Genomic DNA, 72,089 nt, shown 5'->3' on the forward strand with positions numbered 1-72,089 from the left:
ATTCTTTCTCTTACCAGCTTCCTAGAAGTCCATGATAACTGGCACTCTAACCACCATCCTGGGCCATGGAGTTACCTTCAGAATGGAAGCCAATCTGAAAGGATGCAGGAACAGAAAGTCACAAGGAGCCTGGCTCCCCGGTGGCCATGGAGCTGACATGCTAGCCCTGGACTACCTGCTTCCAGACTTATTTGAAGAGTAAGGGAAATACACTTTCATCTTGTTATAGCCATTGTTGTTTCCAATTTTCTAACACAGGCAGCTGAACCTGATCCTAACAAATGCCTTCAGTAGTATAAGCCTGTTACCTTTGAATTTCCTGATTAAATAAGAGGAGCATTCTCTGATCCTCTTGGGTTGCAACAAGCATAAGATGAACAGCATGAACTTTGGAGTTAATAAAATAGTTTTAAATCCCTGCTCTGCTGCTAGCTGTCTGCTGCAAGCCATGATTCAGCCTTTTTGAAGGATTTTCTACTATGAAGTGTTGTCTGCACTAAATGAGTTAACACTTACAACATACCTGGTACACACTTAAGGAAATAACAGTATTGGTTTCTTTTCCTTCTACTTGTTCTCATGTTGGGCACTTTATTTTAAATACTCAAGAGAAATCCTGGGTAAATAAATGCACATTTGGGGTGATGTCTACATAAGCCAACCTGCTATCTTAACCTCAGGAATATAATGGGGTGGAAGTATATAAAAATACCCACAGTTAATGCAGAAGTACAGGACAGAGGGAGGCAGTCAAGAAAAGAGCAAATGGAGTCTGTGAACAAACCTCCCCTAATTTAAAGCTGGACTCTGAAGCCAAAACCAAAGCAGAGGACCAATGGACCTGAGGGCCAGCACTGTTTACCATGGTGTTGTAGCCCCAATAACCCTGAGCATTGGGGTGACTGACAGCATTTCCAATCTGTGTCCTGTAGGCTGACCTCCTAGGGGGAGATCTATGTGTGGCATAGAAGCAGAAAACCTGATTCATTTAGTACCATACAAACATCTCTGAACCTAAGTGTATATAAAGGACCTGGAACAGCCAAACTGTGAGAAAAGCAGTCTATATAAGCCACTGTCAATTAATGTGTTGGGCCATCTGCCAGGCTCATAAACACCCCATGCCCTGCCCTAACATGAGAAAAGTATGCTGAGAGAATTGAGTATTGTCAGCCCCTTGGCTGGTCCTTAGCTATGGTGAGGGGAGAGAAGCATGGTAAGTCATTGGAATGGGGAAGTAGACCACCCTGGTGCAAGAAACGATGGCAGGATTCCCACCCTGGCAAGGACCCAGCCCTCAGTCATGCACAGCCGCAGTTTTCAAACTGTCTTACTCTTGGACCCTTCTGGCAGGGCAGAAGACCCTATGGAATTCCAGGTTTGCCAAAAAATAAGTTACATAACCTTAAGAGTTGGAAGGAACCAGAAAAATTAGTTCAATCCCCTTTCCCACTTATGGAGTAAAGTGTCTCAGAGTGGGTGGCCAGGGTGACAGTTAGTTAATGGCACAGTGAGGCCCAAACTAGGCCCCCAATTCCTGGGCTATAAGTTTAATCTTACAGCACTGATTTGGTCCAGGGACATCTTTTTTAAGTTCTTAGTATGTGGATTCAATTATCAAACAACTGGGGGATAGTCTTTACTTTAAAACCCACAACTTAATAGGATCTGAAATTTCAGATGACCTAGAGGGTCCTGGAACAATCAAGCTTTGAGCCCCACACACATGTAGCCAAGGTAGAAATGAGGAAAACAGCCTACAAAAGCTAATGAGGGAGGCAGGGAGCTTAACTTGGAAAGGAGGGCCCATTTTTAAACCTCATAAAGAGTAGCTTCGTTTATTGGCCTGACTACTAGCAATAACAAATCAAGAGCATCATGCTTCCAGAAATGCATGCTGGCAACAAGGAGGTAAATCCCTATGAGAAGACCAGAGCCTGAGTTTTAAAACCTACAAGATGCCACACAAGCACTTTCCCCATTAAGGTAAAGGTCTAGCTTTGTTCTCCATGCTTAGAACACCCACAAGATGCTGGCGGGGGTGGGGAGGGGTGAATTCTAAATATTTCCTTCTTAAGTTCAAGTGGGAGAGGCAGATGAAGAATGGGAAGCCAAGAAGTGACATGTGCAAGGCCGTGTGGTCAGCAGTGGAGTCAAAACTTGTACCAGTGCCTGAATTGACTCTAGGCTTCTTTCCACCATGTCTGCAAGGCTTTGGCAGAGATGCAGCAGGACCTTCAACTCCCAGGAAGCATTTGTTGGAGACCAAAGGTGCTGGAATTCTGTGGGCCACCTGTCCCTGTGTTACCCATGCCACCTGTGCTGGTCTCCCTACAGCCTGCTACCCCCTGGAAAGCAATCTTTAGGACATCCTGGGCAGCTTTTGCCCCCACAGCCAAAGACAGTGGACATAGGTATTTCCATGCAAAATCTTTATTTGGAACACGTGTTATGGACCAGGCCAGCCGTCCTGAAACAGTAAGGGTATTTACATTGTGCTGAGAAATACAAGAGCTCCGTGCAGGCGTTCATCAGTGCTTTGATGGCATTTGATCTGCTACTTTGCTTTGCTTCTGCCTTCCCTGTGCTCATCATCCTCATCCTCCTCCACCTCTCATCACCCAGGGTCCCCCATACTGCCTCATCTGGAGGTGCCTCAGATGGTAAACGGACTTTACTGAGTGTCTTCCCAGGACCCTCTCCACCTGCCTTACGTAGTAAAGGTGCCTTAGGAGTTGCAGGGCATTGTCTTAATCTAATTTTATTTTACTTTATTCATTTAATTTATTTTGAGATGCTTCTGCTTAGCGTGTTGAGTGCTGCCTCGGATTTTGGCAGATGCAGGTGGCGAGTCCTTCGTTGATTTTTATTATCTGTGGATTACTGCCTTTCTCCTGGTTTGGACAAATAGTTTTCATTTCTAACTTCTGTTTCTCAATTTGAACTTGCCTCTGTCTCCCTCTTGCTCCATGACAGTGAATGTCATACATCTGGACTTTGCCACAGGGCTTGGGTGCAGGGAGGTAGAAGTAAGTGCTGCTCCTTTGGCTCAGCTGCCCACCCCAGTAGGTCTCGGCTTCCATGTGGAAGAGGCTTCCTCCTTGTCCCCAATCATGGCATGGGGTTGAGTGGCCAGTCTGGCTTGCCTTTGGGTTAAGCTTGTCAGTAGGCAAAGACCACAGAAGGGGCATCTCCCTGGCCTCCACTATATTAATACACACAGTTGTGACAGGGGCTTTCTAAAGTAAAGGCTGGGAATGCACAGGAGCTTTGGCCACCACCTCCTTCACTAATGAACTCAAGGACTGTTTTAACAGGCAGGTGGCTAGTCCTTAGGGACCTAGTCCTTAGGGATCTTTTCAAGAGGCCTCTATCTGAATTTCTAGTTTTAACCACTGACTTTGTTTTCAACAAAACATGTAGGCTGGGGCTGGTCTTCCTTTAATGTTGTTTTATCTCCCTTCTTTGCCTGGTGGGCCCCAGAGTGGACCAACCCTTGCTTCAGGAAAAGACCTCCCACTATGCTGACTCTTAAAAGATCATTTGGAATGTGTCTCTTAAATTCTGTCCTGAGTAACAACTCTCCTCCCACAAACAGATGTACAGAATGTGCAATCAAAAACAAAAGAAAGAAAATGCAAAAATCCCCCAGGCCTGCAATAGCTTCAGTTTAAGAAACACACTCCCACTTCTACCCTTCTTCTTCAACCTAATTCTCCCCTGCACAGCTGCATCTGGCAGAACGATGCTCCCAAACACTAATGCAATCATCACTAATGCAATCGTTCATAAGAACTTAGGAAATTACAAGTGTTTCTCTAAGTTCAAATATTTATAGACAGAAAATGCGGCTGCACTGGTTACTTTGCAAGAGATGTTAACCTGACAATAGTGTATTATTTCCTCATTTTAAACAAAGAATGAAAAGCACAAACACACAAACATAACCTTCAGGGAGCCGCAGGATGAAACGGTAGGTTAATGCTATCTTCCGTTGGTCTCTTCTGCTCAGATCTGGGATGTAGTTGGCTCAACAGCAGATCAGCTTCATCAAATTTCCTCAGAAGCCCCAAACCAGGATGCTCAGAGTAAGTGTTCTGCTGCTGGGAAAAGTGGTCAGGATCTAGTTTGGAGTCATTTGAGTTTAAATACTTGAATTTCCATGAACAACAGCCCTGTACCAACAGCCAAGTAGATGAGAAAAGTCCTACTTAGAATTTCCACATGAATTAAAACATAGACCTACAATTCTAGTAAGGAAACCAGGGCATCAAAGAGTAGATCCATGTTATAGGGTCTTTAAGAAAGAAATCCAAGTAGTTATGAATGATACGCAAATATTTCTTAAGAGTCAGTCAGAAAACTGGTTGCATCTTTAGGGAGGAGTTTTCTGGGATTTGCAAAACATAAGGTTGAAAATGATAATAAAGAATGATTTGCAATCATTCCTAAATTTTCTTCAAAGAGAAGTAACTAGAACTAAATTACTAATATTTCTCTCTCCTTTTGCAAATCCAGAAATACAAGGACATTTCATACATTTCATTCATTCTTCATACAATTTTTAGTTTCAATGGTCAAAATTAGAACTTTTAATTTTACAAGTTCCAAATTATTAAACACCAACAGGAAATCATGTGTGAAAAGAATAATGACAAACACAAAACACACGTTTTTTTCCAGCCACAGGCATGTACATATGAGAAGGAAAAGTAATGGAAGTATTAGTATTAACTTTAAAACCTCTGGGAAATCTATTTTTGATTAGAAACTGTTATTTACTTCAGAATATGAAAGTTTAAAAATCAAATTTTCAAGTTAATAATTTTAAAACCACTCCCTCAAAAGATTTACATAAGGCTTGAATCCAGAAAAATTAAGGTAAAAAATATAAATATTGTAATTTTCACTAAATGCAGAATGGTTCCAGAAAAATGATACAGCAATTTAGAATAAAACAAGAACAGAAGAGCACTGAGACATAAATAAGGCAAGACTTTTTTTTTTTCTTTCCTTGAGGATACTTCCCTTTTCTCTTGAGGTATGAGCTAAAATTTTAATTATTTTTGTTAAAAGAAGTTTTGAGTTGGTATCAATGAAATTTAAGAAGTCAAAACAGAGCTTATGTATATGAAATGCCTGTGTACGTGTGCATACATTGGTGTGTGCCTGTAGATACATGTGCATGTACCTTCTTTCATTTACTTTTAATGAGGGAAGTACAGAGACCTCCACGTGGCTCAGTCCTCATTTAGTTCTATCAGATGATTTGAATGATTCACAAATCTTACAAAGTGACTGACCTCTTCCCCACCAGGTTTTTCCTGGGAAGAGACTGGGCCTGTCTAATAGCTGCTGTTAAAACTGGAGTCTCCTTCACCTTCTCATAAGCACCAAGCTCTGGAAAGAGATGATGATGTGGAATAGGTGGGAACCAAGACTGCAGGTAAGTGTATTTAGACTGACCGAGATTCTGTTTCGCCTGCAATGGTCCAAATACATGAGGCTTATCAAATAAAATCATATGGTACAGATACAAGCAGGCCACAAAACCCAGTCCATCACTTTAGGGTCAAAGGACAGACCAGCCAATGGTTCACATTTTAGGAATAAAAAAGTCTAAAAAATAGATGAGGTGGTTTCTCAACAATAACAATAACAAAATAATAAAGAAAGAACAAAAAATCATGAAAAGAGAAAGAAGGGAAAAAATATGAACCCATCTAGAAAATGTTAGCTAACAATACCTTACTTAGAAGGAACAAATGCATAAAAATGCATACATTTTGTGCAGGTTAATGCAATATTAACACAATAGAATATATAGGCCTTATAATACTTTTGTAATATCTCCAAGCACTTTTTAAAAATATGTGAGACTAATTCATTATCATTCTAAATAAAAATACACATTTCTTTAAAGAGACAGGAGAAGAGGAGGAAGGTATGTTGTCAGGGCAGAGCCCCACAAAGATAAAAGTATGTTTTTTGGTAATTTTAATTGATATGGCAGTAAAAATTGTTGCAAAGAAGTAGGCTGGTTTGATGCAGAGGGATATTTTCAAATATAACCTTATAGCTACATTTGCAAAAAAATTTATGTGGAAGTTTATTAACCCTGTGATATGTTTATATTGACATTTTCTAAAATAAAATAGAAGCAGAGTTAAGAATGGGTCAGGGACATATTCTTTAAAGCAAGAGCAGACCCTCTCCGGGTTCCTCTTACACAAAGGGATAGACTCTTAAATAAAATAATACTTCCTTAAAAATCTGCCACCTAACAACTGTTTACATCATAGAAAAATAGCAATTTTGTAAAAAGAAATATAGTTACTTTGTTAAAATGGTCTATTTTAAACCAGCAATTATTTTTCATATAAAGAATTTCTAAACATCCATACAGAAAATAAAAATAGATAATACTGAGTGCAAAGCAGACCATGGCATGTTTGCAAACAACCAAAGTATTTCATTGCCAGATAAATAATGCTTTTAGTATATTACAGTACAAATGTTATCTTTTAGAAACTTAAAAGATATTGCTTTTATCCTCTGATGGCAAGTTACTTACAAGTAAAGTTACTTCCAGCAGCAGAAAACCAAATTGGTTAGAAATGGATCATATATATTCATTCACATTTACCCGCTACTGGAAGTGCCCAAACACTGGGCAAAAGCCTATACCCCAAACCCCTTATTGTGAGTGTGGATCACAGGCTGTGGAGATTCAGAGGGGAAATGACATTCATGGTCCTTTCAAAATCATTCATTACATCGTCCATGCCTACATTTTCACATAGAACCAGATTAACACCGAACTATTTACCCGCTTGGCCAAATTCATCAGGAAAGATATTTCGTGTGAAAACTCTTTTCTACGTAGAGGCAATAGATCTTCATGTTATAAAAAGAGATGGTTTCAACAGACTGTTGCTTTATTTCCATAAGCAATTCTGTACGCATGACAGATTTCCTACTGACAGTGGTGAAGGAGGAATCGGTACACTAAAAACCAGCAGGTGCCAGCTTCTGCTTGGACAAGATGGTCAGTCAGATGGACTAAATCAGAGACTAATCAATCAGCAGACGAAGGTGGTCCCAGGCTTCACTAGAAATTCACACCCTCTCCACTCTGCTAGGGTCATATGAATCTGTAAAAGAAAAAAAGGAGAAAAGAAAAAGGAAGAAGAAATAAAATTAGTGGTATGTTAAACTAGTATGTTTTTTGAGGATTAAAAATCCTCAGCCTATAAATAAAATTTGTGGAGAGAGCAAAATCCACAAGTACAAAATTCATCTTTAGATACTTCAACAATCTTATTTTCATTAAGAAACAAAAATACATTGTTTTAAGGAACATGTATGATCATTACTCAAACAGATGGGAAAATGTGAATTGCTTAATATTTTGACGGCCCCTTCCTGTTTTACATAGTGGAATAGAATTAACGATACGTGCAGTTTCTTAACCAGCAGTAATGCCCTTGACTGATGCTACAGAGGATATTTTTTCTTTTCTAATCCTTTTTAAATTTTTTTGTAAATTACAGCTATATGAAACCTTGCTTTAGAATACACACCTTTTTGATCAAATGCTATCCCATGAAGGCCTGGCGATCCTAAAATCCAGACTGTATGGCCAGTTATGAGTGGTATAGTCATTAAAACATTAGAGATTCCTCGAAAAGTTAATAATAGAACTACATATGATCCAGCAATCTCGTTACTGGATACAGGCAGAAAGGAAAGGAAATCAGAATGTCAGAGATACCCGCACACCTGCGTTCAGTGCAGCACTATGCACAATAGCCAAGACATGGAAATAAGCTAAGTGTCCATCAAAAGATGTGTGGATTAAAAAAAAAAAAAAAAAAAAAACTTTCTCTCTCACACACAATGGAGTATTATTAAGCCTTAAAAAAGAGGGAACCCTATCATTAGCAACATGGATGAACCTTGAGGTTATCATGGTAAGGGAAACAAACCTGACAGAGACAGACAAATACTACATGATCTCAATTTTAAAAAAGTTAAACTCCTAGTAACAGAGAACAGAATGATGGTTACCAAGAGCTGGGGTCAGGGAAAATGTGATGCTGGTCAAAGAATATGAACAGTGCAGGTGTAGTTAATAATGCTGTACCGTATGTTGGAAATCCACAATAGTGTAGATCTAGTGTAGTGTTTTCACCATACACTAAAAATTCCTAACCAGATGAGGTGACAGATGTTAATTGGCTTGAATGTAGTACTCATTCCACGATGTGCATGTGTGTGTGTGTGTGTGTGTGTGTATAAATACTGTATACCTTAAATATACACAAGTTTTATTTGTCAATCATACCTCAACAAAGCCAGAAAAAAAGGAAAAAAGAAAAAAAGCAAGGCTCTACACAGGTGATTAACTTGAAAAAGCAGCTTGGAAGGACGATACAATTTGTCACTTAGGAAAACAATCACAGAACAATCTTTTCTGAAATCCATCTGGAGAACAGTGTGCTACAAAGACCACATAGCTTCCAACTTCTCTAGCAGCAAAATGTTTCACCATGTCCTTCTTGCACCTTTTCCACTTGATACCACATATTTATGATATGCTAAGTACCACAAGGGTGACAACTAAGACAGCATTGGGAGTGCTCTGAGCAGATGTTATAAACTGGAAGGGACAGTCTTTGCACTTAGGAACAGAAGGCTACTCCTGCTCAGACGTGATTAACTGCCCCCGGGCTAACCTGGCTAAAAGGAAGTGGAGTCCACACGAGTTGGCACCATCTGACGTTTTCTACTTAGCAACACCCTTGTGCCCACAGAAGTCGGTCGCAGCTGAGCATTAAATTCTTTGTGCTCAATCAGACTCATGGTGTGCCAATTCGGAAAGGGGCCTATGAGCAGAGAGTACACTGAGAATGAGACAGGTTGTCATTAATGGATGATAATGTGGAAAGGGGCTAGTGGGAGGTCTCAGGGAGGCTGGGCATCCACAGTGCCCAAAGTGAAACTAAGGGCCCTGACATGGAACCATGAAAAGAACTCTCTAAAACAATGGGCTCTTTCTTTAGCTCATGGGCAGTCTAGGTTCAACAAAAATATGATGTGAGCCACATAAAGTTGTTTTAAACGTTCTAGTAGCTACATTCAAACAAATAAAAGGAAACAGGTAAAATTAACTTTAATAATACTTTATTTCACCAAATATATCCAAAATATTATTATAACATGTAAATTAAATATGTTATTAAGATATTCTTTTTTGGTATTAAGTCTTGAAGTTCTGGGGTATATTTCATGCTTACAGCACACATTTCAATTTGAATAAGTCACATTTCATGTGCTTAGTCATCCAACGGGACAAGGGGCTACTACTACACTGGAGAGCCTGGATCTTGAAGATAGGGTGGTTACCTGGTACTATGGTTTTAAAAAGTGTACCCCTAGGCCCATGTGCTCAAGGCTTGGTGGCTCTTGTGGCTCTACTGGAAGGTGATGTCACCTTTAGAAGGTGGAGCCTAGTAAAAGGAAATTTAGATTGATGGGAGTGAGCCCTTGAAGGGGATATTGGGACTCCAGGTAAAAGCTTTGCTATGCGATAACAGCCGTGATGTGCTATCTCACCACAGGCTCCAAAGCAACAGAACCAACCTGCCATAGACTGAAATCTCCGAAACTGTAAGCAAAAGTAAATCTCTCCTTTTCTAAAGGTAATTATCACAGTGATGGAAAACCAAAACAGAGAGCATTTAGAATCCTGCTTCCTGGGGCTCTATTTTAGCTGATGACAATCCACAAAGATATGCCTTAGTAGGTATTTCGTGCATTAACAGCCTGAAAGCTATTGCCTTTGAAGATGTGCTAACATCTAGCCACCTAATGGTGTCATCTGGCTTCATCAGACCTTCCCCGATTTCCCTCCACTTGGGGTCTATAGCAGATAGCCTCTCCCAGCCTTCTCTTGTACTCATAGTAACACGGCATGTCACAGAGGCTGATGGAACCAGCAGGCTCTGTGATTATACTTCTGAGCTGGAATATAAGCCATCAAGAAGAGACAGGATTCTGTGTCCTCAATTAGTTTTAAGTTGCTGATTTCTTAGCCTGAGCCAAAAAGACACTGGAAAAACCATTTGTTTAACCTGAAACAAAGACACTTTATAATACAACAAGTAATACAACACAACACATAAATAAGGTTCAAGAAGCATGTGCATGTGGAGGGAGCAGCTACAGGTACACAGGGTACAATCTTATTTTACAGTTCCAGAACAGAATCTGAATTTTCATGTGCTGTGGATTTAGGACCAAAGCAGAACCACTGGGAGGGGTTCCAGCACACTGAAGTGTTAGGGGCAGGGTGGGGTAGTGATGGAGATGAGGATTCCTCTGTTTAAAATGGTGAAATACATAAAAAGGAAAACAATGTCCAAGATCTTCTTAGTAGCACAGCTACACAGATCTATTCTAATTTGCAAAGCACCAATGAGTGGTGTCAGGTGTGCCAAGAGTTTTACTTCAATGATATGATCACTGTTCCCCTCAAAATGACTGGTTCGAGACATTGAAGCTGGGTCACCTTCACATGAAAGGCCCTCAGAGGGCCACCTGATAGCAGCAAGCATGATAGACCATTCTGAAGCACGCCTGCTCTCCAGGGACTCAAGGCTGCCAGAGGTGGCCATCAAGATGAGTATTTGCCTAAAGAGTTTTGCCTATCTGATAGAGAAAAGAAAAAGATATTTAAAATTTCTACTTTTTGGTAACTATGCTTTAAAAACAAAAGCAAGAAAGCAAGGGCTGGGTGTGCACCTCAGCAGTAGAGCATACACATAGCACACCTGAGACTCTAGGTGCATACACACCTGAGACTCTAGGTGCAATCCCTAGCACCACAGAAAAATTAAAAAGAATAAAAAAAACAATGTCATGAGGAGGTGTTCTTAACAGCTGGCTACAGATAAAATCTGCCTCACTTGCATGTTTCCAGATGTACACTAGACCCTACTTACATGGAAAACTGCCAAGCTGAAAATTAAAGGAGTGTTAATTTATTGAACCGGGAATTTTGTTATAAAATATGTGTCCATAAACAAACGGAAACATTCACAAACTGGAATTTTGTTTTCATAGGATTTGTCTTACTTTAAAATCCTTACAATTGGAGTGCCAAGAAATGATGGTGGAATAGAGGTGGTGGCTTTCCTGGCTGCTCTGTGGCAAGAAACCAAGAAAGCAGACAGGCAGCTTCTCAGTAAAGTGGGTAAAAAAGAAAAGGGGGACTTTACTGGGAATTAGTATGGGATATTCAAAGCAGATCAGGAACACAGAGGATTGGATATAATAAAATAAGAAGTTCCCAGCAGCAGTGGAGACACCAGTTGGAGTTGTCCCTCCAAAGCAAAGTGAAAGGATAAGGAAATTAAAGGAACCCACATTTTTTAGAGGCCACAGACGTGTCTGGGTATGAAGAGTTCAGAGATTAAAGACACTGCTGGAATAACCTGGAAGGTGTGCTGCACAATACCTTTTGCAGGAAAGATGCCTCATCTCTCTTGTCTGCCCATGGAGGAGAGGAAAGAACCATTTTGCAGACACAGAGTTGGGGGCCAGCAACTAGGGGAGCCAATTTATGGCAAACCTGAGCTTAGCCCAAAATACAGTCCTGGCAAACTCACACTGCATGACACAGAATGTTCCTAAGTGATCAGAAGAAAATTAAACATGGATAGGGGTTTAAAGGTTGTGGAAACCCACTCAGCTCACTGCATCCCTCTTGCAGGACCAGCTGGGAGAGAAATGCCCCACCAAGAATTCCAAAGGGTCGGGGCTGGAGTGATTGAGTTTGCAGACTGAACAGGAGAGACAAAAATACACAGGTGCAGGTGATAGAGGGGACTGAGGATGGCCTCCACCACCACATGATGGTGCCCAGGGGAGATCCCTGGAGTGTGGTCTCCCAGTACGAACCTCTGCTGACTTCAAATCCTCAGACCAGTCACCAGTCAATGAAGAAGCTGGAGCCCACTTAAGCCTGAACTCCACCTCCAGGGGCCCCGCCTACAGGCGTTCCTCTCAGAACACTCCAGTGGCCCCACCCTGAGGGTGCAGCAAGACCTCACACTCCACCCCTCCCCACCCCACCTGACACTGCTGAGAAGGGAAGTCAAGAATCTTTTGGATTCCAACAGAAACAATTCTTTAACTTTACACTAAGATGTTTTTAAATTTCTATTTTTTATTTCTTTTGTTCATGGGCAATTATACATATTCATATTCGTTACTTTTTTCTTATTTCTAGCATGTTTTGAAGGCTGTTATTTTTCATGGATCAGTAATTTGAGGACTAGGCTGTTTGATTAGTATATTTTGGTTTTGTTTAGCATTTTTTTTTTAATTTTTATTTTATATATTTTTCTCTCACTTATCTGTTTCCCTTATCTTTCTCTTTTCTTCTGCTAACAGTCAATTTCTATTGTTCTCTCTTTCACTCTTTAATTTTTTATTTTTCTCTCCTCCTCCCTCATAATCATCATATTCTACATCATTTCTGTTCTCTCCCTGTTCACTATTTGAAATTGTAAAGCCTTTTGCAAACTTAACTGTTTTTACTGCAGGCCCTAACTGATCACATCATTTCTGTTTATTGTGACAATTAACATTGTAGATGGCATAGTAGGAACTATTTGATTTAATGCTGTATGGGATTTGCATTGGTTGTTGTTATTTGTCTTCCACTAAATGGTGAGGTGTTAGAAACTTTCAGGGACACCACAACTCCACAGGATAGAAAGTCAACTGCCTCAGATCCATACTGTTAGATGGGCACAAACAACATGAAAAAGGAAGGGAACAAACTGCCTCAAACAAACCAAAATGCTTCAATAATAGAATCCATTGACACCACAGTAAAAGAAATGCCAGAGAAGGAGTTTAGAATGTTTATAGTTTAACTAATCTGTGAGGTAAAAGGACAATCAGGAGTAAAATCAGAGAGATAAAGATTCTGATAAAAAATCAAGCAGAAATCCCCCAAAGGAAGGAATAAATAAACCAAATAAAAATTAAATGAAAAGCATCACCAGCAGACTAGACTACTTGGAAGACAGAGTTCCAGGCAATGAAAGCCAAATGTATATTCTTGAAAATAAAGTTGACCATGGAGAAGAGAAGTTAAGAGACTATGAGGAGAACTTCCAAAAAACATGGAATAACATGAAAAGACCAAATATAAGATTTATCAGGATAGAAGAAGGCTTAAAAATACAAACCAAAGGAAAGCACAATTTTTTCAATGAAATAATGTCAGAAAATTTCCCAAACCTTAAGAATGAAATGGAGAATCAACAGAAAGCTTACAGGACCTCAAATATACAAAATTACAACAGATCCACACCAAGGCGCATTATTATGAAAATGCCTAATATATGGAATAAGGATAGAATTTTAAAGGCCGCCAGAGAAAAATGACAGTTCACATTTAGAGAGAAACCAGATCTCATCTGATTTTTCAACCCAGACTCTCAAAGCTAGGAGGTCTTGCAAAAATATATACCAAGCTCTGAAAGAAAATGAATGCCAACTGATAATACTATACCCAACAAAATGAAGCTTCAGAAGTGAAGATGAAATCAAACCTTCCATATCAACAAAAGTTAAAGAATTCACAACTAGAAAGCCTGCACAAAAAACATACTTAATAAAATAGGAAGAAGAAATGAAAACTAAAATTGAAAACCAGCAAAGGGAGGAACTACACTATAAAAAAAAATTGATCCAAGGAGAATCTAATTCAAATTAAAACCCAGAAATAAATAAAAAAGACAGAAAATAAAAATCATTTCTCAATAACAACAATGAATGTAAATGGCCTAAACCCACCAATCAAAAGATCCAGACTGGCAGAGTGGATTAAAAAACAAAACCCAACAATATGCTGTCTTCAAGAGACTCACCTTAAAGGCAAAGACATCGAACCACAGACTGAAGGTAAAAGGATGGGAAAAAACATACCGTTCAAATGTATCTCATAAATGAGCAGGGGTTTCAACTTTCACATAAGAAAAACTGAAGTGAACTTCAAGCCAAAATTAATCAGAAGGGACAAAGACAGACTGTTTAGGGGAATTACATATCAACAAAACATAACAATTGTAAATATTTATGCCCCAAACAATGGAGCATCTACGTATCATACAAACCCTTATCAATTTCAAGAATCAAAGAGACCATAACACAACAATACTAGGTGACTTTAACATGCTCTCTCATCACTGAATAGATCCTCAAAAAAAAAAAAAAAAAAAAAAAAAAAAAAAAAAAAAAAAAAAAACTGAATAGGCACAATAGAACTATAAAATACAATTAATAATTAACAGATGTATACAGAATTTTCATACTTCAATAACTGCACATACTTTCTTCTGAGCACAGACCCTTCTCTAAAATAGGCCATATATTCTATAAAGAACTCAAAAATCTTAACACCAAAAGACAAATAACCCAATTAATAAATGGGTAAAGAATGGAACAGACACTTCACAGATAAAGAAATACATTGATCAACAAATGTATGAAAAAATGTTCAACATCTATAGCAAGTAGAAAAATGCAAATCAAAACCACACTGAAATTCATCTTACTCCAGTCAGAATGGCAATTATCGAGAATACAAGCAACAATAAATGTTGGCAAGGATGTGGGGAAAAATTTGGTACACTCATACATTTCTGGTGGGACTGCAAATTGGTGCAACCACTATGGAAATTCCTTAGAAATCTTGGAATGGAACCACCATTTGAACCTGTTATTCCACGCCTCAGTTTATACCCAAAGGATTTAAAATAAACATACTATAATGATGGGATCACATCAATGTTCATAGCAGCTCAATTCACAATAGCTAAGTTATGTAATCAACCTAGGTGCCCTTCAATAGGTGAATGGATAAAGAAATTGTGGTACATAAAAACAGTGGAATATTATTCAGTCTTAAATAAGAATTAAATTATGATATTTGTCAGTAAAAGGATGGAACTTGAGAATATCATGCTAAGTGAAATAAGTCAACCCCAAAGGCCAAATGTTTTCTCTGATGTGTGGATGCTAATTCACAATAAGGGAGTGGGGGCTAGGGAAGAACAGAGGTACTTTGGATTAGACAGAGGGAAGTAAAGGGAGGGCATGGCATATGGGGTAGGAATGATAGTAGAATGAATCAGACATTATTACCCTATGTGCATTACAGGAGCTGTGTAATGCTACCTCATGTACAACCAGAAGAATGAGAAGTTATACTCCATTGATATATGATGCGTCAAAATACACTCTACTGTAATGTATAACTTATTAGAACTAATTTAAAAGTTTTAAAAATAAAATAAAATAGACCATATTTTAGGCCACGAAGCAACTGTTAACAAATACAAACAATAGAGATAATACCTTGCTTTCTGTTAGATCATAATAGAATGAAACTAGAAATCAATGATAAAATAAAAAAATAGAAGCTACTCTAAGACCTGGAGACTAAATAATACACTATTGAATGACCAATAGATGACAGAAATTAGAGATGAAATTAAAAAAAATAGAGGTAAGTAAGAATAGTGACACAACACACTGAAATCTCTGGGACACTATGAGGTCAGTTCTGTGAGGAAAATTCATTGCATTGAGCTCATTCATTAAATGAACAGAAAGTCACCAAATAACCTAACATTACATCTCAAAGTACTAGAAAAAGAAAAACAAATCAACACCAAAAGCAGAAGACAGGAAATAATTAAAGTCAGAGCCAAAATCAATAAACTCAAAGCAAACAAACCAAAAAAAAAAAAAAAAAAAAAAAATTCAAACAACTGATGAAACAAAAAGTTAGCTCTTTGAAAAAAATGAATAAAATCAATAGACTCTTAGCCAAGCTAATGAAGGGAGAGAAAACACAAATTACTAAAATTCATGATGAAAAAGGAAATGTCACCATGGATGCTACTGAAATACAAAGATGATAATCAGAAAGTATTTTGGAAATTTATATTCTAATAAAATAGAAAATACTGAAGACATCAACAAATTTCTAGAGACATAAGACCTATCCAAATTGAATCAGGAAGACACAGAAAATTTAAACAGATCTATTTCATGCAATGAAATTAAAGATCCCATCAAAAGCCTACCAGAAAAGAAAAGCCCAGGAGGACCAAATGAATTCTCAGTCAAGTTCTACCAGATCTTCAAAGAAGAACTAATATGAATTCTCCTCAAATTATTCTATGAAATAGAAAAATAAAAGGCCTTTCAAATTCATACTCTGAAACTAGTATCACCCTGATACCAAAGCCAGACAAAGAAACACTGAGGAAAGAAAACTTCAGACATATCCCTGATGAACACAAATGCAAAGATTCTTACTAAAATACTAGCAAATTGCATACAAAAACAAATGAAAAGATAGTGCACCATGATCAAGTGGGATTCATCCCAGGGATGCAAAGTTGGTTCGACATACAGAAATCAATAAACATAATTCACTACATCAATGGACCTAAAGACAAGAATCATATCATTATCTCAACAGATGCAGAAAAAGCATTTGACAAAATACAGCATCCATTCACATTCAAAACACTAGAAAAACTAGGGATAGATAATACGAATATACTTCAACATTGTAAAAGCTATATATATTACACCCAAGGCCAGCATCATTCTAAATGCAGAAAAATTAAAAGTATTCCCTCTAAAACTTGGAAGAAGAAAGGGATACACTCTTTCACCACTTCTATTCAACATAGTCCTTGAAACTCTAGCCAGAGCAATTAGTTAGAAAAAAGAAATTAAAGGGATAAGAATAGGAAAAGAAGAACTCAAACTATCCCTATTTGTGGATGACATGATTCTATATTTAAGACACAAAAACTCCAGCACAAAATTTCTAGAATTCATAAATGAATTCAGCAAAGTAGCAAGGTATAAAATTAACACCCACAAATCAATTGTGTTCCTATACATCAGTGATGAATCAACTGAAAGAGAAATAGGAAAACTATCCCATTCACATATTATAATCTCAAAAAAAAAAATAAAATTCTTGGGAATCAATCTAACAAAAGAGGTGAAAGACCTCTACAATGAGAACTACAGAACACTAAAGAAAGAAATTGAAGAACACCTTAGACCTTGGAAGATAGAAAGGTCTCCCATGTTCTTGATAGGCAGAATTAATATTGTCAAAATGGTCATACTATCAAAAGCGTTATACAGATTCAATGCAATTCCTGTTAAAATTCCAATGAAGTTCTTCATAGAAAAAGCAGTAATGAAATTTATTTGGAAAAATAAAAGGCCTAGAACAGCCAAAGTAATCCTTAGTGAGAAAAGTGAAGCAGGAAGAATCACAATACCAGACCTTAAATTACACTGAAGAGCTACAGTAACAAAAACAGCATGTTATTGGCACTGAAACAGACATGAAGACCAATGGAACAGAATAGAAGACACAGAGACAAACCTACATAAACATACACTGGAGAAAAGACAGCCTCTTTAACAAATGGTGCTGGGAAAACTGGAAATCCATACGTAGCAGAATGAAATTTAACCCCTATCTCTTATCCTAAACAAAACTCAAAGTGGACCAAGGACCTAGGAAGTAGACCAGAGACCCTACACCTAATAGAAGAACATGTAGGCCCAACTTTCTATCATGTCAGCTTATGAACTGAATTCTTCTGTATGACTCCAAAAGAGAAAGAGGTAAAATAAAAAATCAATAAATGGGATGGTATCACACTAAAAAGCTTCTTCACAGCAAAGGAAACAATCAAAAGCATGAAGATAGAGCCTACAGAATGAGAGAAAATATTTGTCACCTGCACTTCAGACAGAGAATTAATCTCCAGGATATGTAAAGAACTCAAAACACTTAACACCAAAAAGACAAATAACCCAATCAATAAATGGGTAAAGGAAATGAACAGGCACTTCACAGAACAAATATGAATGGTCAACAAATACATGAAAAAATGCCCAACATTTCTAGTAGAGACATGCAAATTGAAACTACACTGAGATTCCATCTTACTCCAGTCAGAATGGCAATTATCAAGAATACAAGTAATTATAAATGTGGAAAAAGGTACATTCATACATTACTGATGAATTACAAATTGGTGTAACTACTATGGAAAGCAGTATGGAGATTCCTCCACAAACATAGAATGGAACCATCATTTGACCCAGTTATCCCACTACTCAGTTTATACTCAAAGAACTTAAAATCAGCATACTACAGTGATGCAGCCACATCAATGTTTATAGCAGCTCAATTCACAATAGCTAAGCTATGGAACCAACCTAGGTGCCCTTCAACAGATGAATGGATACAGAAAATGTGATATGTATACAGAAGGGAATATTACTCAGTCATAAAAAAAGAATGACTATGACTTTGCCAATGAACAGATGGATCTAGAGATGATCACCCTAAATGAAATATGTCTCAGAAAACAAAAAGCTCAATATTCTCTCTAAAATGCAGATACTAACCCACAATAAGGGAGGCAGAGGTAAGAATATAATTTCAGTGGATTACACGAAGGGGAATGAAGGGAAGGGAGGGGAGGAAGAGGAGATGGGAATAGGAAAGACAGTAGAATGTCAGAGGTAACTTTCCTATGTTCATATATGAATACACACCAGTGAAACTCTATATCATGTACAACCACAAGAATGGGATCCTTATTAGAATAAATTATGCTCCATGTATGTATGTCAAAATACACTCTATTGTTATGTATATCTAAAAAGAACAAATAAAAAAACCCTAAAAATAAAAATCCTTACAATTCTTAGGAAGAGGTAGGACTGAAAATCATCCAGATTTTATAAATGAGGAATCTTGCTTTAGAAATCTATATCAAGTTTTAAATAGCACTTGAAATCAAATGGAGGTGTTTTTGTTTTGTTTTGGGAAAAGATTACACTGAAGCCTACAACAAACCCCAGAAGCCTGATCAATGAAATGAACAGTTGTTTTTTTAAAAAGATAAACAAAATGGACAATCTTAACTAGACTAGGAAAAAAGGTGAATAGACACAAATAAATAAAATCAGAGATGAAAAATGAGATGTTACAACATAGACCACAGAAGTACAGAAGATCAGAAGACTAGCTTTTTTCCCTAAGACCTGAAATATAGAAGGATGCCCACTTTCACCACTTCTATTCAGCACAGTATGAGGAATCCTGGCCAGAGCAATTAGGCAAGAGGAAAAAATAAAAGGAACCCAAATTTAAAAGGAAGAAATCATACCTGTTTGAAGATAGTGTGATCATATACATAGAAAATTCAAAAGATTCTATCAAAAAGTTAAGATCTCATAAATGAATTTGATAAAGTTTCAGGATATATCAACATACAAAAATCAGTAGTTTCTTTACATTGATAGCAAACTATCTGAAAAAGAAATCAAGGAAATAATCTCATAATAGCTATAAAAAACAAATGAATTTAACCAAGGAGGTGAAAGACATCAACAATGAAAACTGCAGAACACTGACAAAAGAAATTGAAGACACAAATAAATGGAACGATATCTTACAGATATGGATTAGAAGAACAGGCATTGTAAAAATGTCCATGTTACCCAACGCAATCTACAGATTCATTGCAATCCTTGATCAAAATACCAATATATTTCTTCATAGAAATTGAAAAAAAAATAACACTCTAAATTTTGTATGGACCCTCAAATAACCCTGAATAGCCAAAGCAATCTTGAAGGTAGAGGCATCACACAACTGGGCTTCAAAATACATTAAAACATTATAGTAACCAAAACAGTGTGGCAAGGGCATAGAAATGGACACACAGACAAATGGAACAGACTGGAGAACCCAGAAGTAAATCCACACATCTATAGGCAACTAATATTTTTTTTAAACAAAAGTGTTAAGAACAAACAATGGGGGGCTGGGGAGATAGCTCAGTTGGTAGAGTGCTTGCCTTGTAAGCACAAGGCCCTGGGTTCAATCCCCAGCACCCAAAAAAAAAAAAAAAAAAAAAAAAAAAGAAAAAGAAATAATTAAAGAAATAAAGAACAAACAATGAGGGGAGGACAGTCTTTTAGATAAATGATGCTGGAAAAAACTAGATATCCCCATATAGGAAAATGAAATGTATATGTCTCACCATATACAAAAAATCAATTTAAATGGACTAAAGACTTACAAGTAAGACCCCAAAGCATGAAACAAGTAGGAGAAAACAGGGACAATGATGTTGGTTTGGGCAATGATCTTTTTGGATATGACCTCAAAAGCACAGGCAACAAAAGCAAAATAGATGAATGGGATTCTAACAAATTAAAAAGCTGCACAGCCAAGGAAATGACAAAGTAAGGAGACAACCTGCAGAATGAGATAAAGCATTTGCAAACAATATGCCTGATAAGAGGCAAATATACAAAATTGAGGACTCAACTTAATAGCAAGAAATGACTCTGATTTTTAAAAAGGATCTGAATAGATATTTCCAAAAATATGACACACAAATGGTTTTGTATGTATATGAAAAAATGCTCAACATCACTAACCATCAGGAAAATGCAAATCAAAACCACAATGAGATATTACTTCAGTCCTGTTAGAATGGCTATTCTTAAAAAGACAAATGATACCGAGTGTTAGTAGGAATGTGGAGAAGAGGGAACCCATATATGCTGCTGGTAGGAATGTAGATTACAGAAGCTATAATGGAAGAGTAAGCAAGGTCTTTAACAGTATTAAAAGCAGAACTACCCTAAGATCCAGCAGTCACACTACTGGGCATATATCTAAAGGAAAGGAAATCGGTATGTTGAAGAGCCATCTACACTCCCCATGTTCAATTAGAACATTATGTGCACAACAACCAAGGTATGAAATCAATCTAAGTGTCTGTCAATGGATAAAGGAAATGTGGTATACATACACAATGAAATACTATTCAGCCATAAAAAAGAAACAGAATCCTGTCATTTGTAACAACATGGGTGAATCTGGAGGACATTATGTTAAGTGAAATAAGCCAGGCACAGAAAGGCAAATACTGAGTAACTTCACTCACATATAATAATAAGAAGTGCATCTCATAGAAGAGAAAAGTAGAATATTCATTACCAGAGGCTGGGGTGTTTGGAGGGGAATAAAAAAATGTTGGTCAAAGTATACAAAATTATAGCTAGGCAGCAGGTCAAGAGGTCTATTATACAGCCTGGTGATTATGGTTAATAACAGTATGTTGTACTCTTGAAAAATGCAAAATAAGTGGATTTAACATTGTTATCACCACAAAAATGTAACTATGTGAGGTAACACATTGGCTAATTAGCTTGATCTAGTGATTCTAGAATGTATATATACTTCAGAACATCCCATTATACAATTTTGCCCGTCACTTTAAACCAATCAATCCCAATACAGGCCACGTGTACCTTTTCCACCTACGTAACAAAGACTCCACATTCTTAGTACTGTCTTCTTCAGCAAAAGTCCAGCCAGCTTGTGAAGTCAGAGGCTCCAGCAGAGCCATGCTGAACCGATTACATCAATGATGCAGTTTGCATAAGGAACACAGCAACATTGGCTAAAAATCATACTGCATTTCTGGAAAGATTTTTAAAGCGCCCCACACATATTTTTTTTAAATAAAAATTTCTAGATTTCTCTAGCTGGAACAATTGCCCTTTCCCATCTACTTCTAAATTCTTGGATTTAAAACAAAATAAAAGTAGGGGTGGAAGACAGCAGAACCACTTGTGCACAGCTCGGGAAGACGGACCGGCTCAGGAAGTGGCAGCTCCCCACACCCGACTCATGGGCAGTTCCCCTCACTCTAAAAGGTCTGGACTAAATGCTTTGAAGTCCCTTCCAGACTGTGCTTTAAGATGGGGGTCTTATGATATTTATTTCAACTACTCGTCTAGTCATTTCTAGGATTAATTCCCAGTTTCTAAAGATAATGCCCAGAGATCCCAAGAATTTGCTGGGTCTGTTTTTGTCACAGATGAGAAGGTGAAATTGAGTTTAGGCAAAAAAAAAAAAAAAAAAAAAAAAAAGCACTGTTATTGTCAATGGGAAGCTGCCTGGTCCCTGAAACACAGGTGGCCACAAAAACACTGTAAAATACTGAAAAGTGGTGGGGCCTTTCAGAGATGACTGCTCTTTGAAGGAGTGATGTAGAGAGTGGGTCGGCTGTTCCCAGAACATGTTGTGACAGGTGAGCCTGGAACCTCCTCCCTCTCTGACATACCTGTGCCTCTTCTGCAGGTGCCTGCTTGGCCTGCTTTTTTCCTACCATGTTATGAAGTAGCACGAGGCCCTTGTCAGGTACGGCTGCTCAATCTCAAACTTCTCAGCCTTCAGAACTGAGCCAAAATAAACCTTTTTTCTTTATAAATAATGTGGTCTCTGGTATTGTTACAGCAACAGAAAACAAACTAAGAGAGTAGGTGAATTTTAGGGGGGGTGGGGTGCTGAGAAAGTGAAAACTGTTCATTTAGCCTACTAAATCTAAATATTTTAAAGTTTCATATGTGGTGAAAGAGGGGAAAGCAAAGAGTATCAGAAGGTGCAAAGGGTAGGACACAATGTGATGGGACTGATGATCAGGTCAACCTGGTGTATCTTTTCTTAATAGAGAATGAACAGCAGGGAAGACACTTGGGTGAAAGCCTGTTATTTTAGGAGGAGACAAGATGCTATGGTCTCCAGGAGACTTATGAAGTTGTCTGGGCCAATGCTGGATGCTTTGTTGTTTCACCTTGTTAAGAGGCTCAGAAAGTTGGTTATATATATAATTTTATACAGTGGCTTACATAGATAATTTCTATAAAGATATAATCATTTCAAATATACCAAAGATCCTGATTTCTAAGGAAAGTTTCTGGATAATCCTTTGAAAATGAAGTCTTTTGATGAAACGATCCACAGGGTCTACTTTCTCTGAATATGCAGATTTACAACATGGACCCACCTGTTTGTTTATTTTTTTCATCAACTTAGGATTCCAAATCAATAGGAAGCACTGGCCCTGCTGCCTAACTCCTCACCTGGGCACCAGAAGCTCTGATCCATGTTCTTCTCCCTCTGAGCTGCCAGATGCCCATTTTCTTCCTGAGAGATGACGTCCTTGGAGGCGGAGGACAGGTGCCCCACTCTCCATGCTTGGTCCCCACTGCTCAGGGACACAGGGTCTCCTGGTTGCCAGGCCTGGCTCCTTGGGACCTTTAGCTCCTCGGCCTCCTCTGTGGAGTCTGTGCTCCTGAAGCTCAGGCACCTCATCCGAGACACGGAACTCACCTCTTTCATTCTCATCAAGCGGTCAGGGTCCGCCCTCCTCTGGGGGGACGCCAGTTTCTCTTGTAAACTTTCAATTGCTTTGGAAGGGCTTCTGAGCCTCTTTTCTGAGGCTGCCACATTTGAGGTCCTTTCTATAAAATGAAACAAAGTGGACCTGAAGGGTGGTTTTGCCTGCACATCCTTTGGCTCAAAGGACTTGGACTCCAAGTGGTTGGGTTGAGGCTCAGGGCAGGTGGGTTGGCTGGTGAGGACCCTGTCCACGTTCAAGTGCTCAGAAGTCTGGGGAGCCCTTTCCCCTACAAAGAGGGGGCTTTCAGTCCAGCCACACTTTCTCCTGCCATAGAAGGCGTCAGCGGTCACCAGGGGTGCATCTGATGGCACTGAGCTGGGTAGTGACTTTTCCCTGGGGGACTCTGGGCTGCAGGCATTTGCATCAGGCTTGGGTGGCTGCCTGTGTCCTGCTCTGGTGCCTGGCAGGAGGGACTCCACAGCCACCTCAATGCCCAGAATCCTTTCTGCCCTTGCTTGCAGGGACTCATCTTGGGGGATTTCTATTGCTCTTCCTTTGCCCAAAGATCCATCCAACTTACTGACACTCTGCTCTTGCCCCATTGTAAGCCCCACAGACCGTAAGTCTGGTGCTGAGAGGCCTCGGTTTTTGACAGAAAGGGACAGTGGAATCACTGTGCCCTTCTCTTCACCATCATCCTTCGGAGGGACCCCTTTGTTCAGCTGCACAGAACTTAGAGCATTGGTGAGTTTCAGACTTTCTGGTGGCTCTTTTGGTTCAGCCAGATAGGACAGAGGTGCTAGTTTTGAGTCACTTGGTCTTGAAGACATCATTCTTTTCACAGGACCTGGGCTGACTGGTAGCTCATTTATTCCATTCACAACCTCTTGGCTTTGCTTCTCTGTGATCAGGCTTCCATCTGCCAAGTGGTAAGGGTCAAGTCTACTGTCTTCCACCTGCAAGGAGCCTGGGAATTGAGGATGGGCACAGGGGTGCCCAGGCTTTGGCTCCTCACTCCAGTTCTCAAGTCTACTTTTCACTCTTCCCAGCTGAAACCCTGGATCCTCTGGCACCAACACTCTTGGGTACTGCTGGCTGTTTTCACAGAAGCCCTGGTTCCAGGGTCTGGAGTCAGCACAGTCCTCCTGCTGCTGTTCAGTCTCGCTTTCCTCACTGCTGCTGTTGTGGCTTTCTTCCTCTTCTTGAAGCTCCTTGTTGAAACTTTCTAACTGACTTATCAGATCCCAGGGTCGTCGACTAACTGGTTTCAAGAGAAACTGACCAAATGGCTGTCTACTGTTGCAGGCGCCTGCTGTCGGTTCCCCCTTCACCACCTCAGGTTTAGGCACAGGGTGGGCTCCATGTCCGTGGTCAACCACACAGGGCTGACTCTGGCCAGCTTTTGGCACAGGTGCCTGATTTATGGATGAGGAAGTCCTTGAGAAAGCACTGTTACTGGATGGGCTGAGGGACATTTGACCTTTTAGGTTATGAGCATCTGGCTTCTGTTTTTGGACACCAGACACAAATGGTGTGTTCATGTGAGATGTGGAAGCAGGGGGGTCTAAGGATTTTGGGGCTGATGCTATGTTGCTGGTCCCTCCCAGGTTTTCATCAGGAAGGAGCTGGGATCTTTGGGATTCTTCAGAGAAACTGGTTTGAGTTTGCTGATCTCTGTACTGATGCCCTGGCCATGAGCCAGAATACTTGAACTCTCTGTGTTTTGCAAGGTGGATGAATCTGAGGTCATTTGTTTGTTTGTCTTCTTCTGGGTCCCCCAGATCTTGTTTTGTGAACTCTGTTCTCCCGGCCATGCTTCCTGTGAGAGCTTGCAGCTCCAGGTCAGTGGAAGACGTGCTCAGCAGACTTTGTTCCTGCAGAGCTGCGCTCTTATCAACCCTGTGCTTTTTATCAGCACTCTGTTTTAAGTCATTGTTGTTCGTATCTATATCTGGCAGATGTGATTCTGATTTAACTGGGATGGAAACCAAACAAAATATGGTCTCATTCGTTTTTTTCTTTGAAGTTTTCTTGGTCTGAATCCCAGTTTCAAACTTTCTGAGCTCAGTTTGGATTTCCCAGGTACTTTCGCCCTGTGGATCAGGGGAGGAAACCTGGCCTTCCTCACGTCCATGCTGGCTACCCCTTACGCCAGTCCACTGTTCTCTCCTAACACTGTGCACTCTTTGGTCAGGGAAGCTTCCATCTCCTCCACCTGCAGGGTGCTGTCCCCGCAGCCACCGGGGGCTGGGATCAGCAAAGGCTAGGCTCCTCTCATTCTCCGACAGAGGTGTTGGACCCTGTGCATTCAGGAGGGCACCATCGCACTGCGTTTTCCCGTGAGCTGGCTCTTGGGCAGTAATGGGAGCAGAGTTATATGTCCGGTCATCAAGCTTCATTTCTTCACAGAAGCCCATGGGATGAGCTAGCTTAAGATGTCGTATTCGTGGATCATCAAAGGGGATGTACTGAACAGAGCCTTCGTAGGCAGTGATAGGACTGGGGTATTGAGGGAGCCCTCGAGGAGAGCCTGGGCTCATGCCATACTCATTCCCTATTCCGAGGACACCCGAAGGACGTGGACAACTACCGACCCCAGGCTTTTCAGTCAGATGCTGCTGACTATGTCCACCACTCACGTGTTTGGGTGCTATATCTTCCAGGTAAGGGTTTGGGATGTGCTGGGGGGGTGACCTGTATGAAGGCGGAGGCACATAAACTGGAGGCTCCAAGCCAGAGTCTGACCCGCTGAGCTCATGCCTGGAGTCACTGGTTTTGGTTGAGTAGGGACTGTGGGGGTCAGTTTGCTGGCTGCCCTGAAAGTCGCTGTTCTCTCCTCGGGTCTGTTGGTGTGAGCCGTATGATGGAGGCTTAAGGGGTCTCCCAAACTTAGGTCGGGGGAAAGGGGCCATGGAGCCACCCTTCTCAGGGTTCCTTGTGGACTCCAAATGTGGTGTACAGTTTGGAGGATACAGTGATGTTGTAGGGATATCTGGTAAATGCCCATCATTTAATGGAATGGGAATTTCCATGCAGCTCAGGCTTTCAGGGGAAAGACCACGAGGCAGTGACCGGGACTTCTTTTTGTTCTGAGGAGTCAACGCATGTTCACCTTGAATGAATGGGTACAGCTCTTGAAACAATTTCTCCCCATCACCATCAGACATCTGCTTCCCTAATTTCCTTGGCTGGTTCCAGCTTTCCAGGCTTACGTTCTGCCACTTGGCAGGACCCGACATCCTCAACTCTTCTTCCCAAACCGCCTTCTTCATCACGTCCTCTGTCCTTCCTCCGACTTCCCATGAACCCTCCCTCACATGGATGGGCATACTGTGGGCTTGGGCCATTCCTCTGACCTCCAGGTCTTGCTGGTCCCTTGGACCTAGCAAGCTACTGACCTCCTGTCCTCCTCTTCTCCAATAGGCCTGGTTGTTACCGATCTGGGGTTGAGAGGACCATGCTAAGGTGGGTCGATTATAAAACCTACAAAACAAACAAAGAGGCATAGATGTTATACCCAGAAGAAACATGCACTTCTATGCTTCTGTGGCTGGTGTTTGAAATCAAATTTAAGTTAGCACCTTTGAAAAATTGGTCTTTAATCAGAACCATGGTGTTAGCCAATTTTAAGGAAAATAAGTCCTGCTGATCATAGTTGGAAGATAGTCACATGTTCTGCTATCAAGGCTGTGGAATGGTAGCAGCAGGCTGCCCCCAAGAACAGAAAGGATGCTGGGTGTACCAGATATTGAGGCCCTATGTTAAAACCCCCAAGGTCACAAGGGCATGTCCTGGAATAGTTCTTCAGGGTGTGGCCTTGGATCATCTGAGCACATTCCTGACTCAGTACAGACCTACTAAGCAATCTCTGGGAACCTGCTTTTAATGATGCCACCCTACAGCAGTGATTCTTAAATTTCAGTGAGGGTGCAAATCACAGAAGGGTTCCTAAAACACTGGCTCCTGACTCCCCATTTCTGACTCAGAGTAACTGGACGGGGCTTGTAGGCATGTCTAACAAGGTTTGGGCAGGGGATGCTGCTGGTCCTAGGACCTTACTTGGCTGGCAAGTCATAGTGTCAATGTGACTGCACACCTGAATCAAGAGGGACTTTAAATCTCCCAGTGCCCAGGCAGTATCCTAGATGCATTACATTGTAATTTGAGACATCAGGAGTGATCAAGTATTAGAATTCCTCCAGGTTTCCCCGGGTGTTCTCAGTATGCAGCTGAAACTGAAAACCATAGGTCATACTTCACCAAAGGTGAGGATTACCCAGTGGGCTGTTAAATATAGTCATCCACTGCATAACAATGTTTTAGTACTTCTTGCATACATGACAGCATTTCCATAAGATTATAAATGGAACTGAAAAATTCCTACTACCTAGTAACACTGTAGCCACTATAACATTGCAGTACAACACATTACTCGTGTATGGGGGAGGCTGGTGTAAACATGCCTGCTGCACTGCCAATCATACAAAATACAGCATGTATAATTATGCAGTCATAATACTTGACAATGATAAATGACTATGCTATTGATTTATATATTTAGTACACAATATTTTTGTCATTTAATTGTACTTCTGCTTATTAAAAAAAAAATCTATTGTAGAACAGTAGGAGCCTCATATATTAAACCTCTCTTTTGATTGCACCAAGATGCTACACTGAGTGATTTACCTATACCACTGAGATTTGTAGAAGAACGAAGTCACTTAAGTACAATTTCTCAGAATGTGGCGCTATCATTAGGTGACATGTGACTGACTGTATATACATTACCAAATCTTGACCCATGGAAATTCAAATTCAGTAGGTCTGGGTCTAGCCCAGGCATCTGTACTTTGAACAAGCACTACAGGGGATTCTTATCCTTGAGCCATTTGGGAAATACTGCTATGGCTGACTTTGAGATTGATCAGAGGAAGAGCAGAGGCAGATAGACAGTGGGCTCTGTGGGGCGGAACTCTATGAGGCAGATAGTATCAAATGCAGGTGTCTCTTCACTATCTGATTCTACATTAGAATTTCCTTGTAAGCCCTCAAAAAATATAGATGCCAGGACCTAATCCCAGAAATTTTGGATTTACTTGGTCTCATAAGGCGCCTGACACCACTCTATTTCAAAATCTTTCCAGATGATTCTAGCAGGCATCCAGGGACTTAGAATCATGGTTCTAATGCAACCAAAGAAATTATGTGTATGACACTGTTACACTGTGCCTGAATATTAGGATACCAACTACAAACGGCCAGATAATGGAAACATGACACAGAAAAACCATTAACTGGAAGGAAGCTTGAGGGGTCTCAACTATTTTAACTAACCATGGGCTAAGCAGATGAAAGTTTCAACTCTAAAACCATTGTTTGTTTTTGTTGATTATTACAGTATTTTATACTCATTGTTGAAAATGAATGTTGGAAAAACACAGAAAGTACAACACCAAACCAATTGTAATCCTCCTTCTCTCAGAGATAGTCACATTAATGTGTCTTCTACTCTATGTGTGTATGAAAACATGGATTTTCAAACAGCCTCAATATTCTCCCAGGCATCTGGGCTCACAAGAACATCTCCCCATACCCATGGTACATACAACAGCTAACAGTGGCTGCTTCACACCTGACCCACACTAAATGTTTTCTGTTCATTTACTCACTTAAAGGTCACAGGCTGAACACTAACTTTCATGGGCACTTATGTGATGCTGTGCATTGTGCTAAACCCGCCAAATGAGTTATTACATTTAAACTGTACAACCACCATTACTTCCCTTGTGACAGATAAGGAAACTGAGGCACAGACATGTTAAACAACTTTCCTAAATTTCAAAGTTTGTACACAGCTGGGAAAGAATTTTAATATGAGAAGTGTGAATGGAAAGCCTATTCAGTTAACCACTATGTCTTTACTTTTTCCAATGTAATGAAAAAATCTTCAAGTGCTTAATTATCATGGGTAAACAGTATTCCATCATGTACATGTGGTTTATCTAAGCACTGTACCAATGTGGACATTTACATAAATTCCATTCAAACACACTTTGAGAAATACTACTGCCCACAAACACTAAATGCAAGCTTCATATTACTTAGAATAAATCCTTAGTTTTTAAAAGGACTGAGTAGTCAAGAAGCACATGTTGAGGGGACCTTACATAAACCATTTCAATGTACAATCCCACCTGTCAAGTAGAGGACAGCTGGCTTTGTTGAACCTTCTTGTCCCTACATAGTATAATTGTATATATTTTTTCTTTTGAGATAAGTGGAAATAACTTCTCATTATTTTACTTTGCATTTCTTTGATTACTGGAAGGTCAATTTTTTCATGTGCTTAAGTGTCATTAAAACACATTTTATGGTTTCAAATGATTTCTACAACACAGTCCATTTCTCAGCTGGTGGCAGACCAAATGAAGACTACAAGGAACAGAGAGGCACTCAAAGCCACGCAGCAATTGCACACAAAGGTCCGGGAATTGACTTGGCTCAAGGGGAACCATTTTCAACATATAGATAGAAGGTTACTGCTCTGCAAGGAGCCCCTGATAAAACTTTATGTTACTATTAATATTATTCTTATTTTGGAATTACCTCTTTGCATTAAAAAGATGAGGATAGCCCCTGAATCACTTGTTAAGCATCCACTTATAGTAAGGCTTAATGACAGGTAGAAAACCTCTAAAATCATGTGGCTCTGGACAGAACAGATGCTTCTGTGCTTACTCCTCACACACAGTGCAGGCTGTCGATTGGGATGGGAGGAGGTCATGATTTCTTTGTTGATTTTGTTGTCATCAAAATCATGTTTTGAACACTCTGGGTTTAGAATGCTTAGCAGAGGTTCTGAGGTCAGGTTCTACCAGGATTCATCCTTTTGGAAGCCACTGCTCCTTGCATACCCACCCAGGTGAACCAGCCCTGCAGCTCTGGAAGTTGCAGTCTCTTCTCCTAGAGATTCCTGCATGACTGCCCATCCATACAGTATGAGACAGATCATCTGGCAGCAAAACAATCTACTTTCTTCTACTGGTAAGCTGATTATACATGGGCTTCATACACCAAAAGGCTTTATTAAGCATCATTCCTGTTCTTTACCCTTGTAAACATTACTGGGAGTGCTTAAATCTATAATCTGGCTCATTTTCTCAATTGATACTCTGGTTTCACAGTGAACACGTGCTGTGCTCAGGTAGCTGAATCTCAAGGTACCATTGGAGTGTGTACATTCCACAAGCACAGTCAGATGACATATAAAATATGACATAAATGGGACAAGAGTACAAACAGGCTGACTTCCTACAGATGTTAACATGGTTGAATTTCCTCTCCACACAAATGTTATCACCTTTGCTTTGTCAAAACTAATCAAAATGGCTAAGTATTCTGGGTTAAACTTTTTCCTATTTGCACAATACACCAAAATCCCGATTTAAGGAAAAAAGAAATCACCTGGGAATTTTTAAATAACCTACCTTAAAACATAATTCATATGCATAGAAAACTATAAAGCATTTATTGAACAAACATCTACTTTGTACCTGGTCTGAGCCAGGCTCTGACAGGCACAAGTGAACCCCGCATGGTGAGAGTCCTGGTAAATTTCTCTTTCAGACCAGTTACCACAAGTGGGTATTCTACCAGCTTTGATAAACAGGGCCCCTTACCACACTAAACATGTACTTCCCCACACAACTTCAAAGCCAAGAATGTTTTCTACTACCTTTAAGAAGATAAGGTGAGATCCAACTCCTTTTTTAAAAAAATGATTTATATTCAGCAAACGTTAACAATAGGACTCTTTACATAAACATGCTGAACACATTGATTCGGGGTGGGAAAAAGATAAGGCAGCAAAGTGAATATGAAAGCCCAAATGAATTGTGCTGACAAGTTCAATGGGATAAGCAGGGTCTTTAGAGGGAATTCCCTGGAAATGTGAGAGGAAGGGGGCAAGCTCCACATCTTATGCCAGAAGACAGTGATGAGGTCAACAATAATAACTGATTAAGAAAAAAACTGGAAAATATTTGAGATATGAGCATGTAAAAAATGACATATCTAAAAAAAAATTAACAAATCTACCCACTGAACATTTAAGAGTTAATTAAAAGAAAAATTAGAAATTACTGTTAGTTCATATAACTCATTTCCAGCCACAGTGGAAAATATGACCCTTCTTTTCATTTCTTGTCTTTTTTGCAGTGCTGGGGATTGAACCCAGGACCTTGTAAGAGCTAAGCAAGTACCCTCCCACTGAGCTACACCCCACCCTGTCCTGCTTTAAGTGGCAATATTTGAGATGACTTTTAACCACTGTTTCCATGCTTTAAAAAGATTATCTTTGCTGCAGACTCCAGGGTCTTTAAGAGCTGCACCAACTTGTGACCTCTGGGCATGCGACAAGCCTAGAGCTGTGCCACGGAGGCAGGGGGCAAGGGATAGATGTGAAGAGGCTTGCTGCCCACCTGACTGAACTAGGAATTCTGTGGGAAATGAAACAGACACTACAATTATTCTTCCTACCTCCAGGAACACAATCCTGGTCCTCCTATGGGTGGCCCTCAAAGTCCAGTTGGGGTAACGGACAGAGAGACCCCATGAAAGTCATGTAGGTCCTGGTCTGATGATTTCTTTCTGATGTCTCAGTCTGCAATCTAGCAGATGCCTGCTGTATAGATCACCTTCAAACTCTGAGGTCACATCCCAGACTAGTGAACTGCTGCTGCACTTTGCCCCAGTGGCTTCAAAAGCCACTCCCCTTCCAGTGGGTCAGTTTTTTTTTACCCAGCTGAACAAGGATGAAAGTAATGCATCCTCCTCCAAGGAGAAGGCTTCCTCTCTAGGTTGGCATGGCAGAAGGAACTATGGGCATCTCTTTAGAGTGAATAATTCTCACCAGTCCAGGTTAGGTGCTCAACATGCTTCCATGATGGGGTCTGACATCTCTCTCTACAAAATTCTCTTCAGTTGCTCTTTGGGCCTGGAAGCCTGCAATTCCATTTCTCACCATACAGTGGGATATTCAATATACCATAATGTGCAAACAACCCTCTGACACAAGGGTAGCAAATAGGCTAATTTTGGAAAGGGGAAACAGGAGGTCAGGAGAAGATTAAGAATGAAGTGTAGAGGTTAGCATAAATTACAGATCAGTCAGAAAAGAGAAAGCTGCTCAGAAAACATAATGGAGGAACATTACTACTCAGCCAGCTCAGCTGGAACAAGAATTGTAGGTTGCACTGGCAGAGTTGTAACTAGAAAATCCACAAATGCCTGGTCAGACTGCTAACATGCTGCTGTACCTGATTTTTACAATGTCACAATAAATGACTGCAGATGACAAATAGTATAGATTAGCTGAAATAAAGTATTTGCAGATGATTTCAGGAGGTTATTTTTTGGTTATTTTTAAAAGTACACAAACTTGATAATGGGTCTGGAAGAAAAAGTGAAACTAATTTTTGCACTTACAAATGGTGTTAAATTTAGACATCTGAACGAGGGGCATAGAAACCAATTCAAAGGCAGTCAGGCTTTGAGTGTGGACAGTGGTAAATAAGTGAGATGTGTCTTGGCAAAGCACCTGCTCATACACTGGCCCCTGAAATCACAGTTACAACACAGGCTTTGAACTCCTGAGCTTGGATCTGGGTTACACAAAGATTAGCTCAGAATAGGGGGGGAAAAGACATTTTGGAAGGCATCCCTGCTGTGGTGCCAACTGGCTCTCTCACAGGACCATAATATTTTTAAAATTCTGATGGTTAGAAATGAACATGAATTGCTCTTTTGAGGGTGCCAACAGTTTTGTGAAGTATTGCTGCACTAGGATCTTAATAGATTTTTTGATTTTGCAAGGTCCAATAAAGATCTTTTAGACACAGAAGGTAAGTCACAGACCACAGTAAAAAGCCCCGCTGCCTCAGGGAGTGGTGTCTGGGTTTGCTGCTTGCTTTTAATATATGATGAAATATACAATGTGTGCTGGTATGAAGGACTGAGCCATCTTAGAAACTGTGGTGATAATTCTAATAGTATAGGTTGAGCATCCCTAATCTGAAAATCTGAAATGTTCCAAAATCTGAAATTTTATGAGCAAACTTTGGATTTCCAGATTAAAGATGCTCAGTCAAAAGCTTAGGCAAATATTCCAAAATCCAAAAACATATGAAATTCTGAAACATTGCTGGCACCAAGTATTTCAGGTAAGGGATACTCAACCTTTAACATCTTTTCAATATATGTAACAAAATCAGGGATTGGAAGAACTACTCATTGAAAGGGGTTTTCCTTTTTCTTCCCTCTCTTCTCTCTTCTCTTCTCTCTCTCTCTCTCTCTCAGCAGTGCTAGAGATATAATTCAGTGAATTGAGTGTCTCTACATGCTAGGTAATCGCTCTATCACTAAGCTACTCTTCCATCCCTCAGGGGGGTGCATCTGAACCTAACTCTCATTCAGTGGCTTACTGACAAACCTATGCATAGGAAAGAAAAAGAAGAGAGAGGCAGGAGGAAAGATAGAAATACAAATGAAAGAAGAAGTGCCTAAGATCTGCATGGAAGGAGGAAAAAAAATAATATGGAGACAAGGTAGGTGGACTGCCACCCTGGGTGGGCCACTGACTACCATGTCATCCTCAATGGACAGCGCTGCTAGCATCTGCTTGTATATTACATCATCTTTGAGCAACATTCTTCCTACAAGTGCACTTGGAACAGAGGAAACCATGTTTCACAAATCCCCTGTCTTTGACTCATGTCAGTTATTTAAATGAGCCCACCTGTTTCCCTGACTAAAATGGCAAGGACATGCTGATGACTTTGAATTTAAAAGTGAGAAGACACTAGAGAAGCAGCCTCTCCACAAGGGCATATGCCAACATTCCTATCCACACAAGATTCCAACGATAGATCGCCCTCTCCCTCTACACAAAAAATAATCCCATACACCATCATAATGGAGGGCATCCTTAAGCCCATAGGGAAACCACTTCCCATGTGTCTTCTCAGGGAGGGGCATCAAACACTGGAGAAATGGTTCGCCACCTGAGCTACCAGGTAAAGCCCCAGTAACAAAAAGTAGGGGCAGGTACTGAGCCTTTTTGTGATATGACCCTTTGCAGCTGAATACTTGGTAGCTGTCCCTGTATTTAACAGAGGTTATTCATCACCTTCTGATTTATTTTCTAGGGAAAAAGTGTTTAAATGGAGATAAGTGAGACAAGGAGATGGTATCTGAGGTCAGGACTAAGGCACCCAAAGAGGGCTGCTCCAGGTCAACAGAATAGCCACAGTTGATGACACCTGCATTGGGCTAAAAGGATCATCCAGCATTTTTCTAGCTTCTTACCACAGCAACAGGGAGCAGTGTAACGATGCTGCCAGGAGCATGAGCATCAGTCCTGGCCCTGAGAGGATGGCAAGGTTTCAAATGTCAGCAACACAGCTTTCTAACTGCAGGTCTTTTGCCGTGCCTTAACTTCTTTCTGCCTCTGATGTCTCACATGGACTGGGGAATGAATGGTAATAATCTTACCTTTTGGAGTTTGCTAGGAGGCAGTAATGAGATAATACATTTGAACAGTTCAGCACAGTGACTAACATATGGAAAAAAAAACTCTTGTTTTTAGATATTATTGCTATTAACTCAATTAAATTAAATTCTCAGTGGATAGTAATAGTGGGACTGTTCCCCTGCATCATCGGGGAAGGAGGTGCAGGTGGACACAAAAGAAAGAAGAGAACTGAGTGTCTCTTAATGTGATGATTATTTTAGATCAGTATTGTCTTTCTCTAAGTCATGATCAATAGGCCATCACAATAGCAGGAAATAATGATACAGCTAACTGTCATAACCAGATGCCCATCCCAGCAACAGCTGGTCTCTAAGGAAGAAGTTACACCCATTTCCACAAAGATGATGTAGAATAAACCAATATTTAGTTTATTAAAGCAAAACAGGAAAAACAAGCTCCAATCCACTTGCTGTCATGTAAATTCAATAGGTAAGGCAGATTATTTCAGTATTTTCATACTTGCTCTTTAAGATGGATAGAACACACTATCTTTACTGGTGTAGTTCATTCAGTAGGCACTACAATAGCCACTGTAGACATGAAAGAAAACACCCTTGTTTCTAACCTCCATTCCGCATTTCCATCACCACCCTCACTTCCATTCATTTATTTAGTGACTGCGGACGGCTCTCTGTGCCTCTGGAAGCTAAGGTCAGAGTAAGCAGGAACCAGGAAGGCAGCCACTCAGGATGCACATGTCAGACAGCCTTTGGAGCAGTAAAGAAGACCCTCTTGTCCATGCTCTCCCCCTACACTGCAGGAAAGCTACCTAAAGGCCCTGCGGTCCCATGGCTGGACCCAGCAGTGTGTGAAACTAGACTTCTAGTCTAGGTTCCTTGTTCTTCATCAAGAACTTGGAGAGCCAATCATCCTAGAAGCAAAGCAATGGGCCCTAGACCCATTCAGGTCTTGTTTAGCCCTGTCTTTACTGTTGTTACCATCCAGTGTCTCTTGGCTGGGTATTTCCTAGCTCCCAATCTCATCCAATCCTCTTGCTAAAGAAGAACCAACCCACAAGCCACATCCCCTCCAGGCTGCTGAAGTCTTCTCACTAACTCTGGAAATGCTCCCTTATCACTGTGCTTCTGGAAGTCTGTGTTCAAAGGATCCAAAGTGCTTCTTGTTGGGAAAAGTTGACAATAGCAGAGCAACATGAGAGCGTGTGCCAGAGAGGGTGGGTACCAGGCACTTCTGGAAAGTCATGCTGCTCCTGAACAAGAATAAAGCATCCCCAAAGAAAGGTGTCCAAAGGGACCAGAGGAAACAGGAGGTTTCAATCTTCATGTGGGCTCAGAGCAGGGCAGCTCAGGAATCTACACTTTCCCCTGTGAAGAGGTCGAGAGAGCTACGCCTGATGCTCAGAGTATGAAACAAGCGTTAAAAGATAAATAATGTGTGTTGGTTCTTTTCTGTAAAAAGAAAGAGCTACATAGAAACAGATGTTAAACTTGAAGATCCCTTTTTTGGAAAACCATTATAAGCAGGATATGATTTGAGAGGAGCTTAAAAAGCCCCTGCAAATTAACTGTTTACCATATCCAGTAGCACTATCTAGAATGGGTGTTTACTGATCAGATAGAAACCTCCCAAGATGAGGCCCAATGCCACCACATCAGAGACTCTCCCAGTTTGCTGAGTCTCTAATTAGTCACAACTGCTGATGATGACAGAAAATAATTACAAGTTATTGCCATGGTTAACTAACAAAAATTTTTTTTCCTAGAATTCCTGGGGCAAAGCAGAGAAGAGTCTATTATGGTGTGACTTTCAGAGTCAAACCTCAGCTAAGTCAAGTCATTTTACAGCTTCCTCTGATTATAATAGTTCATAGGAAACACATTAAGGAAACTGAGAATGCCTGATAACAGTCTTTTACATATTTCACGGCAGCTAAGTATTATTCAGTTATGGCTACTGGCATTTGAAGCATGCAGTTTCCTCCACGTACAGATAATACGCAGCTTTCCTTGGTCCACCTCATCTTGACCATCATGTGCATGTTAGTTAGGAATCAAGGCCTATGGGCTCTTCCGTACCATGGAAGTGACTGCCTGAAGGCAGTTTCATGGTTACAATCTGTTAACCAAGACCATCCAGGAGTGGGTTAGCCTCTAGACCAGAAGGCTCTCCAGGAGGTAAATGGCTTAAATCTTTAGTGTCACTCAATGAATGGTTTGTGAAGAGAGAACAGAATGAATTTGGGCACATGGTCAGTGCCCCGGCCTGGAAACTGTCCTCATCCATAGCCCCTGATGTGGGCAGAGTCCCAGCATCCATGTCTGGCCATTTCCTCTCCACAGTCCAACTTCTATCCCTCTCTTGTGCCCTTGCCCTCAACACGGCTAAAGTGCCACTGGCTACCCAATAACATTGATTCTTTTTCACGAAAACTTAAATTAAGACACAGATGGTAGTCAGCAATAAGCTCAGAGGCTAAACCATCACAGAGGACAAGGAAGAATAAAAGTCACCCTGAGCCCAAGTTACTAGGAAGTAGTCACCGTTGGGAAAGAGGCTGCCCAGCAGGAGCGGATGCCTAAGAAAGATAGATGCCAAGAGGTAAAAAGGGATAAAGACTGAATGATCCCCCTCTGGGACTGTCTAGAGAGACACCAATGAGCAGACCAGCATTGTCGACCCCACATCTGATGAGGTCTGGCCAGTCTTCCTTCATTTCTTGCCCATGGATGGTTTCTGAGATTTTCTGTCCTATCTTTACAACAACCCCTGCCTTTCCATTTAGGTGGGTACCTGTTTCTGGCACCCCTAGAATCTACAAAGGAGGAAAGCTTCTCCACTAGGAACTATTCAGCCCATCAAAGGTTTTGCTGGGTCTGTGGCTGTTACTCTCTCCTCCCTTGTTCCCTGCTTGCCCTCAAGTGTTGGTGTACAAGGGCAGAAATCACTGTCACTGCCACCTTGCCTGCCCAGCAAGGATGCCAATACTCTTCCTCTTCATGATGGAACCTCCCCACACCAGTCCCACAAGGTAAAACCTTCTCCTCTTCCAAGGGTCTGAAAGACTCATCACTTGTACACATTGCCTAGACTTATGAGTGCAAGGATTGATACAGAGAATTTATTTAAGGAATAAACACTTACTAAATGTAAAATTCTTTAATTGGAATTAGTCAAGTCAGAGATGACTTAGATATGGTATCAGCCTTCAGGAAGCTGACAGTTTAAAGGCCAAGAGAAAATATTAGAAGAATTCAAAGGAGAGGGTGATTTCCATGACAGGAACCTGAAGCTGTTGAACTGATAAGATGGGGTTTCCAGTATGAGATTGGGTGGAAAGGGAGTGGCATGCATAGTGGCCCTATGTGCCCAGCACACCAGCAACAGGAGGCACAGAAGAGGCAGGCTGGCTGGGCTTAAAGTAGGTGGCCTGCAGGGCCTGCTATAGCACTGGGCAATGTACAGACCAGAGCCAGGGCAGGCCCTATGGTAGGCAGCATTTACATGATATGGGCTCAGAGCCCATCTTCTGTGCCTTCCAGCCATAAGAAGGATGGTCCCACACAATACTGACAAAAACAGTTCCTTCTGTTCATTAATTTGGATAAACGGTGAACAAATGAGAATCGACTCTTGGTCCTATATACACTACTTGAGCCTAAGAACGTTTTAGAAAGTTTGCACATTCCTTCACCTCTCCTTACACAGGAATTGTTACTCTTTTACCATCTTGGATGCTCACTATTACTTGATCTAAATAATAGCAAAACCTTCCAAGTACAGTATCTTCAGCAAGTTAGGTAACAAGTATTCTGCATGTTTGAAAATCCAGTCAAAAGAAGTCCCAGATCGTGGACATCACCTTCCATTTATACAGCCCTTAACAATGTCCATAGAAAAGCAGTATTATATACGTCAGCTAATGTAGGTATAACCAGATGCACTCCCCCAACTCCCCAGACAGGGAGGACACTCCCATGCCTGCCAGGGACAAGGAAATGAGAAGACAGTCCAGCAGCACATGGCTGCTTTAAAAGGGGCTCACAGAATTGAGGCCCCTTTCAAACTTGGCCAGGTCGTCACCAGACATATGGCAGTCCAGAGCTTGTGGCTAAGCTGGGCTGCCTCCACTGCTGCCATGAGTGGCTCTGGACAGGCCATTCACATTCTCTGGGCTTCATGTTCTTTAGTTGTTAAACAACATTACCAACATGCCTATGTCTCTATAACCTGCCAGCATAAAACAAACTGATCTCTTCCAACCCCTACTGTGGCCTTCCAAACGACAACCTTCCCCTTGCCCAGGAAATTGTCACGGTACTGAGGACCAGCCCAAGATGTGAGAACACACTCTAGGACAGAACTCAACTCACCTGAGAAACAGCATTAGAGAAGCCCTTGTGACTCCTCAGTCACCCTGCTGGCTTGGAGTTAGAGGCCATCCTGGCTCCAAGAGCCTCCAAACCTGGAGACCAGCCCAGCAGAGGCCACTGGGTAGGACAGGATAGGCAGCCAGATCACAGCTGCACTTGTCAAGTGACCGAAGGCTATGAGCTGGCAGAACACCATTTTTTCACTCAGATTCAGAATTGGCATAAGCCAATGTATGATTGTTTTGTCTTGTTTTGGTTTTGTTTTTATGTTTTTTTAAGCTCTTAACTATTGCTACCTATTTACTTCTTCCCAAAGCATTTCAACCTAGGAAGCCTTGCAATTGATCTCTGAGGATTTGGGTACTGGAATAGAATTTTGGAAATGTGTAAGCTGTTCTCTTCCTACTCTATAAGTCAACCTTAAGTTATCACATACCTTCCAAGTTAATCAGTAAACCTCAGAAACATGGAGAAAGAGACCAGATCTATGGAGAACTTAATCGTCTGTATGAAAAAATCCCACTGCCACACAAAAGCACTTATTTGAGTATCTTACTTGTGACACAAAGAAATACTTCTTATGGGTCTTTGTGCCTACCCACCTAAGACTGGGCAGGTGAACCCTGAGGGTGCCAGGTTACTATTCAAGGGGTCAGAAAGTCCTGAGCAAGGTAGGCATGAAGTTGGGAGCCACACCACCCACAGAATTCTAAAGGGGATTCTATTACCTCCTGTTCTGAAACCCAATTCTGACCTGGACCCTCAGTTTTAAGGAAGACCCTCCCATATAACTGACAGAGCCTATCCATAGGGATTCCATGGCACTGTGTTTACCCATACAGAATGGAGTCTTCTGCTTTTCAAAAGTTCCCACAACAGCGAGAAGAATAAATTGAATCTGTGGGCATATATTAAATAATATGTTATTTACTGTGTGCCTAAAGCTATAATAGCTCTGCAGGAAATACAAAAGAAACAGGAAACAAGGTACAAGCTTAATACCTCCAATCTACATTGGAAGATAGATATACTCAGTAAAAACTGGAACGAACAGAAGGCAGGAGAAAATCAAGCACACGTTTTTCTGATAGTAATTAATGTTCACCTTCAGTCAACTGGTCAATCAGAGTTCTCATCCAAATTCCATGGCAGGCATGTTTTCTAGGGAACACGGCTGACAAGAGAGTTAAACCCAAGAAAGTAGTGGACAGAGGTGTGGAGGGTGAAGGGTAATGTCAACGAACCACAGCTTCCTGTCCTCTTCCAAGCTAGCTTTCGCTCCAGAACCTAGTTCCCACCTACAAGAAGTGACTGGGTAACACAGACTTGCTTTTACTATGCTGCGCAAGAGGCACTCTCACTTTTACCTGGTAACCAGGGTGTTGACTGCTCTGACCAAAAACAAAATCCCTCCCATTTTTGTCTGAAAAATGTCAAACAATGAGGAAGAAGTTTTCTGGGTAAAGGTGAACTGTAACCACAAAAGGCCAGATCATTCCCATCAGACTTAATTCACATTTCTGTGTGATTTTCTTAAAGATACACCCTGCTTCCACTTGTTGCCTTTGTCCATATCTGACTGTTCGCACCCAGTTGCATGACACGCTCTATATACCCAGAGCTCTTCTTCTCCAATCTGTACCAGGTCCCAACGCCACACTAAAGGCAAACACAATTTTATGAAGGGGTAACAATGGTTTCCTCAAAGTTGAAACTGCTTGGAAAAGAGTTTCAGGGTTCCTGTCCCATGCTGGTGTTTTGCCAAGTTCCAAAATTCCCTTTTTGTTAATCAGCCCATTCTTCCAACCAACCAACCAACCCTATTTATGTATTTATTTATTTATGTTATAGCAAACACCCACAGATGCAGCTGTGTTCAGATGGGATACCCAGATATCCCATGCAAAGGGCAGATGGGTCAAAAAGTCAAGGGAAGAAACGTTCTCTTTGTGACAAATGGAGGGGAATACATACCCCTTTTCAAATTCCTGTAATCCACAAAATATTGAAATGTTTTAATAAGAAAGTCAAATGTACCATGAATGTGTGCATGGGCATAAACTAGCTTTTCCAAAGTTCTAAAATGATTCCTACCTGAAGCAAGTGAACACAAAAGAGAACAGAGAAGCAGAGCATTAAAACACATTTAGCACCACACTCACCACTGTTTACTGAAGGACTACTATGGCCAGTCCCTGCGCTAAGTGCTGCTGGAACACCCCAAATACCACAACAGAAAGAAGGGTTCTTATCTTAGACCCTTCTTTCTCTCCCTGGCCCCATCCAAATATAAAGTTTACTTAGACATAATGCAACATCAAACTCTTAGAAGTTAAAAGCATATGGCAGGTCAACATGGACGCTTACCCAGCCTCAGCAGCTCTAGAAGCAGAAGTACTTTGGCGCTCCCCGTGGCCTCTCGATGTGCCACGGCGGCTTTCAGAGTCACTCACTCGTCCTGTCCCCAGGGATGATTTACTGTGTTCAAAGGCTACAGGGCCATCCTCATACCCATTCAGCAGGCTGCGGGCAGTTCTGCTCCTCGTTCTTGTTCTCTGGCGACCATCAGGGTTATCCTCACATGGTTCTCTTGACGGTTTGTATCCATGAGAAATCAGAAGATCTTCTACGCTGTACATGATGCACTGGCTTCATCAAAGCTCAATTGCTGGAACCATGATGGTGGCCCGACCCATTGCTGAGGGGAAAACAAAGAGATCCACTTTGTGACCTGTCCTCCCTGAAGAACTGAAGTTCCCTCTACCCACACAGACCAGGCCAGGGCACAGTGCCTGGACCTAAGTGGAGAAATGTGGCTTTCTCTACCTAAAATGGACCCCAGTGTGCTCACAGAGGAGGGGTGCAGGCAGCACTGGCTCTACAGGATGTGTGGCAGGTCTGAGGCTCTCACCCTCTGATGACTACCTCTTGGAGAAGAGTCCAAAATAGTGTTTAAGCAAAGAAATGATCAACACTGCCCCCCGACCTCTAGTCCCACTCATCTAAAAGAAGCACCCTGAAGGAGTCAGGACAAAATAAACACAGACAAAGAAGCTGCAATTACTACTTCATGCTTCTAAAAAGAGAAACTACCAGTACCAGGTCTAATCTTATTATACATCCCTGTTTTCATCTTGGATGCATACCTTTCACTCTGAAGGGCAGAGCAAGATCTTTAATCAACACATAGCCATGATACATTTTGGTGAGAGCAATCGGAAAAGCCACTGCCAGGGCAGCTCCCCAGGGCAGCTAACTAGCAGCTGGAAATAGATTTGAAGTATTTAGGCTCTTAATGAGAAAACAAACAACGTGCTGATCAAGCTTACATACCCAACCTGCTATGCAATCTGAAAGTTTCCACATGAGACTTTTAAGAACGGAATTTCTTCCCAACAACTTTTGGGGGAAAGTGTTGCATCTCTTGGTAAAGGGTGTCTACACTCAAATCCTGCCACCCCAGTGTAAGCTGCCCAAAGGCAAGAGGACCAAGAAAGAAGAAAAATGAACAGAAGCTAAGGTAATAGCAAAACAGCAGGGCTGCCATGTTCATTCACCAGGTGTGAGACAGATTGTGGTCAGATGGATTCACCACTGCCTCAGTCCCTATGGAGGCTGGCTACAGTTCTGGCCTGGGTGATAGTATAAAAAAAGCTGGCCTGCTCAGAGCTTGGCCAGCTCCAGGCTCACTTTGCTGGTGTTTGGAAATAGAGTCACTGTGGCCACCACAAACAATGGCCAGGAAATGCCTGCTGGCCCATGTGCAGGTGTGAGGAAAGCGCCTGAGCTTCCTGCCAGCAGGAATTCTCCCTGGGGTCCATTGCACTATTCTGCTGACTGTGCATGTTCTCTCTCTGCATTGCCCGCTAGACCACGGGAGCAAGACAGTCCCTGTTATCAGCTTGGAGAGGACTGCACAGTGTAGGTCTATAATTTTCCATCACAGCCCTCCATTTTATGGAAGGTTGACAACCTCTGGCAGTTACCACACTCAGAGAAACATCTCCATGGCAACATCACCATTCCTGACACTCTTCTGTATGACTTTCCCAGGGCCGCCTGACTTGGGTCATTCACTTAGAAAAGGAAGGAACAAGAGAAGCAGCATTTGTTCTCTGACTCAACTAAGCAAATCACTGGTCTAGGAACTGGAGACGAACGAGATGTCATTGTAAAACCGGAGGTATGGGAAAACAGGCTCAAGGCGCTAAGGTCTTTGCCTTGTTCAGTGCTAACTCCCCAGCATCTAGCATAGAGTATCTTCCCAATGAATACCTGTTAAATGAATGAAGAAAAGAGAAAGGGGTATTTGAGCTAGGTTTTGAAGAATAATTAGGAGTTCACTAGATAAGCTGCATGTTTCCATATGTGAGCAGGGAACCTGGCACATAAAGTACACTGTGAGTACAGTGCTCCCAAGAGTAAAGAAGTGGCTGAGCAACAGCATATTGGGGGCCTAGAACAGAGTCCCAGACCCTCTGGCTCACATCCCCATCGACCCCACAGCTGAGAGTTCAGGTCTGATGACATTTGCACATGCGCTCTCCCTCTTTTCCTCACCATGTCAGGCTCTTTCACAGGGAAGCAACATGCATTGCACTCCATCTGGCTACCCAATACACTAACAAATGTTGCCTTGTTCCCACGAATAAAGAAAAGGCTTAGCAACAGAATCCTAGTGGCCTAGACTGGAGTCCCCAGACCAAATGGTCTGTGTCCCACACAGAGTTGGTTGTACTGCAGCTCATTCTGAAGAAGCAATAACCATCCTCAAATGTACATGTGGATCATTTTCCTACTAGGGATGAGGAATTTGGTCCAGTATGGCTCTACGTTTGCAATTATACTTAGCAAAACCTTAATTATCATGACAACCCACACCAAGCTATAAAATATTTCAGAAAATATGCAAAGTTGTAAAAGGCATAACCTGACCTTAGAGATCTGAGGTCAAAAGTATTCTGATTGTTGGAAACTGCAAACTCATTTCCATCCCTCCTAGGTAGGTGACCCACAAGGAACAGGAGCACAGAACACTCAGACTGCAGCATTCAGGACCTAGAGCTATGTGAGGAATCTAAGAGGCCAGTGGATGACCACGAGCCCAGCAGTAACCCACATTGCTGCCCCCATCCAAATTAATGGAAGACTTCTACCCGAGGCTAATAATGTTCTTCGCTTTCTCAATCCCAACTCAGCCTGGGCCTCTATAGCATTTCCACACTCATGCTGATCACTACCCTCTCCCTTCAGATGTTTCTGAACAGTTGTGTATTATTTCTAACCTTTGCCATATCCAGCTTGCCTTCTTTAGTACCCTTATCTATGGAATGGGCTGCCTCGAAAGGTAGCAGGCTTCCCCTCCAAACATGTCAATTACAGTGGCCACTAGGAGGGTCACTGAGTATAGAGGAAACTCAGGCAACCACCAAGTTGCTGTACTAGAAATATGGCCTTTTAACCTTTCTTTCCAGCATTCTTAATCAACAACTTTAATTCTATTACCTAGGCATCAACTCAAAGGGTGGCTGTAAAGACAAATGCCCAATTAAAAAAAAAAAAAAAAAAAAAAACATTTTAAATAAATAAAGGGCGGGGAGGGGAAACCCAAGATGGTGGTATGCACCTGTAATCCCAGCGACTCTGAAGGCTGAGGTAGAAGGATCCCAATTTCAAGATCAGTCTAGAAACTAAGTCAGACCCTGTCTCAAAATAAAAAATAAAAAGGGCTGGGGATGTAGCTCAGTAGTAAAGCACCCCTGGGTTCAATCCTCAGGACCAAAAAAAAAAAAGAAAGAAAGAAAGAAAAAAAGGATGGGGGGCGAATTTCTCAAAATCTATCAAATTATGCTAGGCTTATGTACAAATATCCCACAATGAATCCCGTGTGTGTGTGTGTGTGTGTGTGTGTGTGTATAATACTAACTAAAATAATGATAATAATAATGGAAGGGGGATCAATTGAACAGATCAAGTAGATCAGCACTATTATGTGTAATTATAATGTACCAACTAAAAAAAAATAAGTGAATGATGAAATTTGACATCAACCTAAATATCACCATTATTACTGTTAACAACACATTTCACAACTATACATCTGTGTACAGCTACACTGGCACAGGATCAGATGTGATGGCAGCCCTTTGCTGATACTCTGAGTATGATTCCTGGAGCCAATGAGTACCACGCCAAGTCTCAGTTCTCTGATCTGCAAAATGGCAATGTTACTATCTTTCCATCTCACCTGACTGCTTAGTGGGCCCAATGAGAACATGCAGAAGTGAAACTCACCATGCAAATATAACATTATGGATTTATTATGCTATAATGTTTCTAGTTTGTCTCTGAGGTTATTTGCTTATGGATAGATTTCAAACAGTTGCTAATTTTACCATGTAGTTCAGACCATTTCCTGATTCCTTTTATATCATTTGGTATGTTACTCTTGTTGATTTCAAAGCCATTCCTGCTTTATATACCTAGTCTTCTCTTGAGTGTGTATTTCAACCTCCAGCCAAGTCACTAAGAACGCAAGTATTATTTTATATAGTCAAAAACATTCAAACACATTCACTGAGTGCCTATAATGTACCAGGCACTGTAATTATAACAATGAATAAGACATATTCTTTGCCCTTGAGGATCTGACTGTTTGGTTGCAAAGATAGCTAGAAAAGAGGAAATTAAAACACAGCATATGCACACATTAGTGACGGGAGCTTGCCACTTCCCATATCCTCATAGCAATACAACAGGGACACAGGATGAGATGGAAGAGACCCTACTCGGTCTCATGGGATCAAGAAGGCCTGGAAGACTGCTTCTCAGTCAATCAAATCCTCTTCCTCAAGGCTACACTATATTACCCTGGCAGTACGATCTTCCAGCTAGTTCATTCAAGAAAGTGTTTCCTTCATTCCTTTTTTGTCTCTCTAAATCAAAAATTCATAGTTGAATATCTAGGGAAAGTGATCAAGCCTGTGAAGGTACCTACAAAGAATTCCAGGTCACAAAGAAACTTCTGGCATTGGCTGGGCCAGGACACAAAAATGAGAGACAAATGAGCCCACTTTAGTGGTATCCATAGAATTTAACAGAATTCATAGTATTTAAATATTCCTAGAGGAAACATTTAACATAAGAATAAACACTTTATAGGAACAGTCTATCAGGCAGGGGCTGCCCTGGACATAGGCAGTTCCCAAGCTGGGTGCCTCTTAAGCGGAGGTTGAGGTAATTGATTTGTAAACTATTTTGATTTTACAGTTCACACTGAATGTGTGTATAAATACATCAAAACTTAAAAGCAAAAAGATTTACCCTCATATCTGACATGAACTATAACCTTTTCTTCTCTATTTCACATTTTAAAAATGCTGGTCACTAACCACTAAACTAATTTTGTGACCTGTTAAATTAATTGCATGACCCACAGTTTGAAAAGCACCATAATAGAAGCCATTCTTGTGATGGTCAGAGTATTAGATGAGATAACCTCTGAAAAATTTTCATGCTCAAATATCCCTCAATCTATGAGAAATTCCTTGCTCACTGCTCTGCTCTCAACAGAGAATTTAGCTGTCTGACCCTTACAAAAATCTACTTTCTAAGAAAAGTTATAGCTATTAAATGATGCTACTTTCCTAGTCTTAATAGCAGGGCATGAAAAGGTGAATCTCCTCAGGAGAAAGTGCCATCTTCTGCCTCCTTCCTCCCTACCTGGGACCTAACTGGCCTTGAAATCAAGGGTCTCCAAATGTCCAGCCACTGTCTGACACACAAATCCAGCACTGCAGAAGCAAATGCGGAACCCAAAGGGCCTTTGACATGAAATGCATTTTCATTGCTGCCTTTTATTCTTTCTCTCTTTGGTTTGAGAAAACTAAGAAGTAACCTTTTGTTTCTTTACATTTCACTATTATTCTTTTCAGATTTTCCTATTTTTCTCTAAACTATGCATTCTTGACTTAATTCACCACTGCCCAGATTCAGACACATTTATAAAGGTTTAACAACTCTGCCACTGCAATGAAAACTGTCAGTCGAATAAAAGGCCCCGTGCCCCAGTGGACCCATTTCTCTAGGTAGCAAGTGTTAGGCTGTTTTTCCCCCCTCCTAAGGCAGAAGCTAGTTGCAACTGCTACACCATCATTGAGAGCAGGGAGAGCACAGCATGAAGAGCATAGACTTTGACATCAGAGAGACCTAAGTTTACACCCTGGCTCTTCTACTTGCTAGTGGCCTTTATCAAGGTTCTTAACTTCCAAGCCCATTTTATCATCTGTAAAATAGATGGATCCACCAGGTTTTCCAAAGAATATGTGGCACCTAGAAACTATCAGAATGTTACGATAGTTACCTCTATGAGGTTTCGTGGGTGAGAGGGGAATGGGCCACTTCCTTATCTCCAGGCTTGAAGAGGGTATCAAAGCAGAACAACTGTGACTGAGAAGTGAAGGCACGGACTCAACACCTGAAGGAATTCACCTGCACAGTGAGCACACAACTTATATCCCCCTGCTCGTAGGCAGGTACAGCCCTCCATATTGTCCCAGCCCATCACCACTGAGGAGTGAGTAATAAATGTTCAAAACCTCTTCATCGAGTCCGCAAATTCTTTCTTTGGGGTCTATAAACAATATGCTGGGGCTTTTGCAGCCCAGGGATTGAACAGCAGGCTACTATTTTTGGCTAATTTCATTTTATATTTCCTTCCTCATCATCATGTTTCCTAATTTACCAAATAATACATAAATATAAACAAGAAAAAAAACAAAAAGATGGCATCATTAAACTTAAAAACTATATATTTAAAAAGAACAACAATTCTCCTTTATTCTCTGAAGTTAGATGATTCTTGTGGATGACTCTTTCCTCACACACACATGTACACAGAGACACATAAGAGTGAGGGCCTTCCTTGCCTGTACGTCTTGGTGGCCACACTGGTATTAATTTTTAAAATATTCAGCAATGTAATTAATTCACAAATACACCATTTAGTTCCTTTGTGACCGTCGCAGGCCTCTTTGCTCATTTTGGGTCTTGGGCTCTAAGTAACATGGAACTATCACAAACTGCTGTGTGAAACCAAAAAGCAGGCAAATCACCACTAGGAAAAATGAGAGGAGTAACAGCAATGGGAAACCACAACTGGATCCAGGCAAAGAAAAGACTGCTGGCTGGTGAATATGGCAAGAAAGGGAGGAGGAAAGTGGAGAGAGGGAGGACAAAGGGGGACGAGTAGTTAGACGTTCCTTCAACTGTAACATGTGGGCGTGCGAGTGGAGGGGATAAGGAGGAAAGGAATAATAGGAGTAATTTTCAAGAGAGGAATACAATGGATTTTAGCTTTGGTATGACTAGGATAATGGTCATTTCTTTTATAGAAATGGGAAATAATTATTCGTTTGAAAGTATGATAGGTAATTTGATTTTGATTCAACCCATCTATTCCCATAAAATTTTCTTTTTCCCAAAACAATGCAAATGGATTTTCATCAAAGATTAATTCTGTTCCTTCCATAGAATCTGAATGAGACCACTTAAACTAATCTTCTCTATTACCAATATCTGAGGTAAGCATTAGCTCTATCGTTTATATTTGAATGGCCAAGATTATAAAATCAGGAAACTGTTATTAACACTTAACTATTACTGAAGGGTGGAGCCAAATTGCTTCCCTGTCACTGTTCTCACTGTTTGAATGCCTATTTGTTGGGGTGTGTGTGTGTGTGTGTGTGTGTGTGTGTGTGTGTGTGCTGAGTTGAGTTGGATAGGGCCTGGGACTGCAAGGAGAAAAACCACCTCTGGGTCTCAGTCTTCCTCTGCAAGAGAAAATGGAAGACTAAACTGGAGGTTCATTAGGGTCCTTCTAGCTCTAAAGATCTGCTGAGATCTCCAGAATGTGCTCCCTTGTGATGAACAGCACACATTTCTAAGCCAGCTGGCCACAAGAGACAGAGAGGGGGAAAAAAAAAAAAAAAAAAATGGAAGAGTACAGCTTGTGGTCATGATGACACAGAGTGACACAGAGTAAAGCTAAGTAGGTCATATGCAGACAGACCCTCTGACCTTGGCCTCATTAGCACCCAGCACAGGCCACCCAAGAGAGCAGAGGTAAATGGCCATACGTTAAGAGGAAGACCAGTGAGTTAAACACCCAGCTATTCTCCACACCAGAAAGCAGGTGTTGCACACTTACTCCAATCTAAATTCGTCAAAACACTTTTTTTGCACTGGATGGGCCAGACACTGTGCTCTGCCCTGGAGAATTTAAAGACAGACCAGACCTGGTCAGCCCTCTCCTGGTGTTATTTCAGCTATGGATATTCTCATCACTAGGGTGGAGAGCAGCAAATGAATGCCATTTAACAGGTACCATTTCCTCCTCCTTTTCCATTTATAAAAATATTTTTTATTCCCATAATTATAGTTACAGGGCTTCCTAAGACACTGAGAGGGAACAAAATATTAATAAACTCATTACAACCAGAACTTTTTTCCTTTTTCAAATTTGCTTAGAACATGAACTGAAAATTAAAACATACAAATACCCAATTAAAAATATGAAAAAGAAAGCTCACCCTCATCTGTAATCAGAGAAATGCAAATTACACCATAATGCCATTATTCACATACCAGATTACTGAAGCTTTTTAAAAGCTGTATTTGTTATTGTGAGGGCATGGTAACCTATCAGGCCTCTTCCATCTGTGGGTGTGTGTGTGTGTGTGTGTGTGCAAGGGGCAGTGTGCAAATGCATATTCCTTTCTTGAAAGTGATTAGGTGATATGTTATAAAATCTTTAAAAATCTGAAACCCTAAGAAGTAAATCTCACTTCTTAGGATCTACCCTACTGAAGTAATCATACACATATAAATATAAGGATATATATCCACGTTTTATTTGTGATAAAACAATGAACTAAATGTTCATTAGGGGATGGTTAAAAAGATTCATGCATTCACATGGCAGACTATAATATGAATACACATGCATAAAATTATGTTTTTAGGTATCTTATGACACAGAGAAATGCTGATACTACCATGTTAAATAATAAAAACAGAAAAAAAATGCTAGATTTATGTGGTACCAATTTTATTTATAAACCCATATATCCAGAAGGGGAAAAAACACCAAAAGGAAACATACCAAAATTCAACAATGACACTGGATTCTTTTTTTTTTTTTTAATTTCCTTATTTATACTTTAATGATATTTAATGATGTCTATCATGAAATGTATTATGCTGAATCATATGAAGTTGCCATATTATAGGTCAAAAATGGTCAAATATTGGCAATTTCATATTCTTAACATACTTAATTTCATTAATACTAGCTTAAGTATATATAATTATTGTGTTGTATTTGCTATAATTAACTTATTTAAGTCACATTAACATAACAATAATATTTCATCATCATTTGTTATAATCATTTCATTTGTTATAATCAATTTATTAGTTATTAATTATAAATTAAGTTATAGTAACATATTAATAACTTATAATTAGCTATGTTGTTAATAAATAATGTAGCTAATCATGCATATTTGTCTTATTCATTTTTAGTTCATGTTGCAGGCTCCCCTCCAAAAGTAAAAACTTCAAAAAAACCACAAAGAGTTGCTTAGGTATGATTAAGAAAATGTTTCTTTGAAAATATACTGCCTATCTGAAAGACTCAAGGACCATAAAAGAATGAAGAAAAGAATAAATGAATAAATGAAATACCTGAAACCTTATGAAATAAATTACATAAAGTTCTAGAACTTGGCATATTTATTTTATCTGCCACAAAGACTCTTAATCTGGTTTTGGTGCTCCTAAGATCACTGTTCTGAAGAAATCCAATACAAGATTACAATTTACATTCTAAAGGTCTGGATTAGACATTGTTACTCCTCTAAAAAACCTAAAATATCTCAGTTATATTCACTGACATTCCATACTTAGGATGTAATGGGTCCCTCAAATTGTTGGCAGTTCAGTGTAAATATTTCTTCAACTGACAACTTTTAGGTCTAATGTTATGATTAATATATAACAAAGTACTTTCTTTAAATGAGAGGTAAATAGCCAAGACATAAAACAAACCAGAATGGAGTATATTTCTAACTAACACATGAATTATGAATGCTTTCTGCAGCTTTTTTTGTAATGGTAGAATTGTGTATTTTATTGTGAACAATAGGATTTCCATTTCCCTTTCTAGTCTTAATTATTAAATAAATAACTCCAAAGTTCTATTTTAAGTTCTGGGACAAGTTCTCACAAACTGTTGTTACCGTACCACACAGTGTGAGGACTGGCTCTGCCAGAGCCCTCACGTCATTAAAATCTCATAAGGCATGAAGAGCAGATCTAATCTGTGAAGCAATCATTTTAGCAGGACAACCATCACTGAGTTTGCTTTCTTTATGGTGATAAAAAGAAAAAACAAATGGGATGGAAAACTTGGAGTCTAAGATCAAAAGAATCTTAAAATATTAATCTTACTGAGTTAGATTTGTGGTAAGGCAGATTCAACAAGAGAAACTGGGTATTATCTTTTCTAACTCCTCTATGTCTTTCTCTCCAAAACTAGTGTGAACACACTCTCCCTTCTGTCTTTTCTTTCACCTCTAAATTCTGTGTCACACAATTAGTGTTCTGGCTACTTCACCTCATTTTTATAAGACCTTAACTACCTCATTAACACTTCACAAAGATTACAAATCATTAAGAAAGGACTGAAACTGGATATGATTTTTGAGAATCCTCTGGAATCTGGTGCTGTTTGTAAAAATAACTATAAAACTTATAGGTTAGAATTTTATTCCATTATCATCATCATATATGTAAAGCCTGCCATGTAATGATTTCTAAAATAATCTATTAAACTTTTAACATACTACTTTTGTTTTATAATTTTAAAATATTTTTAGGATAAAAGTCATACAAATGTTAAAGTTCAAATTATTTCACATTTTTATTTATTTTCGAATTACAAGGGTCATGTAAAGCTATTTCAAAAGTAAACATTGCAAAATTCAAAGCTTAAGTAAAAAAGAGAAAAATTCCTAATAGCCCCACGGTGCCAAGAGATAACCAGAAGTAATAGTTGGTTCTATTTCTCCAACTATGCATAGAGGTGCTTTCATTTTATTGTTTTTTTTTTTTTTTTTTGCCTCTTTGAAATACATGGCAGTGTCTCCTCATAAGAGTTATCTAAATTCTTTCATTTACACATAAGAGAAACGAGCTTTATTAGATAAGCTATAAAGAGATAACCAATAAGCAGAAAATTCTAAAGATGATAAAGCTTTGCCAGTTTGGCCATGCTGTCGCTATCATATTAACTATAGAAAGTTGTTGGAAAATACAAAAAGTCAAGGTAATAAACTTCAAATAAGATACTCCAAATTCAAATCAAGATTACAGAGGTTTTAGTATGGACCCATACAGGTCCTGGATTTCCTAAAGTAAAGCATAGTAAGACAGATCTACCCTTTCCTAGGTTGCTGGCTTTAGCAAGTGAGTGTCCCTCAGTGTTCCGCAAGCCACAGGCCTTTGGAGCAAAGCACAATAGCACGATTTTCACAAGGCAGATAATCCTAAAGGTAAGAAAACAACATCTGCAAACAACCAGAGGAACTGCAATAAGAGATTCAGCAATAGACCCAGAGGATTCCAGAGATATAGTCTTTGCTTATCAAAATAAAAGCCACAACAGAACAATTGTTCAATCCAATGCGCTATGTTCTAAACTCTCTCCAGATTAATTACTGTGGAGTCTGGCCAAGCTCATTAAAAGGGAAACTCTGGCCTCCTACCATGATTGGTGTTTACTGCTCTTCTAAACTAGAGGGCTCTCCCAGCAAGGGCAAGGAGGACTTAGAGGAGTCACCAACTCCTGGGCTTTCTTTACTGATGGTAATGAAAGGATTTGTCTTTGAATACCATTTTTAAATTAGACTTCAAGGATCTTTTCATATTTGCCTTCATTTTTATATTGAAAAATTGGTTCCTTTCTATTTTCTTTGTGCATCTCAGATCACTGGTTATATTTTATAGCTACTGAACAATACATGCAGGCCTCTGGAATCTGTGATCTCTCAGATGAGTTATCAGATAACTCTGATGAGCTCTTCAAGCACTCCAGAGTATATGGTCACTCGGGCATTTTATGTTCCAAGAGGGTGGAAAGACAAACCTTTTTCTTCCCCCTGAAACAAGCTTCCTCCACCCGCCCTATCCACCTAAATCTCTTGGGCCTACCAAGGGCCTGACCTCCCAGTCTCTATAGCAGAGGGTGAAATTTTGCAGGAGGAAGGCCCAACAGATTAAAGGCCTCTGTTCAACAAATATTTGCTCACCCACTCCAGCAAGAGTAAAAGTTTGCTACATGTTGCCTGCTTGGAGTAACAGGGAGAGACCTTCAGGAATCTTGTTCAGCTGGTGACAAATTTAGACACCTAATATGAAGGTAAATAATGAAGTCCAAGCACCCAGAACACTAGGAAAAACCGAAGGAATTTACCAAACTCATGATTTCACATGAAAACCAACACAATTCCCATCAAACAGAATCTCTATATGATTTCCAAAGATATTTATGCATTATTGCTTTCCCTGATGGTCTCAACCCAACTATTTTAAATTCTAAAACTACCTTACATAAGGCACTGTTTTCCTAAAATTTGACCTGTACTGTTACACTGACTGCTTTTTTTCTTTTTCAGAGTATTTCTGACCATCAGAATCCCACCTCTTGCTTTCCTCCCCCAAATCTCCCCATTTTCTCACCCTCATCCCAAATCTCTGGGATGTTCACTCTTTATAAGTCTGAAAAGACAAAAGGCCAGAGTAAGGAAACATGAAGCTGTGGGAGAAACATCACATTAAACTGTCACCGACAGGAAAAACCTGGGAATTGTGTGGTCCACACTGCCCAGACCTCTATGGAAGACAAGGCCTGGCACCCAGACTTGAAGAAAGGTGACAGGGAAAGGGTGATATGCTTAAACTAATTCCCTAAAGTCCTCTGCTCCCAGAGAGTGAGGATGAGCAATGACTGGGGCATGGCCAGGTAGCGCAGGCGTAAAGTTCCCGTTTTTCATTTTTTTTCCTCACTAGTGAAATCTCAGCTGCTTTTTCAAACCCATAGAAGAATCCCTGGCAAGCGCTAGGTTTCTTTGGTCAGTGACAAGAAGCGAGAGTGGAGCTTTTGCAAGTGGGTGCTGAGCAACACTGTGGTCACGGCTTCTAGGCAAACGCTGGCATTTCGGATGAGCTGACAGACTGGGGGAGAGGGACCGGAGGGAACTAGCTAAGATCTGGGCGCGGAGACCCAAGGCGGACAGGCTCCAGGTCCCATAAACGAACTGATTTACAGCACCCCCAAGCGGGGTTCTTTTCTTTCTCGAACCCCCCAAGCAGCCGGGACCCGCGGAGGCACTAGCCGGGAAGCAGCCGCGATTAGTGTCCTAATCCCCAGTCCCGACCACGCACCGCGGTGGGCGCGTAAGGCCCGGGCAGACACCAGCAGGGAGTCGGGGCGCGGCGGCGGCGGGATCCCAACGTCCCGCCCGCAGGTCCCGACTGCTAGGGGCGCCGTGGGAACCGGGACCTCTGGGACTCCGAACCGAGACTCAGTTTGTAGGGTGGAGAAGTCCGTGAAGTCAGGCGCGCAGGTAAGGGGGGGTGTTGACTGGATGCCGGCTGTGTAGGGAGACGTAGAGAGGGCAACGAGAGACCCCCGCCCGCCCGGGCCCGCCCCGCGCCCACGGGCGACGCGAGCGCTAACGCCAGCCGCGGCCCACGGAGCCCGCCCAGGGATTCCGGCGTCCCGTGCCCCAGACTGGCACCTGGAAGACCCGGACCCCTCCCAGCCTTGCAGGCGCTCCCCCACCCCGGGGCTGCGGGCGTGGGGCCCTCGGCGGCCCGGCTGCTGGGCTAGGCACCGCGCGGGGGGCTCCGGGCGGGGCTGCGACCCGGGGTTCCGACATCCCCTAACGCTGGGGAAGCTCGGACAGGAGCAACGTCCCGGCTGGAGAAGTTGGGGGGCGAGCGCGGGAGGCTGCCGGTGAGGCCCGCGAAAGCGCCGTGAGAGCGAGCCAAATGGACGGTGGGAGTCAAGAGCGCGAGACGCGCCAGGACTTACCGAGCGGCTCCCTCATGCCGGCCCGCGCCGCCGCCGCAGCAGCTCCGGCTGGCCGGGCACCAGCGCGACCCGCCCCGCCAGCAGCCGCCGCGGCCGAGCATGCCCGGAGCGCCGCCGCCCGCCCCGCCCACTGCCCGGGATAGCCCCGCCCACCGCCCGGGATAGCCCCGCCCACAGTCCTGGCCTCCTCCAGGCGCAAGCCCTGGGCGCTGGAGGGCGGCACCTGGGCACAGAGCCCGGCGCGCGTACCTCGGGCCCGACCGGGTGAGTCTCGCGGAAGGCACAGGTGGGCTGGCCACCCTTTCCTCTCTTTTCCTGTCACTTGTGTTTGGGCAACGTCAACCTTGTGCCAATGTCTACGTACACAGATACTCAGGAACACACACAGTTACACACAGAAGACCTCATGTACAATCACACTGATGCACACAACACATTCGTATAGTCACACACAGGTACACAAACACACACATAGTTCACATACATACACAAAAACACAGCTCAAGCAGGATACACACATACACAGTGATGGCATGAACAGCAGAAAACGGCGATGGTGACAACAGCTTATGTTTGGGATTTACTTCTTAAGCAACATCTTAGAGAGGGTCTTAGCTATAACGCTGGAAAGGACCTTAGAGGTCAACTGGTGTCTGCCCTTTCTTATGGCAGATGAGGAAACTGAAGTCTAGAGTAGGATTTGCCTACAGACTGGGAGTAGGGAGAACCGGAGGAGGTCAGTGAGTTCATAGCAGAGTGAGCACTTCCTGACCCCAGTCCCACTCTCTCTTCAAGTAGCAGAGGGGAAGAAAGATTAGACTGCTAATCTGCTCAGGAGTAAGTTGTTACACTTTAAAAGGCAGAGAAAGACAAAGTGTTAAACTTTTGTGATGAATGAGGGGTGGCAAGGAGTGTTGGCTAAGTCCATCAAGACAAAAGTAGATGACACAGCAGGCTGATGTCCCCATAAAACTGAGTTTTTGTAAACCATTTAGCCACAGTGTGGTTTTAGGACTGTGCTTGCTGATAATAACTAAAGTTTTTTTGCACTCTCCCTATGTCTGAGTCCTTATACACTACTCTAATTGAGAAAAAAAAAAAAAAAAATACACTATGTGATCTAGTAGGGGGAAAAAAAACACACACCCATACTGGAAAAGACAGAACAATATAATAGGTACTGTATTGTGAGTTATCAATAGTACACCCAAGGAAGACAGATTGGGGGAAAATGAGAGCAGACAGTGTAATTAGGGCTCAAGTGGTAGGTAACTCCAGTCCCCATTTTCACTGCTTTTGCTACTTTCTAGACATGTTACTTCTCTTAGCTCCAGTTTCCTCTCTAACAAAATGGAGAATAACGACTGCACTCACCTCATTGCAAAGTCAGGACAACTAAATGATATGCCTTCTTAGCATTGGGCATAGTTCAGGCACACAGGTTGGAATTGGAACCATGAGGGAAGACTGTGGGGATCACCCTAAAGGACAGTGGGTTATAGCTAGGCAGAGACATGAACATCATCTCCAGGCTAGGGAAATAGAATGGGGGCAAAAAAGTTTTAAAGTAAAATGAAACATGGAAGACTTTTCCAGGAGTTGGTTATTAACATTTGTGTCATTACTTCTTGTCATCAACGCATCTTTCAGGGTAAGTTGCTTCCATGACATATACAATTCCTGTTTCTCCTCAATTTTCCAACTCATTGAAATAACCTTTTGTTGTTGTGTGACACCTATGTGTACCCAGGACTGTACAGACACTTATGAAGCCAAATGTTTCTGTGAGAACCATTTATCAGCTAGTGAATTAAGATTAGGACTTGTTTCCCCATAGAACAATGCCATGTTGTTGGGATTCTGGGTCAACCCCACAAAAGTTTTATAATGTAGCTAAAATGCTACAGAGTTACAGTGGAGAGCAACACTGATACAGTGCTAGGGAAGAAGCTGAACCAAGCAAGATAAAGTCTAATAGGGAATGTGTTTTAGCAGGAAGGCTGACAAAGGCAGAGCCAATTAGGAGGAAGTAATCAGATTGAAATACTGGAGATTCAAAAGAAGATGACTATACTTTCAAAGACTTTTGTGGTTTTTGGACCCTGACTCTTCATCATGTCCACCTCATTTCAAAATATTTGATGTCCTTCTTTTCTCAGTACAGATATATCACTAGCCCTGCTCTACTGCTTTCAAAGAAGAAAAGGAATAAAACCGAGAGAGAGAGAGAGAGAGAGAGAGAGAGAGAGAGAGAGAGAGAGAGAGAGAGAGAGAGAGAGAGAGAGAGAGAGAAAAGGAAAGAGGGAGAGAGGGAGAGAGGGAGAGGGAGAGAGGGAGAGAGAGAGAGAGGAAGAGGGAAGATGGTGATGATCAAGGAGAAAGGTGGAAGATTTTTCTGAATATCTGGGACTAGAAGAACTATAAAGAGGATCAAGAGTAAAGTTGAAAAGATACATGAATATGGGTGGTGAAAATCTGAATTATAAATGTAAAAAGACAAAAGAAGATGGAAAGTATTGAAAATCCATTTGGTCAGTTTCCACACTGGTCACTTGTACACAGACGTGGAATGCTGGACAGGAGATGTATATGTGTGTGTGTGTGTGTGTGTGTGTGTGTGTATACACACACATGCATACATACATGCATATAATCTGTATTTTATATACACAAACATATATGTATATATACATATATATCTGTGATTATGTTTTTAGAAAAGAGGACATTTCTTCATAAGTCAGGCCTTCGTAACTCAGAAAACACCTACATACATTTTATTTTGATCACAAAAAGAATTGCACATCTTATCTAACCTCCTAGTCTCCCAATTGCCACCTACTTTCCTGCACCTTCAGTCCCTTTCCCGCCTACTTGAGATTGGGAAATTTAAACTCAGGGGAAAGTACCTACCATTTGCCAGACCCAGTGACACACACCTATAATCCCAGCAATTTGAGATACTGAGGCAGGAAGATCACAAGCTTGAGACCAGACTCATCAATTTAGTGAGACCCTGTCTCAAAATAAAAAAATTAAAAAGGCTGTGGATGTAGTGCAGTGGTAGAGTTCCCCAGGGTTTAATCCCCAGGACTGTAAAAACAAACAAACAAATAAACAAAAATACCCATCATTTATATGATGTAAAATATAAAATATAATTGCAAACATTTTGCATGATGGCATTAGAAATCTAGCATAGTCTGGGAACATGTGCTGGGATCCAGCCCCGGATGCCCAATGTCCCCTCCTTCCTCTGAGTCCTGGAGAAGGGATTTCACAGACTCAGGAAGGAACTTGGATTATTGAGTCATCGGGGCAGATGTGCAATGACCAGAGAAAGAATGCTTAAGATCCTGCTTAAGGAACCAAAAAAAAAAAAAAAAAAAAAGCAAAATCCTTGTTTCTTTAACTTATTGCCTTTTCAAGGACCTAGAACTACATGTTACATGTTAGGGTCTTTTGCTGGTGACTATGGTTTCCTCTAACTGATTTAGATATTCTTTGATTCTTTTTCTTAATCTATAAAAACACCACCAGTTCTCACATTTAAAAAAAAAAATTAGAATAGTTAATTCTTGATAAAACTTTCAAGTCCCTCTTAATTTGTTCTGAAAAGTCAAACAACAATGGTTATACATAAACAAGAAAGAATTTTGCAGCAAGAAGTGCTAATAAAATTTGTTTTTAGACATTGACATTCTGTGACTTCAGAGGCTATACTGCATAAAATTATCTTTAAGTAACCACAGACTAGAAATCTGTTTCCCAAAGTGTACCCCATAGACCACCTATTTCAGGGTCAAATGAGGGGATTTGACTAATAGATTCCTAGGCCTCATCAATAATGGATACAATCAGAATTTCTAATTCCTATGGGTGATATTCTGGAATGTGAACTTTAAGAAAAATGCCCACATGATTCTTACACACAGTAAAGTTTTAGAATTAAGGATAGAGCAGGAGAAATGGAAATAATGTATATCAAGAGTATAAGAGAATGATTGGCATGTTAGCACATACTCAAAACACAGTAGCCATCAATATCACTGTATGATGATAAAAAGTAGCAGAGCAATATCCTTCACAAATCAAGTGTATTAAGTGTTTGTTAATTGTTGATTTAGAAGATCTGACAGTAACTGAAATAAAATGTATGACCCTGGGGAATAAGAAAAAGATAAACTTTTTTCAATCATATACCTTCATTTTAAGGAGATGGAATCTGTATGGTTATTATATGAGAAAAAGCAATTTCAGTTATTGGCTATCTTTGTGTCAGCTTCGTCCCACATATGGCTGCACATTAATGGAAAACAGCTTCTCTGTCTCTCTCCCAAGCTCTGTCGCCACTCACAGCAAATGATTGCTGTTTGCCAGTGGAAGAATATTCCAGGCACCCCACAGCCTGTACTCTATAATTCTTTGCCAGATTCAAAAAGAAAACCCTTGAATGGCAATGCCCTCTAGGGAATTGCAGTGCCTGACTGGGATTCTGTAGGGACAGGGAAATGCCAATGTGGTTTCCAAGAGAATGAGATGTGGCCAGCACCAGAGGGGTCCAGACATGGGCATCCCTGGGCTGGCTCTCCCTCTCCCCTGTCACGTCAGCTGATCAAGAGTCAATCAAAATTAATTCAGGTATTTTTAAAAAATTCTATGTGACATTATTTTTTAAATGGGAAATATGTGAATAACAAGCCTGGGGGTGTAACTCAGAGGTAGAACACTTGCCTATCATGTGCAAGGCCCTGAGTTTGATCTCCAGTATTATCCCCCAAAAGAAAATCTATGAACAACTATGAGTTGTTCCAACTTGGTTGTCAACATTAAAAAGAACACTTCCATTCGGAAAGGAAATGATATATCAGGTCTTTATTAAGTCAGTGACGACTACCAACAAAAAAGTGATATCAAGTAGCTGACAAGAGAGGTGAGACACACCTCCCACTTAACCTTTCTATGCGTCAAGTACAGGACTAGGCTCCAATTCACATCTTCCCATGTGCATAAACACAACATTTATTAACAGAGTTCTGTAATTTTTGCAGTAGTGATTCTAGTTTCCTAAAGAAAACTTTTCATCCTATTACTTATCTGCCTCACTAAAAATGTCCATCACATTTTGTTTAAGTTGTTTTTTAACAACTGAACGGCTTGTCAACTTTCCATCACTATGACAAAATACCTGAGAAAACCGACTTGTAAGGAGGAGAGATTTATTTTGGCTTCCAGTTCAGAGGCTTCACTTCATCATTGGTTGGCTTTGTTGCTTTTGGGCCTGTGTGAGGCAGCACATTGTGGCAGGGAGCACATAGTAGGGTGAAGCTGCTCATCTTATGGCAGCCAGGAAGCAAAAAAAGAGAAGATGGAGGTCTCAATATCCCTTTCAAGGGCACACCCGCAATGAGCTAACTTTCTTCCACTAAGCCCCACCTCCTGAAGGTTCCACACCTCCCTCTAGTGTCACATCCTGGTGACCAAGACATTAGCACATGGGCCTCTGGAGGACATTTAAAATCCTAGCAATAACAAGCTGACAGTATGGCATTTGCCATAGATACCTTGGATTTGCTTCATTGGCATACATACTTGATTTGGCTACTAGATTCTGAGTTCCCGGGGGAATGGACTATTCATTCCTATTCTGTTTTCTTCGGTTCTGTATTTTTCTATTTGGCATTCATTAGTCATAGGGCCAAACTAACAGCCAAAGTTGTTTATACCGCCTTGTGATCACAGCCCAAACTCAGAACCACCTCCTTACTGAATTCATATACCAAGCCAAGATGTTCCCTGCACTAAATCAACCCAGGGCCAGCTATCAGACACTGAAGGACAACCATGTCCCAAAGATCCCAGATATTATGTGCGCTAGCCAATACTCGGTTATCTCCCTGGTCTGGCCTTGACTTTCCTGCAGAAACCCCACTAAGGGCTGAGGACTGGGCCTTTGCCTCACTCTTTCTGCCTCCCAACCAACCCTGGTGCTTCTCCCAGGGTCCTGTGTGGCATGGCATACTATATTTCTCATTTTAATATTTTCTTTCAATGGCACTGACCTGTCAGCAATTGTCACTCTGACATAGTTTTGTAAATGAAGGTCCAGGGCCAGGTATGTAGCTCTGTGGTAGAACTCATGCTTAGCCTGTGCAGGGCTCTGGGTTCAATCCCTAGCACCAAATACACTAAATTAAACACCCCATGGGGCTGGGGTTGTGACTCAGTGGTGGAGCCCTTGCCCGGTTTGATTCTCAGTACCACATATAAATAAATGAGTAAAATAAAGGTCTGTCAACATCTAAGAAAATGTTAAAACAAAACAAAACAAAAAACCATAATTCAGACCCAGGCACTAATCATCCCCTCTGAGTACCTAGCACCATTCCTTTGAACAGATAAATGAAACAACTGTTGAACTGGTTAGCTGAATATTCCTGAAATAAAAAATGGCCACCTAAACCCACATTGTGAGGTCCCTAGGGGTTAGCTGAGGGCTGAAGGATTCTCAAAGGAAAAGGCAAAATACTTTTTAGGAATTATCTAGATTTTGACTTCTTTGACAATTTACTTTAACTCTGGAATGTTATTTTTACTCCTTCCATGTTCTCTCTTAAACTCAACTTACTGTACTAAAACTCTATTTGTTAGCCTCTTATGTGCTGGGAGGCTATCTGCTGTATATCAAGCAGATATATACTGTTTGCATGGTCTACTTAATTTAACAAAAATCAGATTTTCTAAAAGCTTGTAATATCAAAACATGCAAATAAAGGAAGCCCCAAAGGATGATTAGTGGTTTGTAGAAAGGCAGCTAGTAGACATAAAATGTTTCAAGCAAAGGTAATATATCAAAGGAAAGTTAGCTTTCATCAGCAATCATTGAAAAATAACAGTGTCAGTCCAAACCCAGTATCTTATCTAGCTGGAACAATTAGGTAGTGTCTCCAAGTTTCTGGGTAACTATGGAGTGTTTCCTTCGCCGTATTTACTCCTATCCTCCCTTGACAATTTAGCGTATTTTTCCCAATTATCACTGATAAGGTCCTGCGGATTGTCCCATTTCTGTTATATCATCACTAGTGCCCCCATCTGTGGGTGGATACCTGTAACTACTTCCTCATAAAATGATACATTGAGCGGAACTCCTACTTCAGCAGGAAACTGCATGCACTTTTTGCTTATTTTCAATCTAGTGGATGTATTATTTTTCTATGTATTTTTGCAGTCTTCCTATAGTTTTTTTTTTTTTTTTTTTTTTTTTTTTTGCAGTGCTGGGGATTTGAACCCAGGGCCTTGTGCTTGTGAGGCAAACACTCTACCAACCGAGCTATATTCCCAGCTCTTCCTATAGCTCTTCATGCCTACAATGTGTATTAGAACTTTTGCTGCAACCACAAAATACCTGGAGATTACCATAACTAACTAGTCACAGACATAGTATTAAATCCAGCCCTATTTTGTTTTCCCTCTCTCTCTAGCATATACTGGCACCATAATATTGTATATCTTGAAATAATGCCATTCATAAACAAAAGGCGCCTCTTTCTAGGGGACACTGCCTTATTCATGGTCAGGGGCCACCTATTTATCAATAGGTATATCAAAATATGGGGCTATGATAAATTATCTACCTTAGAGGATTAATTAAAAATGTAGAACATTTTCCAGTTACCAATTCTTTGCTGCTTCCTCCCAACACACTATTCCAATATTATTATTATTTTATTTCTTTATTTTTTATTTATGTATTTATTTATTTGTTTCTATCTTTCCTAGTAAAAACAGGGCACTGTCACAGGGGAGACTTCCAGAAATGATGACACACTAAGGTGCATGGGGACACAATCTTTTAATGCTAAAGCAATTGCAGATGGCAAAAAGGAGGTTTTCAGATATCTAAGGTCTTTTTTTTTTTTTTTTTTTTTTTTTTTTTTTTTTTTTTTTTTAATGCTGGGGATTGAATTCAGGGCATTCTTAGTCAAGCACTCTACCACTGAGCAACATCCCCAATCCCTCAATTTTAAGATCTTAATAATTAGGTTTAAAGGAATATATTTAAAATTCAAAAGACAGATTTCTCACATGAAGATTTTAAACACTGACATAAAAATAATAAAAGAAATTCTACAGACACCAAGACACAGTTGCTTTGAGAAAACAGGATATTCTCCTCTTCCTCATGAAGGCAAGTGACCTGAGGCTAATACTGTATACACTTCATAGCTAATACCCATTGCTATTTAGTAATGTGTATTTACTTAGTATTCCCATTTTCCAGGTTACATGATTTATTACTTAGACATTCTTTCTTTCTACTAATATCTCAATACAGGTACATCTCTTCCTGCAACATACCTACATGAATAAAGATCTCTTTTTATCACATCAGATTGTCTCTTTCCTAATGGCATGATGCCTTGGTGACACCTGCCATTCATAAGATAAACCATTAAGATTTGAAATGTCACAGTCTGCATCTATTAAAGATTAATCAGTAAATTTATGGGCTGTTTAGGGTAAAAATAGTGGTTAGTTGTTATTGACTAGAAATCCAAAAGTGAAGCTCAGAAATCTGCAGTTTTAAACAAGTTCTTTGATTCCAATGTGTTCCAAAGTTTGAAAGCCAGAGGTTCTGATCAATCTCAATAACAACTTATTCACTGACAGGTTCTCTTAGTAATACCCACTCACTCTCTGTGTAGATCTCATTAACCACAGAGCACTGGCTACTCCATTTCAGGAACTGAATATATTCAGAGAAAAGTGCTTCCCAGTTTCCCTGCTTGTCAGGAGGTGAAATACCTCGAGGGAGAAACATACAGGCTTTGGAGTCAGATTCAGGTTGGATCTCAGTGCTGCCACTTATTGTGTGTCTTTAGGCAAAATAATTCAGTTCTCTAAGCTTTGGTCTTCTTATATAACAAACCACGGCCTGGCTACGATGCTTAAATTAGATATTATATAAAAGCATTCAGAATAAAGTCAATATTCCTTAAATATTAGCTGTTCTGATTGCTACGCCCTTCCTGAAGCTCATGTGAAAATGAATGAGAGCAATGCAGAGCACCTGGCACATCAGAGCATCCTGTGAACAGGAGGTAGCTTCAATTTCCGGCACTAAATATAACTTAAGAGCACAGTTCTCTCATTTGTTGAGAATCATGGGAGGAAACTATTTCTATATTCATTTGTGTTTTGTAGGAAAAATGTTATAGAGATAACATGATGAACACATTTTAGGAAGGATCATTCCCCTGAGTCTTTTCTTTGGAAAAGACTCCCTCCCCACCTTCCTTCTTCCTTTCCTTTCTGCATGTGCATGTACATTTTCAAATTGAAACAAAGCATTGGAGTTCCTTAAAGCTGCTGAAATACCAGAAAGTGATTAGTTAACAGACCCTGAAAGGCAGGATATTTAGAGCCACCTTCATTCTTCTAGGAGCCCAGACAGTACAAGATGCCAAGAGAACATTGGAATGAGAACATTCTTATTTAATGTGAAGTGTGATGTCTCTGAACTTAATCTGAGCATATGGCTCTGTGTACATGATACCTGAACATGAAGAAGGCAGTAAAAAGTAGCTTTTGAAGTTCAGAAGAGTAGTTTTGTTCCAGTGATGAGGGGATGAACACATGTGTTAGGAATCTTGACCAAAATGCTATGGACAAAGTAGCCATCTGATAGTCAATGATGAGGACACTTTGAGGTGTTCAGGAGCATGATAAATCTGTATGACACTTCCTTTGGACTAGAACACATTGTACCTATGACTAGGATGGTGCTTTGCTGACTTCCACCTTTCTAAATTTAATTGGAACAGTGCCAAGTGGGCTAGGTTGAAAGTAATGTGACCATGTTATAAGCTCACTGAAAGTTTCAGTAATTTCAATTTCAAGTACTCTGTGTACTTTGAGCCAAATCTCTGGTCTGAACATTCAGAAGAGGCAACCTGGCTCTCTGTACTTGGATTCCATTCGTTCTCAGGATGATAATATCTTTCCTCATGTGGGTAGATCATTCAGGGGTGGTACTGATGTGCACAACTCTGCACTCACCCCAAAGTACAACGACAACAATTTCTAGGAAAAGGCAACAGTATCTGCAACCATGCTCACACCCAGCTGCTAGTGATGCCAACGAGAAAGGAGAGTCCAGGAAGGTTGTGAAACGTGTTCTTCTGATTATTAAAAGAGGCTGCTGGTGGAAGAGATCATGTGGCATGTGTCACCTAAGCATATTCACCACCCCCTTTACTTCAGTCATGACAGCCTCACATATGCTCTGTCATATAAGAAGCAATACCTCCTTTCCATTCCCCAGGTCAGACTATCTTTTAAAGGGCTTAAGACTTTTATTAAATTCTGATCCCACAAACTAGAAATCCATACAGACTTCTAGGGACCCTTGTATTCTTCCATGAAAAAAAAATTTTGGGAATCTAGAATGGAATGGGTTGGAGCATCCTAATCTCTGAAGGGAGTAAGTGTGCTTTGATAGTATACTTTGGAAGATATGACACAATCAGTGCTGCCTTCTGATACAAAGAAGAAGCTCATGGTATGCAAGCTGATAACAGACTTAGTTACATGCTGCTTTCAATGTTTTCAGTTGCTTCCTTTAGGAACAATATGCTTTTCTATTTAAACCTATAGTTCTGATGACTCTTCACACAGTTTTATTCCAGCTCCATAGAATGACCTAAATGATTTAACACTCATTTCAGTACCAGTGACCAGGATGATCATTATTTAAGGAGTGGGATGAAGGTTGGCTAAGGAGACAGAATGCCCAAGACTTGCTCTGACCATTAGCTTCCTTTCTTCCTTCCTTCCTTCCTTCCTTCCTTCCTTCCTTCCTTCCTTCCTTCCTTCCTTCCTTCCTTCCTTCCTTCCTTCTTTCTTTCTTTCTTTCTTTCTTTCTTTCTTTCTTTCTTTCTTTCTTTCTTTCTTTCTTTTATTCCTGGGATTGATACCTTTTTTTTTTTTTTTTTTTTTGTACCTGGGATTGATTGAGCCATATCCCCAGCCCTTTTTTGTATTTTATTTAGACACAGGGTCTCTCTGAGTTAGGGCCTTGCTAAATTGCTGAGGCTGGCTTAGAAATCATGATCCTCCTGTCTCAGCCACCTGAACCACTGGGATTATAGGCATGCACCACCACACCCAGCTGACCATTAGCTTTTGATCCAAAGTTGTACCCTTAACCCACACTATGAACCTACATTCTTTCTTCATGAAACTTCCTCATAAAGTGAGGCCTGTGTCACATCAGAAATGCCAAGCCCCAAACACAAGCAGATGCCAACCTGTCAGAATCATGCTGTCAGAGTATAGAGCAGCATGCTGGAAAATCAGAAGTGAGTAGGAAGAGCAAAGATGCATTGGAAATGAGGCCAGCTTGTCTTTGTTGTACTAACATCCGTGAAAGGGGAAGGAAGTCCCTCGGAAGAATTAGGGTACAAAGCGGAGGAACTGCCATGCTCTGTGTCTGTTCTGTTTTCCACAGTTGCCACTGCAGTGTACTCATTATATTATAACACTTATTTCCAAGCACTGTCACTTGTTCTGAATCATCTAAACTGAGATGACAAATGGAGTTAGCTTGATGCTTCCTGGGGCATGCATATCTTCACTTCTAATTTATAAATATGGTTCAAATAGGGACTTTTTGAGTTTTGGTACCTAATCTAGTTTGGATCTTGAATGTCCCCTAAAGATCCATGTGTTAAAGGCTTGGTCTCTAAAGTGGGGCTTTTGGAAGGTAGTGGAAACTTCGGGAAGTGGGACCTAGGTCATTAGGGGTATATCCTCAAAGAGGATCATGGAAGAGACCTCTTCCTCTTCCTCTCTTTTGCTCCCTGGCTCATGATATGAGAAGTTTTGCTCTGCCTCACATTCCTGCCATGATATGTTGTCTCTGCCTAAGGTCCAAAGCAACAGGACTAATCAATCAGGGACTGAAACCTGTAAAACCAAGAATCCAAAGAACTTTTTTCCTTTACAAGTTAATTATCTCAGGTATTCCATTATAGTGATGGAAAGATGACTAACACAGTGCCTAAACAAAAGCCTGTCAATTATTTCTTTCTAGACTGAGAACAGCAGCATTTTTATTCTTTCGATATGTTTAAAATGTACCTGCATTGACTGACTGAACAGTTAAAGCTGAACTTTAACATTTTAGTCTTCTAAGGCTGTAGGTCACTCACAGTCAGATAAAGAAAGAGGGTTTACCATTTCACAGAGGGATGAATGACATGCCAGGGCTGTCCAGTTATCCTTTCCTAATTATACAATGATGTTGGGAAGGGTCATCTATGTGTAGCTAGGATAATGCAAGGACACACGTGTATTCTTGGGCATGCTTAGCATGGCACTGTTAATCATTAGAATCTAAAGCTCTAGTGAGATAGAACTGACAGTCTGTTATCCTCAACTTCACAGGAATCAAAGTCAGCATGTGAGCAAAGCCATCATGCTTGTCAAGGGTAGGAGGAAACAAAAGACACAATATAGGCTGGTGGGAGACAGCAGGAAAGGCTGCACTGCTTACACCCATGATTTATTCATTTTAAAAGGTTTCTCAGGGAGAGAAGAAGCACATTCCCCAGCAGAGTTGACTTCCCCAGGAGGACAGGCAGAAAAATGGACACGCATTGGATTAAATGTGGAAAAATATAGGAAGACATTTGGAATTAGAGAGCCTATTAATGAGGCCACCCACAGCAAGAGAGCCTGAATGGCCCAGGGAAACCCATCTTCCAGAATCCGTCTCATTTTCTCTGTGCCATAACAACACATTTACAAACTCCTAGCAGAAGATGGTAGATAGAATTGAGCTGCCTAAGCCCTTAGCAAGGAACTGAGCAAATGAAATTGACCTTTTCACTTTAAAAAAAAAAAAATTTTTTTTCAGTATGGCACCACGTACATAACCATCACCTTTGCCTATTTCCAGATATCTTTCAACATCCCAACCAGAAACTATTCATTAGCCAATAACTCCCCAGTCCCCCTCCCATTCGGCCCCTTATTCTATTTTCTGTAAATTTATATATTCTAGGTACCTCATAAAACTAGAATGATATATTTCTTGTTTTATGTCTGACTAATTTTAGTTAACATGTCTTTAAGTTTCATCTATGTTGCAGCATTTACCAGAATTTTGCTCATTTTTAAGACTGAATTATATATATATATGTATATATTTATATATATATGTATGTGTATATAAATATGCCATTTTTGTTGAGTTTTATTTTTAAACAGTCATCCTAAGGAGTATAAAGATGTATGTATATTATGTGTGTATATATATGCACATATACGTACATGTGCATACATAGAATTTGTATATATACCTACCTACCTATATACATATACATAGCAACTGTACTTTTTTTTTTTTTTGGTACTGGGGATTGAACCCAGGGCCTTGTGCTCACAAGACAAGCACTCTACCAACTGAGCTATATCTCCAGCCCTACATATACATATATTCATACACACAGACATTACATCTCATTTGTCCATTCATCTGTTGATAGACATGAACTTTTTTTTTTCATTTTTTGGCTATTGTGAATAATGTTATTGTGAATAGAATGTCAAATGTCTGTTTTGAGTCCCCACTTTCAGTATGTACCCAGAAATGGAATTGCTAGATCATACAGTAATGCTTTATCTAATTTTTTGAGGATGTGCCCATACTGTTTTTCATAGGGGCTGCACCATTTTACATTTTCACCAACAATGACCCAGGATTCAAATTTCTCCACATGCTTGCCTGCACTTGTTATTTATTGTATTAAAAAAAAAATACAATGATCCTAAGGGGTGTGAAGCAGTGTCTCATTGCAGTTTTGATTTGCAAGCCATATTTTTTCCAATTTAGTCACTAAGGACAAGTGTCTTTTCCTCTGAAATTCTAGTAACTCCTCCTGATCAACCACACAATATTCATGTGAAGCCTGTTTTCTGACAAATCTCAAAGCAGCTCGGCAGGGATTTCACCTTGTCGCTGCTGTGCCATGCTACACACAGAGACTGATTGGAATTGTAGAAAGGCAAACTCCTGAATCAAGAGTGCACTTTGCACTTCTTATGGAGAAGGATGAAGGGTTTCTTTCTTTCTCTCTTTAAATACAGCAGCATCAGAGACTTCCATTCAGTGCAAACCAAGCAATTCACGCGTCAAGCCTGTGAAGATGGTTGAAGCAGATGCCCTAATGGCTGAATGGCTGGACAAAGGCAGCCATAGCAGGGTTTGCTCTTTTTGAGGAAAATACTCATTACTCTGACCTGACATAAATATCAGTAAGTTATACCTGGGATAATTAGAAGGAGCTGGACCTTAAACCACCAATCAGAGGAGTTGCTCCTGTAATGATCGGTCAGTGACAACAGGGCCCCCCTTATGCAACCATACAAAAAGGCCACAGACAATAGCATGTTTCCCTTTGGGACTTGCTGTGTCAGAGCTGCAATTGGTGTTTCTCCTGATAACACACAGGAGGGTGGCACCTATGATTCTGGGACTGGCACTGGCATCTTTAGGAGAGAAGGATCATGGTCAGTGTTTTTAAATACACATCAGTAAAGGATAGTTAGTTAGATGTTATGGTCATTTTCTTTTGTATGCCCTTGAAGATGGGAACAATATTTGATATTATGGGGATAGAGGGCATAAGAGTAGTAGAGGTAAGTTTCCCACAAATCTGGCTCTGGGCTCTAGTAGTCTAGTAGTCTCTGGTGAAACTATCCAGGTCAATAGCAGGGAAACTCACCTTTGCTGGTGATGCTGGCAAAGAGATCTTACCTTATTCGTAGGTCAAGAGGAGTAATAATCAGAGGAACTTCCCTTTAACCAGCAGCAGACCACAGATGCAGATTCAAACTTCGGAGTCGTAGAAATATTAGTTTCAATGGACTTGGTTTCTATGGTGCAAAATTCCCAAGAGAAAAAAATTTATTGGACTTCTTAATCACCATTATCTCTGTCAGGCCATAACTTCTTTGCAAACCTTTTCCTGGTTACTGGACATGGACTGGCTGCCCTTGGGTCACATGACATACAACATGATCACTCCCACTGAGAATAGAGGGTAGCCAGGCAAGAAATGTCTTGGAGTTGGGATTAGGTATTGTATTGATGATAGATGCCTCTAATACATTAATTCTTAACTCTGAAATTTTGAAAACCAGAGAACTGGACTTCACCTTTGTCTCCCTTGCCTAAAACGTAGGACAGTTTCTATAACTTATGAGGATAAGTTGTAAAAAAGAATCTACATCAGGTCCTACTTGCATATGGATATTCCTAATCATTATTAATTAATTATTTAATTTTTCAAGAAAAACCTTCTCCCCTCCTCAAAAAGAGAAGAAGAATGAGAAAGAATATCCATATAAATCTCTTGGCAGAATTCATATATATATATATATATATATATATATATATATATGAACTGAGTAACTATTTCCTAGATTAAGGACGGGTAGAATTAATTTTCTTACTCATTAGTGGTTTGGTTTAGTAGTTAATAACTGAGGGAAAAAGAAATTCTTGCTCCTTTGGAATTCTCTTCTTAGAAGAACTACCAAGTTTCAGAGCATCACTCTTAGTTTCCTTCTAAAAGACATATGTTTTATCTGCTGCCTTTTTTCTCCTTCCCATCTTCAAACAGTTGTATTAAGAGCAGTCTTTTTTCCAAGCCTGGCACAGTAGCAGGCACCTTAGCCTTAGCTACTCAGGGGGCTAAGGCAGGGTAGCTTGAACCCAGGAGTTCAAGGCCAGCTTGAGCAACATAGCAAGACCCTGGGTACAAAAACAACTTCCTAGTCACATGTTTCACGGATGACCAACCCACCCCTACTCAGTAGGAAAGCCCCACCTACCACCGCTCTGCCATCCATGTAGGCCCACACCCCCATCAGTCATTTTACAGGTCACTGCCCCAACAGAATGCTCCTCCTCACTATCTTCCAGGGTTCCATTCAATCCCATACCTGCCACAGTCACCCAGCATGAACCCACAGGTCTGCAGATGCTGCATGCTTTTCTTCAACTGTCCTCCCATGGCTCAACCAGGCTCTTGTTCTAAGTGCCTGCTGCTCAGTTGGCTTCCTAAGCTCCTCTTGCATATGACACCAGGAGTCTTCCAAGATTTGTTCTCAGCTTAGGGAAAGAGGAAAACAAATTCCTTTTCCCACCAGAGCAGCCCTATTTTAGAGTTGCACCAGACATGCATTTCTATCCCAAACTCACTGAAAAACAATGAAATACCCTTACTCTGGCCAAAATGTCCTTACTACTGACTATCCTTGACTCCCCAGATGAAGCAGAATGTTTCCTGAGATCAAGCTTAATGGGCATCTATACTACTTGTGAGGAATAAGACATCATTGATACAATGGTAAATCCATACCATGACTAATTTACCAGATTGCCTGGAGAGTAAATAATAAAGGAATAGAATAGAAAGCTACTATATTTTGATATTTTACATATCAGTAAGGAGCCTGGTGAGTTGGTGCATGCCTGTAATCCCAGCAACTCTGGAAGCTGAAGCAGGAGGATCACAAGTTCAAGGCTAACCTCAGCAACTTAGTGAGAACCTCAGCAATTTAACAAGACTATGTCTTGCACATCTGACTTC

At 40.7% G+C, this 72,089-nt stretch overlaps 1 protein-coding gene across 1 annotated transcript; it reads right to left on the reverse strand.

The window, feature by feature from the left end:
- Window positions 1–2,415: 2,415 nt before the first annotated feature.
- On the reverse strand, window positions 2,416–55,545 carry JCAD (junctional cadherin 5 associated). The gene is made up of 4 exons (XM_079105807.1): window positions 55,429–55,545; window positions 41,640–41,970; window positions 23,089–26,831; window positions 2,416–7,154 (listed from the first exon to the last, which is right to left on the reverse strand). The coding sequence occupies exons 2-4, from the start codon at window positions 41,909–41,911 to the stop codon at window positions 7,120–7,122; spliced, it is 4,050 nt and encodes a 1,349-aa protein (XP_078961933.1). The 5' UTR covers window positions 41,912–41,970; window positions 55,429–55,545; the 3' UTR covers window positions 2,416–7,119.
- Between the last annotated feature and the right edge of the window lie 16,544 nt (window positions 55,546–72,089).

Source organism: Sciurus vulgaris (assembly GCF_902686455.1).
Source record: "Sciurus vulgaris genome assembly, chromosome: 12".
NCBI lineage: Eukaryota > Metazoa > Chordata > Mammalia > Rodentia > Sciuridae > Sciurus > Sciurus vulgaris.

Coding starts and splice junctions, on each gene's coding strand:
- JCAD (XM_079105807.1), bottom strand. CDS start 41,911: ATGTACAGCGTAGAAGATCTTCTGATTTCTCATGGATACAAACCGTCA. Junction 26,832..41,639: donor TCTAGAGCTGCTGAGGCTGG/GTAAGCGTCCAT, acceptor TTTGTTTTGTAG/GTTTTATAATCGACCCACCT. Junction 7,155..23,088: donor TCAGAGCTTCTGGTGCCCAG/GTGAGGAGTTAG, acceptor TTTCTTTTACAG/ATTCATATGACCCTAGCAGA.